Source organism: Centruroides sculpturatus, unplaced genomic scaffold (assembly GCF_000671375.1).
Source record: "Centruroides sculpturatus isolate CEXI.00-Female unplaced genomic scaffold, Cexi_2.0 scaffold1788, whole genome shotgun sequence".
NCBI classification, from domain to species: domain Eukaryota; kingdom Metazoa; phylum Arthropoda; class Arachnida; order Scorpiones; family Buthidae; genus Centruroides; species Centruroides sculpturatus.
Window position 1 is genome coordinate 15,098 of NW_019385900.1, and position 72,089 is coordinate 87,186.

The following is a 72,089-nucleotide window of genomic DNA, read 5'->3' on the forward strand; positions in this document are numbered from 1 at the left end:
GTCGTTGAGTCATTCTTGACCTCGGCTTGGAGTCAACTGATCGATGCAGACCGGGCAGACACGTCAGACAAGATGTGCTCTTCTTGACTGCATTGTGAGGGTATAGCTCCTGGGAAACCCTGGTCTGACGGTCTATGAAAGTACTTGATGTGACGGCATCCCCTTGTTGGGCCCATGGTGGGAGGGGTCACTAGGAGCTGAAATATTATTATTTAATCATGGATCATAAATCTCCAAAAAATACAGACAAACCAGAAAACATCAATGAAAATACTGCCAGTTAGCCATCCTACTTAATAGTGCATGCTACTGGGGAAAAACCTTTGTCAAAATGTTCCCCATTTTTGATTCAGAAGTTATTTCAATCAACGATCGGGCACCTGAAAAAAACCCAAAAATTGAGGTCAGGAGACCTACTTCTAGAAACTGCCTCACCTCAACAGTTGGCAAAACTTCTAGCTGCAAAGAAATTGGGAGACATTGAAGTCACAGTCACACCACATGGAAGTTTGAACTCATCACGTGGTGTGATATCTGAGTTTGATCTGATGTCTGAAGATGAATCAGATATTCAGATGAATCTTTCAGACCAGGGTGTCACTGCTGTTCGGCGTATCTTGATACATTGGGATGGCAAGTTAATTTCAACAAAACATTTAATTCTCACCTTTAACAAGCTGACATTGCCATCTTTTATTACAGCAGGTTATCTGCGCTGCCGTACGTTCCAAATCCGCTGCGTTGTTTCAAATGCCAGCGGTTTGGACATTCACAGACATCCTGCCGTGGCAAGAGCGTATGTGCACAGTGTGGGACGGAAGGTCACGAGAGTACCGAGTGTACCAGTACCCCATGCTGTGTTAACTGCAAAGATGCCCATCCTTCTTACTCCCGAAAATGCCCTGCATGGCAAAGAGAAAAGGAGATACAACGGGTGAAAACAGTCAACAACATACCCTACCCAGAGGCTCGTCGTATGGTCACTTCAACTGCACCTTTGAGACAGAAAACATTTGCTGCTGTTTTGAAATCCACAAAGACATGTGGGGTTCAAACAGATATTTCTGTCTCTCCTAGTGAATCTCTTACCCGCCATGCGAAATGTTTAATTCTCCCAACTACCCAAACATCAGAAAAGGAGATTAAGAAAGCCAAAACACCCCTACCAAAAACAGGGGTAATGACAAGAAACGTGGGTTCCAAGAAGGCTGCTAAGAACCCGCTCAACAAACAAAAATTAAAAGCAGCCATCTCCAAATCCAAGAGATCAGAGGCTCAGTCTATGAGTGAGTTCTCTGACTTCTCTGACGAGGAGACTAATAAGGAGGTGACACCACCAACTTCACCTCCAAAAGGCAAATCAGCCGTAAAACTAAAGAGGGATACCTTCACAAAGAATGCTGCCTCAAACACATAATGGATTATAAAATAATCCAATGGAACTGTCGTGGTTTTCGCAACAACTTCTCTGACATTAAACACTTGACATCATCTACCTCATCTCTCTGCGTGGCACTCCAGGAAACCCATCTGAAACCTGGAGAAAGAATTACTTTAAAAGGATTCAATCTCTACCGCAAGGATGATGATAGCCACAACCGTGCCAGTGGCGGTGTGGCTATTGTAGTTTCAAATCACATCCCATCCTTGCCGGTACAAATAACAACTGATTTGCAAGCTGTGGCAGTCAGAATTTCTGTTGGAGTGACTGTCACAGTTTGTTCTATATACTTGCCACCAGATGTCAGAGTCAACGAAGATGAACTGAACTCATTAGTTGAACAGCTGCCAACTCCATTCCTCTTACTGGGCGATTTCAATGGCCACAATCCAATGTGGGGCAGTCCGGACATCAACCGGCGAGGCAGAGCCATTGAAAGATTCATAGGCAATCAGCAACTATATTTATTTAATACGGAGGAAGTGACATACTTCCATGCCCCATCAAGAACGTTCACTGCCATTGATCTGTCATTAGCAACTCCGACTCTGTTTTCAGCATTTACATGGGAGGTTGGATGTAATCCACTCTCTAGTGACCACTTCCCAATATTTCTAAAATACCAAGGCAGAGAAAGCTGTGAAACAGCCCGTCCACCACGCTGGAAACTGGAAATGGCAGATTGGCCTGCATTTTCCTCTTTGGCTAACATCACTGAGGAAATGGTCAATACTGCTGATATCAATGATGCAGTTGAAGTTGTCACTTTGTGTATTATTCAGGCAGCTGAGAAAACAATGGGAAAGACATCAACAAGATACCCAAAACATCCGAAACCATGGTGGAACCAAAATTGCGAGGCAGCATTTAAAGCACAAAAGAAAGCATGGGGGATTTTTAGAAGATACCCCACTGCTGAAAATTTGATAGCTTTTAAAAAAGCAAAGGCAAACGCCAGAAAAATAAGAAGGCAAAGCGAAAGGGATTCTTGGAGGAAGTATGTTTCTAGCATAACATCTTCCACTAGCTGAAAAGCAGTCTGGGATAAAATCCATAAAATTAATGGGAAATATGCTTCTCACTCTGTGTCCATGCTGGAAAATAATGGCACAATAATCAGCAATATACAGGCTATTGCTGATTTACTGGGTGAAACATTTTCTGCTTCATCCAGCAATATTATGTATCCAAGGAATTTTCAAGCTTATAAAGCAGAAAGAGAAAAACAAAATTTAAATTTTCATTTTTCATTTAATGAGGAATATAATGTGCCATTCACCAGCACAGAACTACATACAGCGATTTCTCGCTCAGGGAATACTGCTGTAGGCCCGGATAAAATCCACTATAGCATGATTAAAAATCTGTCAAATAATTCCCTTTCTAATCTTTTGAATCTGTTTAACAGAATATGGATAGAACAAACTTTCCCCGACTCTTGGAGGCAATCTATCATTATTCCCATTCCCAAGCCAGGCAAAGATTGCAGGAATCCCTCTAATTACAGACCAATCTCTCTGACAGGTTGTCTTTGTAAACTCCTAGAGAGGATGGTAAACAGACGCCTGATGTTTCTCCTAGAGGAAAAGAACTACTTTTTATTACACCAGAGTGGATTTCGTAGGAACAGAAGTTCCACGGACAATTTAGTAAACCTTGAAACATCTGTACGCGAAGCATTTGTTAGACGACAGCACTTAGTATCTGTATTTTTTGATATAGAGAAGGCCTACGATCGCTGCTGGCGATATGGAATACTTTGTGATTTGCACAAATTTGGATTGTGTGGTAATTTGCCAGCTTTTATAAAAAACTTCGTGCAGAATCGAAGATTTCAAGTCAGGATTGGCAACACTTTATCTAGACCTTTCACGCAAGAAGAAGGTGTCCCTCAAGGCTGTATTTTGAGTGTGACTATGTTCCTAATCAAAATCAACAGCATAGCTAACTGTCTTCCTCCTAGTGTAAAACACTCTTTGTACGTGGATGATTTTCAGATCTCCTGCCAGTCTAGTAATATGAGTTTCATTGAGAGACAACTGCAAACCTCCCTAAATCGCATAGACAACTGGTCCAAGACCAATGGTTTTACTTTTAATACAGAGAAGACATCATGCATCCACTTTTGCCGAAGGCGTGGTATGCATTTGGATCCGGAAATTTACCTAAACGGGGATAAAATTCTAATGGTGAATGAGGCTAAGTTTTTGGGTGTTCATTTCGACCAAAAACTGACATTTTTGCCACACTTGCGCAACCTGAAGAGTAGATGTTTAACATCCCTAAACCTTTTAAAGATACTATGCTGCTCATCCTGGGGAGCACACAAAGTTTTGATGCTCAGGATTTATAGGGCCGTTGTCCGCTCTAAGCTGGACTACGGTTGCATTGTTTATGGCTCTGCGCGAGAATCTACTCTTCGGATGCTGGATCCAATCCACCATCAAGCTTTGCGTTTGTGCACCGGTGCATTTCGAACTTCCCCTGTTCAAAGTTTGTATGTGGATGCTTATGAGCCTTCACTCTCTCTCAGGAGAGAACAGTTGTCTCTCTTCTATTACATTAAACAAAAATCTCAGAAAAAACTTACAGCTGATTGTTCAGATACTCAGCTGAAAAGATTATTTGCCGCTCGGACGAGTTGTGTCCCCACATTCGACATAAGAATGGAGAATGTAAGCAGCACGATTGACCTAGACACAAGCAACATCTCACATGTTGAGGTTAATAGTATTTCACCTTGGTCATCTTCACCGATCGATGTTGATTTAAGCTTAAAGCAGTTCCCTAAAGAAACCACGCCAGACTACGTCTATAGACAGCACTTCGCAGAAATTCAGCATCGTAACAGGAATTTAATTCCTATATACACCGATGGATCTAAATCGGATAACTATGTTGGCTTAGCCTTTGTTTGCCAGGATGAAATTGTGGCAGAACAAATAGCACCGAATTCTTCCATCTTTTCTGCGGAGTTGCAGGCTATTTATTTAGCCTTAAAGTATATAAATCGGAAAGGTCATCGTTGCTGCGTGATTTACACTGACTCAGTTAGTGCACTTCAGGCTTTGATCTCGTATGAACGTAGTTCTCACTCCATAGTTATTAAAATTCGAAAACTAATTTGTCATCTCACTACGAGAAATTTTTTTGTGAAGTTCTGTTGGGTCCCAGGCCACGTGGGTATAAGAGGTAATGAAGAAGCTGATACAGCTGCTAAGTCAGCAAGTCCTTCACAGCATACAATGCGTATTGAAGGAGGTGATTTGAAGCTAGTCGTTAAAAAACGACTAGCAGAGAGATGGCAAAACGTGTGGAATGCACAAATCCACAATAAACTTCACGAGATCAAACCTTTGGTAGAAAATTGGACACATAATAGGCAATATGATAGGAGATCTGAGGTTATCCTTACTCGTTTGAGAATTGGACACACTCGACTGACTCATCAATACCTTTTGAAGGGAGATGACGAACCAGTATGTCAGCACTGCAACTGTGCTGTAAGTGTTAAACACATATTTTGCAACTGTGTTGCTTTTGATCAGATTCGTAGACAGCATTTCGGAAATGCAAGCTTTAGAGACATTTTGGGCCAGAGGCCAAATCTGGATAATATACTGGACTTTCTGAAAGTCATTAATATGTATAGAGAAATATGATGATTTTATTATTGTATAGTTTTATTTACTTCATGGTGCATATTTAAATTATTGTATATATTTTTTGTTGTTTATTTATTTATTTATTATATTTTAGATTATATATATATATTACCATTGGCCTTTTAATGGTTAAACTGTTTGGTATATATGTGTTTTCCTATTTACTGTATTTTGTACCTTCAATCATACCATGTGTCATGGCGCAGTATAGCTTGCATGGCTTTTGTGCCAATAAAAATTAACTAACCAACCAACCAACTTTTCACAAGTCTCTCATTAGTTACAGTAATGTCAACAAAGACAGAAGATACCCAATAAAACTTTAGAAGGAGTTTCCCTTTGATTGTTTTCAACAACTGTCTAGTTAACTTCGAAGATTTACTGTAAATAGTAGGGGAGTGTTTTTCCCGAAATATTTATGGCCCAGGGGTGGTAACAAAATGCTTATTGGCTTAAACAAAGTCAATCGATCTACAAAAGAGCGAATCATAGCTAAAATAGCAAGAAAACTTGAATATAACGCAAATTGTTCAATTTTTTTATTAAAAACGCGATTTTGCGGTATCAGCATCTCATTAATAATAGGTGGTCACGTGATCCTGCGATAACGCGGTCGTCGCAGCAGAAGAATTAAGCTCTTATCTACCTTATCGCCCTTAGGTATAATCACAAGTTTTGCGACTTTCCTTACCTTTGGGAAAGTTCCGAACTTTATCTTGGCATATTATTAGACCATTGGCTGTCCTGGAATAACCATATTCATTATATTACGAAACACACAGGGCATATTATGCGCACTTTTGCCAAGGTTGCCAGGTCATCTTGGGGCCTTAGTAGTCTGGCTATGGGAATGATATATGATAGCATTTTTCTACCCGTTCTCACTTATGGCTGTGGCATTTGGGGCTCTGCCGCAGTTAAGGTACATCAAAAACGCAAATTGATCTTGGCACAACGTAGAGCTTTGTTGATGATAACAAAAGCATACAGAACAACAGCTAATGCTAGTTTGCAAGTGTTTGCTCGCAAGCCGCCTATTGATAAATATATTAACTACTTACAAAAAATTTGGAAAGTCAAATGTGGTAATCATCTTACCTCTATGTCAAACTCCTTCACTGAGGAAAGCTGGGAGAAAAATACTTTTTATAAAGACACTTTTAGCCCTTACACTAACATTAGATTTATCGAAGCTTCTACTAGTTGTGCCATTAAAATTTTTACCGATGGTTCGAAGTGTGACTGTCATGTTGGTGCCAGTTTCGTTGCTTTTCGCAACAATATTGAAATTTACTATAATGTTTTTAAACTTGGTCCACTTTGTAGCATTTTTCAAGCAGAGTTATATGCTATTTTACAGGCAATCGAGTGGTGTGAACGGGCTCTCAATAATGCCAAAATTGCAATCATTACCGATTCACTATCTTCTCTCTCTACGATTCGGAGGAAGTCTGTTCATCCTCTGGTCTTTAGTATTCAAAGACTGTTGATTGAGTCTGATAATGAGTATTATTTTAATTGGACGAGATCACATTGTAATGACTACGGCAATGATCGGGCGGATCAACTTGCTAAAATGGCGGCTGCTGACCAGAACATCTCTATCAGTTACAATATGATTTCAATAAAAATGCTGAAAGAGGTCCTTTGGAACGATTTGCTTGTTGAGTGGCAGCATAGTTGGGATGCCAACACTTCAGTTACGAAACAGTTTTTTTCTGATATATTGAAATTTTTGAAGAACACTTGGATTGAAGTTACTCATCATTCTATACAGTTTTACACTGGTCATGGTTGTTTTAATTCATATCTTGCTTGCTTTACCTTGCATAATAACAGTCTATGTCCTGTTTGCAACACCATTGACAGTAGTTTCCATTATATTTTTGAATGCCCCATAACTGAGATTGAAAGATATCAGTTATGCACTTTTCTAACCAGTAAAAATTGTTCTTGGCTGTGTGATGCTCAAGACCTTACTTCGGATAAGGAAACTTACAATTTACTTGTTTAGATATTTGAAAAGTATTTTCGAGTTACAACAATTTCTTAATGTCCTTTTCTAGAAAATTCACACGTTAATAGTATACACTTGGTAAGGCTTAATTTGATTCCTCGTTCGTATCCTTTGCCCCTCGATGTGGGTTCCTGTCCGTGGTGAGGGGACCTCCCAGAGATGGTTTAGTAATGCCTCTTTACCATCCCTGGGATCTGAACGCCCACCCACGTGTTTGCCGTGCGTGGTATCCCGTATGCCGGAAAGGGGGATCCTGGTAGTTGAGGGGCAACATAACGTCCCCAACACACTGCTTTGGCCCCTGCTTCGGATAAACGGGAGGCTCAAATCAGGCTCCGTTTGAGTCAATCGGCTGGTCGTTGAGTCAGTTTTGACCTCGGCTTGGAGTCAACCGATCGATGCAGACCGGGCGGACATGTCATACAAGATGTGCTCTTCTTGACTGCATTGTGAGGGTATAGCTCCTGGGAAACCCTGGTGTGACGGTCTATGGGAGTCTCCCATGTGACGGCATCCCCTTGTTGGGCCCCATGGTGGGTGGGGTCACTAGGAGCTGAATTTTAAAATCTAAATATGGATTCATTAAAACCTAAAACATGTACTGATGCATTACCACCAGCCTACCTTATCGTTCATGCCATGGGAGAAACACCCCTATCTAAACGCTCCCCTTTTTTGATTCAAAAATTGTTTGAATCGACCGTTGGGAATCTGAAAAAAATTCAAAAATTGAGGTCAGGAGATCTACTTGTAGAAGCAGCCTCCCCTCAACAGTCAGCAAAGCTTCTGAAAATGAAGTCTCTAGGAGACATAATGGTAACCATCACACCACACACAAATTTGAACTCATCACGTGGTGTGATATCTGAAAGCGATCTGATGTCTGAGGATGAATCGGATATTCAGATCGGTCTTTCAGACCAAGGTGTCACTGCTGTTCGACGAATTTCAATCCGTCGAGATGGCAAGTTGATACCAACGAAACACCTTATTTTGACTTTCAACAAACCAACATTGCCATCTTCTGTTGCGGCAGGATATCTCCGTTGCCCAGTTCGCCCATACATCCCAAACCCGCTACGTTGCTTTAAATGTCAGCGGTTTGGACACTCCCAAACATCATGCAGAGGAAAAAAAGCATGTGCACAGTGTGGAAATGAAGACCATGAGAGTAATGAATGCACAAGTTCTCCATGCTGTGTGAACTGCAAAGATGCTCATCCTGCCTACTCTCGGAAATGCCCTTCATGGCAGAGAGAGAAAGAAATTCAGCGATTGAAGACTATTAATAATATATCCTACCCGGAGGCACGTCGTATGGTCACCTTAAATACACCAGTGAAACAAAAGACATTCGCTGCTGCTCTGAAATCCACAAAGACATGTGGAGTTCAGACAGACATTTCTGTTTCACCCGATGAATCTCTGACTCGCCATGAAAAATGTCTGCTGATACCATCTACCAAAGCAACAGAAAAAGAGAATAACAAAGCAAAACCACTCATACCTAAAACAGGGGTAACAACTAGGAATGTGGGTTCCAAAAAAGCCAGTAAGAACCCACTTAATAAACAAAGAATAAAAGCAGCCCTGTCTAAAACTAAAAAATCAGAGACTCAGTCTATGAGCGAGTTCTCTGACTTCTCTGATGAAGAGAATAATAAGGGGGTGACACCACCAACATCACCTCCAAAAGAAAAACCCCCTGTGAAATTAAAGAGGGACAACCTTGCTAAAAATGCTGCCTCAAACACATAATGGATTATAAAATAATCCAATGGAACTGTCGTGGTTTCCGCAACAACTTCTCTGACATTAAACACTTGACGTCATCTACCTCATCTCTCTGTGTGGCACTCCAGGAGACTCATCTAAAACCTGGAGAAAATATTTCTTTAAAAGGATTCAATCTTTACCGCAAGGATGATGATAGCCACAACCGTGCCAGTGGAGGTGTGGCTATTGTAGTTTCAAATCACATCCCATCCTTGCCGGTACAAATCACCACTAATTTGCAAGCCGTGGCAGCTAGAATATCTATTGGAGTAACTGTCACAGTTTGTTCTATATACTTGCCACCAGATGTCAGAGTGAATGAGAATGAATTGGATACTTTGGTTGAACAGCTACCAACACCATTTCTTTTACTGGGTGACTTCAATGGTCACAATCCTATGTGGGGCAGTCCTGACATCAATCGTCGAGGCAGAGCCATCGAGAGATTTATAGGTAATCACCAACTGTATCTATTTAATACTGGAGAAGTGACATACTTCCATGCCCCATCAAGAACGTTCACTGCCATTGATCTATCATTAGCAACTCCGAATCTGTTTTCAGCATTTACATGGGAGGTTGGATCTAATCCACTCTCTAGTGACCACTTCCCAATATTTCTAAAATATCGAGGCAGAGAAAGCTGTGAAACAGCCCGTCCACCACGCTGGAAACTGGAAACGGCAGATTGGCCTGCATTTTCCTCTTTGGCTAACATCACTGAGGAAATGGTCAATACTGCTGATATCAATGATGCAGTTGAAATTGTCACTTTGTGTATTATTCAGGCAGCTGAGAAAACAATGGGAAAGACATCAACAAGATATCCAAAGCATCCGAAACCATGGTGGAACCAGAATTGCGAGGCAGCATTTAAAGCACAAAAGAAAGCATGGGGGATTTTCAGAAGATACCCCACTGCTAGAAATTTGATTGCTTTTAAAAAAGCAAAGGCAAATGCCAGAAGAATAAGAAGGCAAAGCCAAAGGGATTCTTGGAGGAAGTATGTTTCTAGCATAACATCTTCCACTAGCTCAAAAGCAGTCTGGGATAAAATTCATAAAATCAATGGGAAATATGCTTCTCACTCTCTGTCCATGCTGGAAAATAATGGCACAATAATCAGCAATATACAGGGTATTGCTGATACGTTGGGTGAAACGTTTTCTACTTCATCTAGCAATATTATGTATTCAAGAAATTTTCAGGCTTATAAAGCCCAAAGAGAAAAACAGTGTTTAAACTTTCATTCCTTATCTAATGAGGAATATAATGTGCCATTCACTAGAATTGAATTACAAACAGCGCTCTCTCGCTCGAGGAATAGTGCTGTAGGCCCAGATAAAATCCACTACAGCATGATTAAAAATCTGTCAAACAGTTCCCTTTCTAATCTCTTGCACCTGTTTAACAGAATATGGACAGAAAATAATTTCCCTGACTCTTGGAGATTATCAATTATTATCCCTATTCCAAAACCTGGTAAAGACCGCAAGAATCCCTCTAATTACAGACCAATCTCTCTGACAAGTTGCCTGTGTAAACTTTTTGAGAGGATGATAAACAGACGTCTGATGTATCTCTTAGAGGAAAAGAACTACTTTTCACCACATCAGAGTGGATTTCGTAGGAACAGAAGTACCACGGATAATCTAGTAAAACTTGAAACATCCATACGCGAAGCGTTTGTTAGACGACAACACTTAGTGTCTGTATTCTTTGATATAGAGAAGGCCTATGATCGCTGCTGGCGTTACGGAATACTTCGTGATCTACATGAATTCGGATTGCGGGGTAATTTGCCAATTTTTATAAAAAACTTTTTGCAGAATCGAAGATTCCAAGTCAGGATGGGCAACACTCTATCTAGGTCTTTTGTCCAAGAAGAAGGTGTTCCTCAAGGATGTATTTTGAGTGTGACTCTGTTCCTAATTAAAATTAATAGCATAGCTAACTGTCTTCCTCCCAGTGTGAAACACTCTTTGTATGTGGATGACTTTCAGATCTCCTGCCAGTCTAGCAACATGAGTTTCATTGAGAGACAACTGCAAACCTCCCTAAATCGAATAGACAATTGGTCCAAGATTAATGGTTTTAGTTTCAACATAGAGAAGACCTCGTGCATCCACTTTTGCCGAAGGCGTGGTTTGCACCTGGATCCAGAAATTTACCTAAATGGGGATAAAATTCCAATGGTGAATGAGGCTAAGTTTTTGGGTGTTTCTTTTGACCAAAAACTGACATTTTTGCCACACTTGCGCAACCTGAAGAGTAGATGTTTAAAATCTTTAAACCTTTTAAAGGTACTATGCTGCTCATCCTGGGGAGCAGACAAAGTTTCGATGCTCAGGATTTATAGGGCCCTTGTTCGCTCTAAGCTGGACTACGGTTGCATTGTTTATGGCTCTGCGCGAGAATCTACTCTTCGGATGCTGGATCCAATCCACCATCAAGCTTTGCGTTTGTGCACCGGTGCATTTCGAACTTCCCCTGTTCAAAGTTTGTATGTGGATGCTTATGAGCCTTCACTCTCTCTCAGGAGAGAACAGTTGTCTCTCTTCTATTACATTAAACAAAAATCTCAGAAAAAACTTACAGCTGATTGTTCAGATACTCAGCTGAAAAGATTATTTGCCGCTCGGACGAGTTGTGTCCCCACATTCGACATAAGAATGGAGAATGTAAGCAGCACGATTGACCTAGACACAAGCAACATCTCACATGTTGAGGTTAATAGTATTTCACCTTGGTCATCTTCACCGATCGATGTTGATTTAAGCTTAAAGCAGTTCCCTAAAGAAACCACGCCAGACTACGTCTATAGACAGCACTTCGCAGAAATTCAGCATCGTAACAGGAATTTAATTCCTATATACACCGATGGATCTAAATCGGATAACTATGTTGGCTTAGCCTTTGTTTGCCAGGATGAAATTGTGGCAGAACAAATAGCACCGAATTCTTCCATCTTTTCTGCGGAGTTGCAGGCTATTTATTTAGCCTTAAAGTATATAAATCGGAAAGGTCATCGTTGCTGCGTGATTTACACTGACTCAGTTAGTGCACTTCAGGCTTTGATCTCGTATGAACGTAGTTCTCACTCCATAGTTATTAAAATTCGAAAACTAATTTGTCATCTCACTACGAGAAATTTTTTTGTGAAGTTCTGTTGGGTCCCAGGCCACGTGGGTATAAGAGGTAATGAAGAAGCTGATACAGCCGCTAAGTCAGCAAGTCGTTCACAGCATACAATGCGTATTGAAGGCAGTGATTTGAAGCTATTCGTTAAAAAACGACTAGCAGAGAGATGGCAAAATGTGTGGAATGCACAAATCCACAATAAACTTCACGAGATCAAACCTTCGGTAGAAAATTGGACACATAATAGGCAATATGATAGGAGATCTGAGGTTATCCTTACTCGTTTGAGAATTGGACACACACGACTGACTCATCAATACCTTTTGAAGGGAGATGACGAACCAGTATGTCAGCACTGCAACTGTGCTGTAAGTGTTAAACACATATTTTGCAACTGTGTTGCTTTTGATCAGAGTCGTAGACAGCATTTCGGAAATGCAAGCTTTAGAGACATTTTGGGCCAGAGGCCAAACTTGGATAATATACTGGACTTTCTGAAAGTCATTAACATGTATAGAGAAATATAATGATTTATTTATTGTATAGTTTTATTTACCTTGTGTTGCATATTTAAATTATTGTATATATTTTCGTTGTTTGTTTTTATTTTTTGTTGTTATTTATTTATTTATTATATTATAGATTTTATATATATATCACCATTGGCTTTTGAATGGTTAAACTGTTCTGTATATATGTTTTTTTTTTTTTTTTCGTTTATTTTATACATCCAATCATACCATTTGTTGTGGCGCAGTATAACCTGCATGGCTTTTGTGCCAATAAAAATTAACCAACCAACCAACCAACTATCGTATCTTTTGCTGCTTTTCCCATTCTTGTTTAAATCTTCTGGTGTTGGAGGTGAACTCTTCAATCAAACTTAGGGATCTTGTTGTTTGTTTAAAATTAGACTGCAGCGAATTGTAAATTATGATAGTTCTCTGGCTATTCACTTCTGGTCTTGCACCTTGTGGTCATAATTGCACATCAACAGAACAAATGTCACTTAAGAAGAAATTCTTTTTCACTTTCTTCTGGACTTTACTGTGACTAGTGGGAATGTATACTACTAATTGGACTGCACACTGTGTTAACGCCACAACAATTTAAGCATATTGGTGGTTATTGTGTTTGCTGGACTTTAGTTGGTGCAGTAGTATACTTGGCATCTTTGTGTACATTTTCTTGTGGCTGACACACTGCGTAATGTTGTGGGTTCTACTTGTGGAGATATACTTGATGCACTGTCACTGTTTTTCTGTGGTAATACCTGGTGGAACTATTTTTGTCATGCTACAACAGTTCGTGTTTGAACGTAATAATACACGTTATTACATTTATTGTAATTGATTGAGTTTACTGAAACGGGAAGTAGCTTACATTTTTCTACTGGACTGTTTTCTGCATCAACTCTACATCAATCCATGCTTTGTGGTGTACTTGTGTATTATATTATGTGTTCTATTTTTGTGCACCATTGTGATGTGATCGTCTAGTGGTTTCCTTGCTATTGAAATAATTGTGGTGTGGACGAAGTTTCTTCAATTTCCAGTGAATATAAATGATGCAGCATGAAGACAATCCTTCAACTTCTGGTGGCTCTTACTATGTCGGAATATTACGCACAGATGCTTGGCGGAGTTCAGTGGTGTTGAGAACGTTGTTCAATTTCCATTGCTCAACTACTAGCGGATTTTCTTGTGGCCAAAACACAAGTACTTTGGTGCAAATGATTATTACTTCTTTACACTCTACTGTCTTATTATTATATATTATAGTTTGTACAGTCGACCCCCCTATAAGATAGAGATACGTTCCATTCTATAAGAATCCGCTTTCTTACGAATCCTTCCAATCACAACCCGACACGTATCAAGTTTACGGACTACGGCTGTTTGAAAGATTTTCTTCCATAAAATTAATTGATTCTAGACTAATCCGACTCAACATTTCCAAAATACGTATATATTTTTTGGGAATAATCCGTATAAACTACGCTATAAACAAAAAATTGTAGGATTACTTACCGAGTGTCACCATTCGACATTGCCATTGCTCAACATTGTTTTCGTCGCGGAACAGCTCAGCAAAGAGCGGCCGATTTCTAACAACTTATTTTTCTGTGAAAACTTCGTAGAACTTCGGAGACATCATTAATATAAATAATTTTAATCGCCGTTGAATAAGAAATGTTTCTTTCACAAGAAATGTATAAAATTACAGTACTGTATTAGACTTACGGTACCTAATTTACATACTGACAGACGATAGTTAGCGTAAAAATCTCCGTAGCGTGGCGCCACGCTAGACGGCGGAAATTATATATTTAATTATAACAAAGTTACAATAAGTTAATATATAATTATATATACAGTACCTAATTTATATATAATTAATATATAATTATATGTACAGTACCTAATTTATATATAATTTATATAATACTGTCCAGACGATAGAAATCTCTCCGTAGCGTGGCGCTACGGACGGCGGGAAAGTAGTTCGGCTTCCCGATGACGTTTGAGGTGTTTATAGGGAACTTTTACTATTTTTTACGGATACCGGTAGCAATTTTTTTGTAGTTTTATAGGAATCGTAACTATAGGGACCGTAATTATAGGGGGGTCAACTGTATATATACTCATTTCTATATGATATGTATCATCTATGATATCTTTGCACTTCTGCTGTTCGCTTCTTTTATAATTTGTTAACTTGCGCTTAATTGTCGTGATTCTAATTTTATTTTATCTTCGTTACTTTTAATTGTTACTGTATATTTTACACTATCTTATTTTTTCATAAAATTTTACTTGTATAAATATATATTACGCCTGTATAATATCTTTGTTGCCCTCCCATCATTGTACAATTTTACTCTTAATGTTTATTAATATGCTGTGTTCATTGTCATAATTAGTTAGTGTTTTTAATCCTGATAATGCTCAGCGAAATCAGGAAATGTAATTTATGTTATTTTAATATAATGAAATGAATGAATGAATGAATGTGCTGGTGGTTGCTGTTGTGAAGGCAAGGTGGCCTGGGACGACTAGGACGATGCTGCTTTTGATGTTGTTGTGGGGCCATGCTATGGGCGAGGTTGGTGAGATTCTCGATCATGGCTTCCAGCATGTCTTTGTCAATGGCACTGTCGAACAGATCACGCCAGGCGATGAGCCAGGGGGTCAGGCGACATGTCACAGGTAGGAGGTGGGCCTGGTGGCGAGCTGGGCTGCTGTAGGTTGCAGACGGTGGTGGCGGACAGTTGTTTGTTGCGATGACAGGGGAGACGTCCTCAGGAGATGGTGGTGCTGGAGGAGCAATGGTTACGGCAGGGCTGTCAGCTGGGCTACTGGAACAGGCGGGGCTAGGTGGCTTTCGACGTTTGTGGCAGCAGGTTCTTCTCACAAGTCGCTTTCAGCTCGGGCCAGAGACTTGTGCGGTTCCTGTGCAGTGGGCGGTGACTTGGAGGTGTTGGCTGGGCCGGTGGAGGCGGTCCTGGGCTGTGACGAGGAAGACTGGCATGGGCTGCTACTTACTTCGCTTTTGGTGATGTTCTGTGAGGCTAGATAGGCCCTGTCGAGGTCGTAGCTCTCCTTTCATTGTAGCCTTCTCAGGTCAGTGGGGATGTTGTCCCGCTGTTTTGGATCCCTGCTTGGGTGCACAGGTGACATGGATGGGAGTATGCTAGAGCATTCAGTCGAGCGGGCCTGGTGGAGTTTCACTTCTTTTAGCTTCTCTGACTGCATTTTGCAGGCATGACACTCGAAATTAAGGCGTCCATCGTGGATGCGACGGAGGTGGCGTGCTAGGCCCCCATTGTCTACATAGTCTTGATAGACGGGCAGACAGGCCGGGCAATGGTACGGCGGACGGAGTGGCACCAAGAGGGTGATGTTGGCGAGGTCACTTGGAAAGGCCATATGATTGCAGTGTAGTATCGGAAAGTAAGGAGGTAGAGGGTAAAATGCCCCCTGGGGTTTAGTGCAGCCAACCAAGGAGGGGTGGTTAGAAGAGGAAAAGGTTTAGTGTATAGAATGCCTCTACACTAGTGAGGTGGTGGTCAAAGGAACACGAAGAAGGTCGCTGACCTGGGCTGGTGACGATAGAAAAGTGTTGCCGGTTGAGCAGTGAATACACTGTGTGTTTAAACAGTGCAGGCCGCTCTTCCGGCGGAAGTGAGAAGAGAGTAGAAAAGGAAAAAGAACTCAAAAACTTACTTACCAGGGCCAGGGAGCAGGAAACTCGGAGTCCGGATGGTCATTTTGATGAGGATGGAAGCAGCTATTGCAAAACAATTAAGCTGATAAGAACAGATACTGTTAAAGTTTATTTAGTCTGAATTATCTTTACATGGAACACAGGTTCACTTCTTTTGTTTCAGAATACAAAACACATCAAGATAGTTATTAGATACATATGAATGTTAGTGACATGTTGATACTCAATATATCCTTTTACATAATGATTTATTTTACAAATATTTGTCTACTATTTGTAGACATTCATTTTATACATTTTGCATGAAGACATAATATTTATAACCAATTTCTTACATTGTTTTGATTACACAGCATATGTACAGAATAAATTATCATCATGACAACTTGTGACATGAAGTTAAACACGACAATTAAACTTATACAGAGTTAACACTTGAATTATATTTGACACGTGAACAAGGTATACAAATAGACCATAAGCAAGATATTACTGACTAAATTTACAACTTAAAACCTTGCTTTTTTATTTTTATTTTTTAATTTTATATTTTTATTATTTTTTTTATTTTTTATTATATTTATTTATTTTAGTTAAAAAACATATATACAGAATAGAACACATTTCTATTATTCACAAGTATATAAGGAGTATGTTACAATAACTATTTACAAACTTATTTAAAAATTAGTTATATTGAGATTGGAGACAACACTACTAAACATGTACATTATATTTAGCTATAAATATTTGTGTATGTATGATTAGAGCACAGCCAACAAATAAGAGGATTTTATATAGTTTATATACATTACAAACTATCTGGCTAACTATTAATACATTCCCATTTATATATTTAGACAAAAATGTATATTAACTCCAATCGTCGTTAAATTTTATTGTATTGTTTTCCATTTTCCATATATTGTTAATGGTACCTCTATATTTTACATTAAATTCGCTTGTTGTCATACATTCCATATCGCTTTGGATTTTTAAACAAGCATCCTGTTTTATCTTTGTGATTATAAGACTTGCGTTCCATTTTTTTTTTCGATTGTTAATATGCATCTCGATTTCCATAGTATTCTTTTAATGAGTCCTAGCATCCAGTTTAACATATATTTGTTTTGATTTTTAACAATAAGATTTATATGGTATTTAATATTTATCCATTTTAATTTACTTTCCATAACTTATTTGTCTATGATCAAACTTGTTTTGCAATTTGACAATCATAAAATATATGAAATATATTTTCATCCCTGTGGCAGCGTGAGCAGCCTGCGTATATAGTTAGATTATGTAAATGCAAGTAGTATTTTGTCATGACAATATTATTTAAGATACTTCAGGATACTTTTCTCCATTCAGTGGGAAGAGATGCAATATTCCTTTATATATCATTCCAATTGTGTGAACATTGTAACATGTTTGGATCAATGTATTGTTCAGTTTAATGTATGATGCAAAAGTATCATACCCTTGCTGTTTAAAGAAATTGGCGAGGTCGGTGTACTTAGTCACTTTCTCGATGTGCGCACGGTTGAAGGCGTCCTCCCCGTTCTCAAAGGGCGTGGCAACATCGATGATAGTGGCAATTTTGGGGTTATTGATGACCACGACGAGGTCCGGCCTGCAGTTATCGTGGTAGTCTGGAACCTGTTTGTTCGAGTACATGGTTAGCCCTTTGTGGTCGAAGGCGTTGTACAGTCTGTTGAGTATGGCATTATGATGTTTAGTGATCGTAGAGAAGTTTGGCGGACAGTGATTGATTACATGCGTCAAGGTTTTTGTATGACGCTGATATCTTCTGACTGTTATTGGCAAATTTCTTTAGACCACGCAGTGGCACCACACTTAGTCTGACACGGTGAATGAAGCGCCAGTTTGCAAATTTGGTGTAGTTCCCGTCTTGTAGAAAATGGTTGCTATTTGGAGAACTTGCGATGATTTGGAAGGCTTTGCCTTGATCAGGTTTGCGAAGGAGCGAGGTGAGGAATGAAGCCCTGACAGCGTGAGATATGATTCTCATTGCTGTTGCTTTAGTGAGGGGTTTTTCGTTCACTAGCGGGGTGAAGGTGCTGTCCTCGTTGGCTCGCCATTTCAGATTGATGCTGGTGCTAAGGTGTCGAGTGGACATCCTTAGGCGGGTCCATGGGGACGGGATGTCGTACGGGTCACACCCGAACTCGTTCGCCATGGAGCCCGCCAAGTATGTGCAGATGTCTGGGCCGGTGGGAGATCGCTTGATGTGCTTTTCCATTACAAGTTGTAGTGTCTTCGTTGCAAAAGTGGAGACAGCAGGGTCCCTGGAAAGTAAAAGGTTAATTGCATGGCTTACTTGGGCTATATCTGCCATGATGCCACATGGGACGATGTTGGCGCCTCCTTGGGTGTGGGGTAGATACAGGATTTCTGGGCTGGCACATTGTGGCAAGTTCATCCATTTCTTGGTGTAGCGTTTGATGGTCCTGTCGAGATTGTTTAATGCTTTCTTCAGAACTTTACCCAATGTTAGATGAAACGTTAACCTAGAAGTCAGGAAAGTGCTAACACAGTTGATCTTCTGCCAGGGGGCCAGGCAGGAGCTGTCGATGTGTTTCAGATCATTGTGGATCCCATCGATGACTGCTTCTGCTGAACTCCCCAGGGTGAAGCCGGCTGGGATGCCCAGGTGGTGGTAATGATCATGCTTTTGGAGGCTTGGGATGCTTGCGCCTTGGATTGTGAACTGACTATCATCGGCACAGCGGTATTTGCTGGCGATTGATAGCATGGCGCACTTAGCAGGATTAAATGATAAGTTGCTTTTTTGTGCCCAGTCGGACAGGAGGTTGAGCTGTGCTTGAAGACCAGTGGTAGAGTAGCTGATGACAGTGATGTCATCAGCATCGGCCAGGATGGAGATGTGTTGGCTATGCAGTTGGTAGCCTTTTTGTAAATTGGTGATTAGGCGGAGTGCTGGCTTCATCACAAGGTTGAAAAGAATGGGGCTTAATGGACAGCCCTGTTTGACCTCAGCATGAATGGGGATCGGGTCTGTGAGCCCAGTGTTGGAGCGGATCCTAGTGTGGCAATCTTCGAGGAGGGCCTTAACACAGTGAACTGAGGAGTCGCTGAGGCTGGTCCATTTTAAGCAAGTGAGGATGGTTTTATGTGGGACTGAGCTGAAGGCGTTGGCTAGGTCTAGCCACGCCACGTGACAACCCTTGCTCGTACGGTGGGCGTCTTGAATGATGGATTGAAGGGTGAACGAGTGTTCAGAGCATCCTTCAAATCTCACGAACCACTTTTGTGCGGTGGATATGATATTGTTCTCTTTACACCAGCGCAGAAGGCAGTTGGCGATGCACTCTGAGTACACCTTCCCCAGAGTGTTGGCGAGGGCGATCGGTCTCCAATTGCAGATATTATTGCGATCTCCCTTTTTGTGGACGAGTATTGTGGTGGAAATGGCTCTGATTCTTTGGACTGCATTAAAAAGTGCAGCAAGAATATGGCCTTGGGGGTCAAGGCGCCGCCAGATGTGATAACGGATGCCATCGGGCCCGGGGGCAGTGTTATGGCATTTGGATAGTCTTTTGGCGACTTCAAGTGGAGAGAACTTACCATAGAGTGGGTCGTCATTGGTGGGTGGCGGGCTAGGTGGGAAGGAAGCCAGTAGGGGATCCTGCTGTACTTGACGGTAGCTGTTGGTCTGTGTGAAGTACTTGGTCAGGTCTTGTTTGTTGATGTCGTAGAAGCGCCTGGGTCCCCGTGTGATTTCCTTGAAAGCTTTATGCTTATTGGCCCTATATAGCCGCTGTATTCTGCTGGTGGCGGCTGTGTCGTATCAACCATTACGTTGGTTATGTTGAGTTCTCGGTTGTTGGCCAGATGGTCGGTCTGGTTGCTGTGGAGCCATGCTTTGTGCGAGGTGCATGAGGTCTTTGACCATGACCTCAAGCATGTCCACGTCGATGGCACAGTCGAAGCGCTCCCTCCAGGTGATTACCCAGGACAGTGGGGTGTCCGTGGTTGCGATGGAGCTTGGTCAGGCTGGTTGTTGCCGTCGAGGAGCACACTGGTCGGGCGGTCTGGTGAAGCAGTGTAGCTACAGGGAGGTTCTGGCTGGACAGCGGGTCCTGTTACTGGAAGGCTGGGAGTAGGAGTAGGATTAGGCTCTGTCGTGTTAGTAGTTGCGGGGCTGCTTGGTTGGCGGTGTTTGGGTCGACGGGGGCGCCTTATTAGATGTGGCGAGGTAGCTTCGTTCCCTTCGGTGGGTTGTTTATGACGGATGATCCAGTTGTTGGCGCCTATTGGAGTGGTGGCGTTGGTGGAGGCAGGTGATGGGATCTCTGGAATGGTAGTAGAGGTGGAGTTATGTGATTAATTACCTGCATGGTTGATTCCTGTAGTGTTTGCCGCATCTTGAGAAGCGAGGTAGGCCTCTTCAAGGCCATAGGTTTGACGTCTCAACTTCCTGGGGCCGGTTGGAACCTTGGGGCGAAGTTTGGGGTCCCTGGCTGTGTTGTTCGGTGACATAGAGGGAAGCTGAGCAGAGCATTCGGCAGACTTGGCCTGGTGCAGCTTAATCTCCTTTAATTTGTATATAATTCGTCTCTGTAATCCAAAAGGTTTTTGGTAGACGGACTCACAGCAAAACTTTTAGTTAGGAATCACTTTTATTCTTTAAAAAATGACATATGCGTTTTGGGTTTGTATACTCATCCAACCCCTCTTCAGTGTCCTAAAGTAACACTTTTTATGGATCTTCATAGTGGTTGGTGTACTTTCTTCACGTAAGAAACATCGGAGGTAGTTCATGTCATGTTCCAGTATCTCTGCTCTTTTTGTAAGTTCGGCTAACTTTGTATCCATTTCTATTTTACTTGATTATTTAATTCTGTATCTGGACTGCTGTATGTTACTATGTATATAATTCGTCTCTATAATCCAAAAGGATCAAGTAAAATAGAAATTAAAAGTAAAAGAATTCCTAGCCAGAAATTTTTCCACCAGTTGTCCCCTAACGTTACAGATGGGGCTATGCCAGATTGTGTGTGGATTTGGCATTGAAATCCCCACCTATTATCCACGGTTCCTGACCAATATGATCATTGATATTGTCTAAGTCTATTATGAGGTTGTCAAGTTGCTCATTAGGAGAGCAGTAAACAGAAGATAAATAAATGTTGGTATTGTTAATGCTGAATAATACAGTCGTCACCCTTTCGGTACTAAAAGCAGGGCAAAATTGGATACTTAGATTTTTATTTCTTACCAGGATCCCAGTGGTAAGGCGATTAGTAAAGTCCTTCGGAGGAAACGTCCTCCAATGTCCAAACCTGACTATGCTATTTTTAGCAAGATATGGTTTCTGGATTAATATTATGTCCGTATTCCAGTCTTCAACTGTTTTCAGTAAGAGTGAAGAAGCAGCTTTACATCTCTGTAAATTGATCTGAGTAATGTCCAAACTATTAGAGTACAGTGTATTATCCATTAACGAAGAAGCCCTGTTATTAAGATTAAATATATTGTTATTATTAAATGCCATAGTTTATTTGCTTGATACTCTGTTGTTTTAATTTCTGTGTTATTTGACAGTGAGCATAGAAGGCATTATGATCTGTTGGTATTAGGCAATCCCTGGTTATGCTCATTACAATTAATACAGAGTGGTGTCTTATGTCTTCCATTGCATTCATTATATTTATGCTTTCTGCCGCAATGGCTACATGTTAGACGATTGGTACAATCACGGGCCAGGTGATTGTACCCACAAAATTTATAGCATCTTGTCAAGGGAATGAAGTCGTCTACACGAACACTGGCCCAACTGAGTGATACATACGTATTTCCTGCTTATTATGATGTTTCTAATTTTAGGTGATACAGAAATAATGACATGCCCACAATTTTCTTTTACTTTCCCTTTATGTAAAATTGTTCGCACTTTGCATTTTTCTAGGACAATCTTTTGCCACGGGGCGAGGTGGGAGTCATTGACGTGCTTCAGGTCTTTGATGATGTTGTTGATCACGGCTTCTGCGGAGCACCCCATGGTGAAACCCGCGGGGATACCTAGGTGTTGATAATGATCTTCTTTCTTCAGGTGTGGTAGTTTGACACCCTGGATGTTGAATCGGCTGTCCTCTGAGCATTGGTATTTTCCGGCAACCCAAAGGGTGGCACACTTGGCAGGGTTGAATCGTAGACCGCTGTGTTGGGACCAGGCAGCTAGTAGATCAAGTTGGGCCTGGAGACCTTCGGGTGAGCTGCTAATGACGGTTATGTCATCAGCGTACGCTAAAGTGGAGAGAGAATGGTTGTGTAACTGATACCCTACCTTTAGATCAGAGATGAGACGGAGTGCTGGTTCAATGACTATGTTGAATAAAATGCGGCTCAACGGGCAGCCCTGCTTGACTCCAGCACGGATCGGGATAGGATCGGTTAGTCCAGTTCTGGTTCGAACACGAGTGTTGCAGTCGTCTAGGAGAGCTTTGACACGGTGGATGGAGGCTTCACTTAGGTTGCACCAGCTGAGGCAAGTGTAGATGGTGTCGTGAGGAATCGACCCGAAGGCATTGGCAAGGTCGAGCCATGCCACGTGGCATACACGGTTCCTACGACGTGCATCCTGTATTTCGGACTGTAACATGAAGGAATGTTCAGAGCATCTTTCATAGTGCATGAAGCCTTTCTGCGCTGGCGATATGATGATGTTGTCTCCGCACCAGCGCAGGAGGCGGTTGGCGATACACGCAGAGTAGATTTTGCTCAGCGTGTTGGCAAGGGCAATGGGACGCCAGTTCTTCACGTTGCTGCGGTCGCCTTTTTTGTGCACAAGGACGGTAACGGAAGTTTTCCAGGAGGCAGGGGTGGCACCAACCCTCTGAACGGCATTGAAGAGGGCAGAGAGGCTGTGTCCCTGCCGGTCAATCTGCTTCCAGACGTAGTAACGAAGGCCGTCGGGACCTGGGGCAGTATTCTGGCACTTATCAAGTTTCTTGGCCACTTCGGCAGGCGAGAAGGCGTCGCTGAGAGGGTTATTGGTAGATGGTAGCGGGCTTGGTGGTAAGGAGGCCAATAGAGGCTCCTGCGGTACGGGATGGTGACTGGAGGTACGGACAAAGTGGTCGGTTAGGACCTGCTTGTCGATGTCGCAGTAGCGATCAGGCCCACGAGTGATTTTGTTGAACGTTTTACTCTTGTTGTCCCGATAAAGTCACTGAATTCTGCTGGCCTCGGCCGCGGTGTCTCTGTTGTGACGTTGGCTGCTGCATTGATGTTGGGGCCTCGGATGGTGCGAGTGGCGATGGTTGTTACTCTGTTGCTTTTGCGGCATCATACTCTCGGTGAGGGAGGTTAGGTCATTGACCATCACCTCTAACATGTCGATGTCCAAGGCACACTCAAATCGGTTCCTCCATGCAACGACCCAGGACGGGGGGCAGCTTCTGAGTTAACAGATGGTGTTTGGTTAGTTTGGCTTCTTACCTGGGGTGGGTCACTTGTGACTTGAGTGTCTGGCTGCGAAGGCGGGTGTTGGACCGGCGTGGTGGCAGCTGGGTGGGAGACATCTGGCTCTGGTGAAAGGGCAGCAGTCTTGTTGGTGTTGCCAGTGCAATGCAGGTTGGTAGAGCTGATGTGAGTGGTAGGACTCTGTTGGCGTTGGCGGCTAGGGCACCTGACCAAAGGCGGGGGCGAGCTGTCGCTTCCGGAAATTGGCTGCGGGCAGGTGAGATTCCAGTTGTTGGCTGCACGTGGGGGCATGGTGGTGATGCCAATAGGAGTGCTAGTGGAGGCAGGTACCTGGCTGGTTGTAGAGGAGCAGGGCTGGGTGGCATTGGTAGACGCCTGTGAGGTAAGGTAGGCCTCGTCGAGACCATACATCTGGCGCCGTGACTTTCTAGGGCCTGTTGGTATCCTGGGCTGTGTCTTTGGCCTCCTGCTGGCGTTGTTTGGCGATAGGGCTGGGATCTGAGTGGAGCAGTCTGCAGATTTGGCTTGATGGAGTTCTATTTCTTTAATTTTTTTGATCGTACACCGCAGGCTCGGCACTCAACGTTGAGACGTCAACCGTGCATTCGCCGGAGATGTCGGGAGAGGCCCCCCATGGTCAACGTAGTCCCGGTTTACGGGCAAGCAAGCAGGACAGTGGTAGGGCGGACGGAGAGGCACCAGGAGAGTGACTTCAGCCAGGTTAGTGGGCTGTGCCATAGACCAAATGTGTAGGGGGATAGGGAGAGGAAAAGGGGCGGAATTGCCTCCTGGGGTGCCGAGGCAGCCAACCAAGAAGAGGCAGAGAAGAGGAAGAAAGATACTACTCAGGCAAGCCTGCACAGTAGTGGAAGTGCACGTAGCGTTGCCAACTGGGTTGACGCGGCGAGAGAAAAAGTGGTGCCAGTCGAGCAGCGAATACACTGTGCATTTAAACAGTGCAGGCCGCTCTTCTGGCTGAAGCGAGAAGGCGATAGGAAAGAGAAAAGAGCACAAAAACTTACTTACCAAGGCCGGGGAGCAGCAAACTCGAAATGCGGTCGGTCATCTTGACGAGGGTGGAGACAGCTATTGCAGAACAATCAAGCTGATAAGAACAGATTTAAAAAGCCTTTATTATAAAAACAAAAATATATTACAAAAATACTTAGGTATGTTAAACAATTAAGTAGTGCGAGAATATGAACATAGAGAAATTCGAAATTGTTGCGACATGGGCATATGATTGCCAACCAGATGGGATTGCGACCATGGGCACAAGTTTGCCTGCTAGTGTTTAGAAATGGTATATACATTGGTAGAGTAGAGTAATACATGGGCACAAGATGCCAGCCGGTTTATGCGTTACATAAAGATGCGTTGGAATAATGGAGAGGAAAGTCCAATTAGTGGTGGACGCTGTTGACTTGTTGAGAGTTGTTGTTTGCAGGTGACGGCTGATGTTGATGTTGAGGGCATCCCCTTAAGTGTTGCCGGTAGATATTGTTGCTAATTTTGATGACGTCACTTACCATTAATTTCTTCATTAGTCCAGAGTAGCGGCGGCTAATTCCCAGACTTTGTAGTGTCGCTTCATTAAGGGGATCATAACCTCCTAGGGCGCCTATGATAAAGGTACTAAAGCGTGTATCATACCCTTTGGTTCGGAAGTGCTGGACAAGGTTGTTATATTTTCTTTCCTTTTTTTTTCTAGTGGCGTCAAATGTAGGTTGGCCATTCTCGAATGGTGTAGTAACGTCGATAATCGTGGCCGTCTTCGATTCTTCGTGTATCACTGTTAGGTCTGGGCGGCAGTTTTCTTCGAAGCCAGGAACATGTTGATTTACATGGACCGTTGCTCCTCTAGGCTGGAACGCAGAGACGATTCTATTTAGGACTGCATTGTACCTCTGTGTGATAAGCCTAAAATTTGGGGGACAGTGGCACAAGACGTGCGACAGCGTTTTGCGGGCGAAGCCGCAGCGTCGGCAGGTTTTGGACTCATTGCCGAAGCGCTTATGTCTTCGTAGGGCTACAACACTTAGTCTTGCTCGATGGATGAATCTCCAGTCCTAGAAGCGGGTAAAGCGTCTGTTGTTTAGGAAGTGGTTGCTCACTTCATTGGTGGCGGTGATCTTGAACACTTTCCCTTGATCTGGTTTGGCCAGGAGCTTTCACAGGTGGTGGTCTCTCATTAGGCCTACGAGAAACTTTGGCATCTTTTGACTCGAATGATGTTGTCACCTAGCGCCAATGATGGAGTGTTGTTTGGTCCCATGGTCCAGCTGATGTTGATGCGTTTTTTCAGCCTCCTGGTTGCCATCCTTAGGTGGGTCCACATTGATGTAATATCCTTGGATGGGTTCCCTAGGTCCCCCTCCATGGAGCCGTCAAGTAGTGGCACAGGTCTTTGTGGCTGGTCTCCCATCAATCTTTCTTTTGTTTTAACAGAGTCCAGTCCCACCTCCACTATGCTATTTGGCCGAAAGCACACTTGTTCTACTATTCTATCACTTCCTAATTTCTTGGTAATTTCTTCTACTAATTCTGCCACTATTACTTTCTCTTTTATTACTAATCGAACTGACCTAACTGCTTCATACTTTTTTACATTTTCAGAAGCCTCCTTTTCATTATTCACCTCCATCTCGGGCAAGGTTGGCGGTGATAATCCACTCACCAAGCTTCCTTTGAAGGTGACTCCCATGAACTTCTGAATATCACCAGCCACTTCTAAGTCGATTAGTGGTCTCGGACTATCTTCCCCTAATCCAGGGACCGGAACAGGAACAAAAACCCGATCCATCTCGGCAGAATTTGACTAGCCGACTGGCCAACAGCCAACACTTGTTGGTTAGGTAAATTATCAAAGAATACAACTAAAATTTCACAATCTTGTCGAATAGATTCTGTAGAATACTTATAATAACTTATAAGGGCAATTAAGCCCATATAAACTATAATAAAAGTCAACACAAGTCTTCAGAAAGTCTATCTTTCCGTGACATGCCCCCCACGGGAGCTGTTGAAGTGTTTCTCACTTATTTAACACAAAATAAAGAAACTTCTCACTTTATTTTAAATAACTTTAAAGTTTAGATATTCTACAGTCGACCTAGTCTATAATTTTTTTAATCTTCCAACTGTCTGTATTTTCCAGCAATAGTGCAGGCACTCCAACTCCACTTTTTGTTAAGACACGAAAATTAATTTCAAATTTTTTACAAATTCTTGACGAAACAGTAATCCACAACACTTCCGATTGATAATTATCAATGAATTAATCCAATTGAGGCACAAATAAGCTTGTAACAGCGAAACAAAGACTACTCGATTTTCTCTGCCAACACAGCCGAGATAAGAACAGATTTAAAAAGCCTTTATTAAGAATCAGAATTATATACAGGAAAAAATAATAGGCAAAGTTGATACAATAAAAATACCCATATGAGAGGGTAGTAGAGGTATCTTGCACATGGGCACGTATGCCAGCCAAAAGTTAATGTAAGTACAAGTATAGAGATACAAAAGCCGCGGACATGGGCTCGTATGCCAGCTAGGAATGAGTACATATATATATGCGGGAAGCGCGGACATGGGCACGTATGCCAGCTGAGTAGAAGTATACATATTTGGCACGAGATGAGAAAGTTACTGTTGTGGCTGGAGTCCAAGATGTCGCCTATAAATGTCACAACTCCATCTGATCATATCGCTGACTATCAGCCGCTTCATTAGTTTTGTGTATCTTCTGCTGATGCCCAGACGATGCAGGGTTGCGTCATTAGAATGGTCATAACTGCCTAATGCACCCACAATAAAGGCATTAATGTGGGTGTTGTAGCCTTTTTGACGGAAATGTTGGACTAGCGAGTTGTATTTCCTTAATTTTTCGTCACGGGCTGCCTGGAACGCTGTTGGGCCATTTTCAAAAGGTACAGTGACGTTGACTATAGTGGCCGATTTGGATGGTTCGTGAATCACCACTAAGTCCGGCTGGCAGTTCTCGTCGAACCCCGGGACACGTTGATTTATAAGTACTGTGGCATCTTTGGGTTGGAAGGCTCTGGTGATGCATTGTAGCATGGCATTATGTCTTCGGGTAATAATGTGAAAGTTAGGGGGGCAATGGCAGAGTACGTGTACCAAAGTTTCACGGGCATATCCGCAACGTTTACAGCGTTTAATTTCATTACCAAAACGTTTGTGGCCGTGAAGGGCCACGACACTCAGCCTTGCACGATGTATGAAGAACCAGTCAGCGAAGCGAGTAAAGTTCCCATTATTGATGAAGTGGTTACTCATTTCACTGGCTGCGGTGACACTGAAGGCCTTGCCTTGATCAGGTTTCGCTGTGAGCTGTTTGAGATGGTGAAGGTTGAGAAGGCTACTGAGAGTACGTTGGCAGTTCTGTGCTCGGAGTATGTTGCTATCGGCCGATATTGTTGGGAGGTTGTCGGGCCCTACCACCCAGTTGATGGCCAGATGTTTTTTCAAGCGTCTAGTGGCCATTCTTAGCCTGGTCCAGGTCGATGTGATGTCTTTACTGGGGAGCCCAAAGACGTCCTCCATTGAGCCGTCGAGGTAACTGCACAGGTCTTCTACGGTGGGATGCCTGTCAATGCGTTTCCTTACGACTCCCTCCATAGCTCCCTTCACAATGTTGGTTATATTTGGATCCCTAGATTGGAAGAGGTAAGAAGCATGGAGTGAAGATCTTATTGACAAATGTTCCTTCTCAACTCCGCCTCGTTGAGTTGGTTTCTTGTATATCACGTCTCGATGTAGTGAATCAGGTTCGTCGGAAAGTACACCTCCACACTCAAATTGAATATATACAGGGTGCTTCAAAAAAATGTATACACACTTTGAACTTCCATAGAAAATTTATTTACCGTTCTACAAAGTTAAATTTCAGGAAAATAGAAAGCTGAAAGTCCAATGTAAATGAAACATAAATAACAAATGTTAATACTGTTCAAATTGGTGACCTGCAGCATCAATACAATTCTGAGTACGAGTCACCACAGATTCTGTACATCGTATCAAAACGTCCAATGAGATTTCTCTACACACTGCTTGAATCTCATTCCAAAGAATGTCTAGGTTACGTGGTTTACGTTTGTACACCTCATCTTTTACTGTGCCCCACAAGAAGAAATCCAGTGGTGTAAGGTCTGGAGAGCGTGGTGGAAACTCGATTGGCCCCCTGCGTCCTATCCACTGGCCCGGCAAATTTTGATCCAGGTAAGCTCGTACGTCCCTGTGATAGTGCGGCGGAGCACCATCTTGTTGAAAATAAAAATCATCATTATCGTATAATGCACGAATGGCAGGAAATATGGAATCAGCAAGCATTGTTAGGTAATTAATACCAGTTACAGTGCCTTCAAATCGAAAAGGTCCAATGAGTCCCCTTGAAGACAAACCGCACCACACATTTACACCAGGCAAATTTACAGCTTTTTCAATTGTAATGTGAGGATTTTCTTCACACCAGTAAACACAATTGTGCCTATTGACAGTTCCATTAAGTTTGAATTGGGCTTCATCCGACCAAATGATGCTACCCATAAATCCCGGTTTACGTATCACCATCTCCTGAATCCATTCACAAAATTGCAACCTTCGATCTGGATCGTCGTCATTTAGCTGTTGCACCAGCCTTGGAATGTAAACACGATACTTGCCTCTCTTCAGAATGCGTAGCACGCTGCTAGCACTTACATCACTTTCACATGCCCCTTGCCTTGAAGATTTGTTAGGAGAGCGTTGAAACAGTTCCAAGACTGCCGTTGATGACTCATCACTTGTAGCTGTTCGAGGCCGACCTGAATGACCTTTATGCACATCACACACTGTTCCATGAACTTCGAATTTGTCTCGTATGCGTGTAATTGTTAATCTTGAAGGTGGTTCTGTATCATACTCCCTTCTCCACTGTCTTTGAACTTCATTTACATTTTCAAACTTCCAGTACCACTTAATAACCTGCTTACGTTCTTCAAAACTCAAACGTACGTCCCCCATGTTGATATTACAAATNACACAAACGTCCGCCACTTGTTTACGTTCGTTCGTTTACAATATGGCAATTGTACTACCGTCTCACTGCAGGTGGGTCCAATTAACAAAGCCGTACCCCCTTTGTCCCCGCTGTGCTAAAAGGTTACTACTTTACATCTCCCACCGACAAGGTTCAAACTGCGCTTTAACAAAAGCCTGTTTGACCTAAACATATACCATCACCACGCACCATAATTATCGTTACACAAATCAGTTCTTACAATACATTTCCCCTTTTTCTAATACAAGGGGCAGATTACTATAGATATTATTGTATACTAACAAATTATTTACAGTTATAGGTTCTTAATATCTAGCAGACACATATTTACAGTACAATACTATCATTGACAAATTGTTCCATTAATCTATATTCAGAATCGCCTTGTAGATATCACTTATATCTATCCGAAGGACTTAACACGAAATCTAATATGCCTAGTTCGCCTGATCTGGAGATTCCGAATTGTCCCTGACTTCCGGTCTGTATAGGGCGTCAGTATTAGTACGCTTTTTCCTTTTTCTGCGTCTGATCTTGACATTGTATTTCCGTGACTCTGATGCCCAACGTGCCAATTTCGCACTATGAAGTGTACGGTCATTTTGCTGGAAGGGAGTGAGTACCTGACGACTACTACATGCCCTGCAATATTTTTTTTTATTACCCCGTTTATCCACCTTAGGGTTTGGACTATCCCCTTTGTTAACCCTTTCACCTATGACCTTCTTGTTACGTTTTTTTCGTTTATTTCTTCCCGTCCGCTTAGCTTCCTTTAAAGCGCAATAATCGGCTGCCGAAAATAACGCATCCATAGCGCAGCTAAGCTCGTCGGTCAAAGCGCAGGTTATTTCTACTGTATCATAATAATTTCTCTTTCTGCCCAACCACCCTTTTAAGCTTATAGGTACGGTTACTAACGTTGCGGATACCTGCTGTCCGAACGCGCCGACTAACTTCGTCTTACCCCCTGTACGGGATATGTAATCGGGTATCAAAGCCTTTTTCATCACCGTTATTTCTACCCCAGTGTCTACTATTGCAGAAAATTTTCGACCTTGATAACTAAGCAGGAGGTTCTCGTTTACGCTAGCGGGTAAGTTTCCACTAATCGTATCCTTTCCGATTCTTACCCTAGCTACTAACTTGTCATCAGACTTGTCCGTTTCGTCTAACGTTGTTACCACTCGCGCTGCTCTAGACCTCAGAATTTCATCCTTAACACGTCTCTGAGGGCAATCCCGTTTGAAATGTCCCGTCTGATCACAAATATAACATTTCATTTTTGATTCCCTCCTCTCCGGCTCTCCATGGTTCGCACTCACACCCCCAGTTCCAAAGGCTGTTCTTTTATCTCTTTCGGATTTACACCTGAACTCCCCATTTCCAACTGCTTCCGCATGCTTTTCGGCATACCTAGCTATCTCTCCCGGCGGGAACCAACCTTTACCCTCTTGCAATAGAACGTAACGCCTAGTGTCGGCATCTAGCTTAGTCTTAAGATGATCCGAAACAACTAGCTTCATCAATCTTTCGAAGGAATCTACACCTCTACTATTCAAATAATACCGATAAAGGTCTTCCATCCTAGCCGCGAATTGGGGCCATGTTTCCCTACTTCCCTTTTCGGAGGAAGTGAACTCCTTAAGATACTCTGCAGCAGACAACTTTAATTCGTCCAGCACGAATTGTTTTAAAGTTTCGTAGTCTCTGATTTCATTTGCCGTGAGTCTACTTAAAGCTGTTTTGCATTTCTCTGATAATACTGTTAAAACTAACTGTCCCTGAAGCTCTTCCGGTACGTCGTATGTTTGCAATACAACTTCCACAGCACGGAACCATGAAGGCACTTCCGCCTCCTTGTCCGGCATTTTGGGTAAAGCCCATCTGATTTTCCTAGCTAGACTATCCAAGTTACCCCCTAGCTCAGAGTTATTACTAGCCCTAGAGTCATTTCGTAACCGATCTCTTTCTAATTCTATTTCACTTTTTCTAATTTCCATTTCAATTTCACTTTTTCTAACGTCCATTTCACTTTTTCTGACGTCCATTTCAATTTCACTTTTTCTGACGTCCATTTCCTTGTTTTTAGATTCTATTTCAGCTAGCCTAATTTGTAGGCGTAACTTCTCTACATCGTCTGACTCTATCTGTCTCTCTATTTTATTCCGGTTTTCCATGACCTCACCCTCTAAGATTTCCCTTTCCGACTCCGTATCCATTTCCTGGGATTGACTAAAACCAGTCCGATCTCCCAGATCCTCGGAACACGACATGCCCTTTTTTGACCCTTGAGTCCTTCCGCGTCCCGGCATTCTGAATACGAATAATTAAGAACAACTTACCAATAGCTGTGTTCTGCCTTGATTTCCGGCTGTTCTTCCTTTCGTAAGTGTCCTGCGCTGTTTTCTTTAGTCCTTGAATGTGGGCTCAGTACTTCCCTGTCTTCTTGCGGGAATCTCCTGAAGAGTTGCAAGACTATCCTGCCGACTGCGCCAGTGAAGATCTTATTGAAAAATGTTCCTTTCCAACTCCGCCTCGTTGAGTTGGTTTCTTGTATATCACGACTCGATGTAGTGAATCAGGTTCGTCGGAAAGTACACCTCCACACTCAAATTGAATATATATATAGTTTATTTACAGTTGTACAAGTTATAAACGTAGCATATGTACAGGAAGATCATGCGTGGTGAATTCACGTGCCAGATTGGCGTCTGGAAACTAATACTCTTGGGAGAGACCTCAGTCAGCTTTCGGAGTCGGCTCAACTGCACGGTCGGTCCGGTCTCAGCACTAACCCGTCCCTGAGAAGATTAACAGAGGAGAACACTCTCTCTTTACGCTCAGCGGGCTTCCCAAGTGCCTGAGACTACCGTGTACCAGTCTCTTGCCCTTCTCTCCTTTCCTCTCGTTCGGCCCGCAATTTAAGGGTTTTTGGACGGGGACTTCCGACCAATCACAATCCCTTTTCTTTGCCCGAACAGCTTACACTCGGGTCCGCCGTCATCCGACGAGAGTGAAGCTCACACAAACGTCCGCCACTTGTTTACGTTCGTTCGTTTACAATATGGCAATTGTACTACCGTCTCACTGCAGGTGGGTACAATTAACAAAGCCGTACCCCCTTTGTCCCCGCTGTGCTAAAAGGTTACTACTTTACACAAACCATTACTATCAAGGGAACATAGCAAGTATAAAGAGGTGCAAAACATCTATCACAGGATTAGTACACATTACACCTGTCAAAGTCAACTGCAATCTCACCATTAGTTGGAGTGCATTTACACCAATAGAACATACTCCAAACCGGGATAGAGCCACCACCAGCTTGCACACCACCTTGCTGACACGTTGGATTCATGGCTTCATGTACTGTAGTTGTTGTCACACACAAACATGACTATCAGCTTAAAAGAGCTGAAGTGAGATTCATCTGACTACATAACATAACACTGTGCCAGCCATTCACTTCCAATTTTGGCCCAGGTGAAGTTCATTGCCTGATGCTTGGTTGTTAGTAGTGATACCAGATTGGGTTGGTGACTTCCAAACTCCAAGGAATGCAGTGTATGTTGTACAGTAAAGTGTGTTGACTGATGGGTTCTGCAGTATCCCTGTTGAAGTCTAATGTAATTTAGTGCTGAGTTGCCCTTCATTGTATGGTTACTAACCTGGTTAGCCACCGGCAGTCATACTCTTGCATCAGTTATAGGCAACCCCACTGTAAATGTGCTGCTGATGTCTGTCTGGAATTGAAGTATTCCTGGTAAACCCTTGAAACTGTTGCACAAGAAAATCCAAGAGCACTGGCCACCTTGCTGATAGTGACCCAGTTTTTTTGTTCCAACAATCTGTCCATGAACAAATGGCAATAAAACCACATGGCCCATTGCTGCTCTAACCAAGCTCATTTATAACTGATAAGTATTGCACTTATGGTATCAAACACAAATGTTCCAGCTCAAAGCATTTCCTGTGGGTAGAAGGTAAGAACATTGCATGTGCTACTGTCTCTAACTTTTTGGCACCTCAGTTTACATGCTGAATGTTTTTAATCTATTACCCTATATTTACTGTATAACTAATTTTTTGGATACATGTATTATGAAAATATACAATCCTTTATTTCATATATGAAACAGTTGCATGAATGCCAAATCTATATCAAAGTAATAATTCAAAATGCAAACTGTTGTTAGCTTATATACATGTAAACATACACATAAGAATTGTATAAAATTCACTTCTTAGCATAATAAATGTTTATTTTTAAAGCAAATTTTCTTATTTTTGTTTTTAAATGAAAAAATAATGACATTAATTATAATACAATAGAATTATCCAAACCACCATTTGCTCTACTTTCTCTTCCCCACTGTCATCACACTGCAGTTCTTTTTCATCATGCATCTATTTGCTGTGACAGATCCAAATGATAATTTTTTTTTAATATTAATTTATAAACTTTATTGATTCAATTGCTAATACATAATATACTCAAATATTATTCATTTACATAGATTCTATTTAGTAAAATAAATAATTGTATTCTCTTATTACAAAATAAAACTTGCTCCCTTATACAAAATAAAAATTTTTTCCTTAACAAGTAGTTTATAAATATTTAATCAATACTTTCTATAGTTAGTTAACATTTCCTAGTTTTGTTTTCTTTAAATAAATTCATGAGTTTTACTGAATTCATAAAAGAACTTTCATAAATCAAGTTTCACAAATATATAAATTTCTTACTCTAAGTTTTAGCTGCCAATAATAATAAAAAATGTTAATTGGTCCCATAATTACCTGAGACATNATTATCATCTTAAACCAAATTTCAATAAAAAAAATGCTATCCTTAAATATTTTTATAATTTAAAAGTTATTTTGTAAGCTCATAAGTGCCTTTCACAACGCAGATCGAAGCTTTATAACTCATTTTATAACATATTCTTTTTTTATAGTATGAAACCAGTTTGAAGAGATGACCCAAATATAGTTATCACGTCAAACTTAATTTTTTTATATCCTTAAATTATTAACTGTTATTAAAACATATAATTAGTAATTTGATAACTATTTTACAAAATAAAATGACAAAAAACCAAGGAGAAAAAAACCTGTATATTTGGCATGTACTAAATAATTTGCTGCTATTTAGCGCAACTAAATAATTTATAGCAATTTAACCATTTTTAAAACCCTATTTCTAATTTATTTATTTATTCAATAATAATAAGATATTAAAATATTTAAAAATGTATTTAATTAAAATTTTTTAAATATTTTCTATTATTTTTGAACAATGTTTTATAATCAAGCGCATGTATAAAACATTTTATAAGTTGTTAAACTAAAAAAAGTAAGATCATCATCATCGTAATTGTTAAAATAATTTAGAAAAATTTATTTTTGCTAGAACGAAGCGATAAAATAAATCAACTGTAACCAATTCACCATTACCAAAACACTTTTTGTGTGTGGAGGATCATCCAAATGGCTTTTTAGCTGAACATATGTATAAGAATGAATTATAACGTATGAATCATTGCATTGGATTTATCCGCGAGGCTTTCGATTCCTGATGGGCTATATTGTCGACCTCAATTTTAGCTTATCACGCTACAGAATTTATTCGATAGAAGATATTATATTGGATTAATTATTCTATAGAATTTTTAAAAATAGCTTCACAATCATGCGGTGTAAGTAATTAATGTTTTATGTAAATGAGCTTTTATGTTTATAACGATACAATTCACTAATTCATCTCTTTCTGACGACGAAAGCAATAGAAAAAAACTCAAGATTGTTAATGGCTAAATACATAAAAAATGTCCAATGAAATAATGGATGCTATACGTTTATTAAGATGTAACTGTTAGTTCTTGTTCGTTAATTAGATACTAAAACAATAGTAACACGTTAAAATATAGTAATCATTTGGTGGGTGAAAACTAAACAATATACGATTTATTCTTCTTATGTATTAATTAGGATAAAATTTTTTATTATTATTATTATTATCAACCCAATCTTCAACTGTCCTCTTAGCTTTTATATCATTAACTTTCAGTCAGACCCAATTACTCTCCAACTGGACTCTTCGACCATTCAGATTTCTAGAACTAATTAGTCAATCTCTCGCTCTTTCCTATCCCCTTACTTCATCCCCGGTTCGACAAAAACTGCTAGGAGTAATTAGTGCAATGTTACAGTGAAACTCAACGTCCTGTGGGAACTTCACTAGATTGTTCCTCTAATTAAAAGCACGCCCCTCTTGCTAATTGGAAGTCTAATTGCTACAAAAGTTCGCCATAAACAGACGTGGGGCGTATATCGTCTAGCTATGATGAGCTAAAAAGTTCCCCGGCATTACTTAACTCCCCCTACTGATTTTAGACATTACACGATGATTATGCATTTTTTAACTTAATAATTATTAAGCTTCACAATGAATTTTTTTTATGTCTCGTGTTTACTAAAGAATTTATCACTTTTGCGTGTTAAAGTATCTTGACATTCTCTCGTAACCTCTGTCAATCTTTCTAAAAAATTGCCCTTAGGAATACTTTCATTTTTTCGCAAACTTTTTCTAGGCACGTGACTAGAAGCAACGAATTTGGAAAATACCCTCCTGATTTATTTTTTTGCTATCACTGATTTATTTTAAATTTTTGGCGAAGGAATTTGATATTGTGAAACAATCCCTTTACGTCCCATTGTAAAACACGAACGCATAGCATTTTCCAGTTAGTTTATGGTGCGTGAAAGAAACACAATCTTCACTTTTACACAACACTGAACATACATTGGTTCCGGATGACGACCACTTGGCAGGAAAAGAAAAAAAAATGCCAAAAAAAGAAGAAAAATGATAATAAATATGACATTTTGTATTCAGTTATCGTTTGTAAAACCCATGCTGAAGTTTAAGAGTAAGCAAATAAATTGGCGCCATCTGTTGATACATGTTAACGTGAACAATTGACTGAAATTTCGCAACAGAAATTCAGATTATTATTGTACATAAATTTTCAAACTCTGTTAAGCTTTATATTAATTTATAAACTTTATTGATTCAATTGCTAATACATAATATACTAAAATATTATTCATTTACATAGATTCTATTTAGTAAAATAAATAATTGTATTCTCTTATTACAAAATAAAACTTGCTCCCTTATACAAATAAAAATTTTTTCCTTAACACATAGTTTATAAATATTTAATGAATACTTTCTACAGTTAGTTAACATTTCTTAGTTTTATTTTCTTTAAATTCATGAGTTTTACTGAATTCATAAAAGAACTTTCATAAATCAAGTTTCACAAATATATAAATTTCTTACTCTAAGTTTTAGCTGCCAATAATAATAAAAAATGTTAATTGGTCCCATAATTACCTGAGACATCTTAAATAATACAAAAAAATGGCACTGTATGGAATTAGAATTATTCAAAATTAGCAAATAGGCAAAATTGAAAAATATTATATCTTATGACATTTGCAGTGTTCCTGCTCCTTGGCCATAGCCATATCCTTTTGGTCCAAGCATCTTTCCATAACAGGTTTTACAATATATTTCACCTTCTCTTTCACAAAGAGTTGTTGATTCTAATCTTTTATGACATTCTTTGCAATTGAAACAAGTTGATTTGTGCCATGCTGCTCCACCACCCATCATTTTCTCTGCCATATAAACAGCTTTTCCACAACGAGGACAGACATCCTTATTTTTCCACCCTGTCTTTATTGAAATTTTAGATTCAGGAAGTGCATATAATGGAGCAATATGAGCTTGTGCTGTAGCTGGAATATTACAAATTGGAGGACCATGCTTGTAACCATCTCCTGTATCCATAGACAAAATGCCAGCACCTCCACCATAACCATATCCTTTGGGTCCAAAGAGTTTTCCATAGCAGGAGCGACAATAAATTTCTCCTTCATGTTCAGTCAAATTACTGCTGTCAAGACGTCGATTGCATTGCTTGTTTGCACAACAAAAGCATCAAATATGCCAAGTTTTTCCAATTGCAATCTTCTGTTCATTAAAATAAACAGTTGTAGAACAATGAGGACACAAACCAGGCATTGTCAGAAAATGAAAGTAGGAAGAAATCAACTTAATTAAAAAGAAATCAACTGGATATCACATTTAAGGAGCTTTTTTTATCAAAAAAATAAACCTGAAATAAATTGAATCGAAATATTGGATTTTTCCGGATTATTTTTAACCAGATTGATTATCTCTGTCACTCACCCGTGTCGAGTGATTAAGGCTATCAGATCCAAATGATAATTAGAATGCTACTTGCACATTGATGAATAAATAAATACAGTACATGTTCAATACTGTGTTATCACCCTGTAATTTCATTCTTTACATATTAATCTACTTATCTGAATTTTTGAATATCCAAATCACCTGCAGAACAAATTAATTTGGATAATCAGAGTTCTACTGTATACAATATTATTCAGCATTGAAACAAATTTTACTTTCAGCAAACCATTATTGTTATTTAATATTGTACAGCTTTTAGTAATATACAGTAGAGCATCGTTTATCCGAATCAATTGGGGACTGGGGTTGTTTGGATAACTTATTTTTTGGATAACCAATTATGTACAAAAAAATATATTAATTTATCCCATGTTAAAATTTTTCTCCGTTGTGTGTCGCTTTGCGTTGAATTTTTGTTGATGTTAAGCCTAATGTAAACTTTTTAAAATAATAATCGTGGATATTGTATTGTTAAAAATTATTTCTTTATTCTTTACAAACAAAATAAATATATTGAAAAATATAAAAGCAAAAAAAATTATACTTTAGAAGTTAAAACTAGTATCAAACTAGTATCAAAAACGTTTGATTCAGCACAACACACAGTCCTCAGAAAAAACAATGCACAAGAGTGCCAGTGCTGCCAGCTAAAACACACACATCAACAAAAAAATGTTGGAGTAGCCCAAGATATAGCCAAAACTTGCAGCACCACAGCACCAGCGAAAATTTAAATTTGCCAACTGGAATTCTTTCGGATAACTGACGTTTTAGATAAACGACACTCTACTGTATTGTATAAATTATCTACTGGTTATTATTGTATCTTCTAATACTGTCTATATTTAATATTTGTTTTGATGCCAGTAATTATGTAACTTATTAAAATGAAATAGAATGCAAAAATGTGTGCTTTTCAAAAATTATATTTGAATCAAAAATAATTAATTATTTAATTTTTCATTTAAAAGGATATGGAATATTTATGTATCCAGGCATCTGATTCTCCTGGACAGAATCTCACTCAATTCTTTTCTCAGTGCAATGACTTTATACATAATGCACGTTTAAAAGGAGGGAAAGTTCTCATTCATTGGTAAGTATAATAATTTTTCAATTACAGAGAAATGAAACAAATAATTGTTCTAAAAATTACTCTTATTTTTCCCACTCTTTATAAACAGATCATGTTCCTTTGACATTTGCCTAGCTCTTATTTTGATGTTCATTATGAAAGGATAGGAAGTTCTTAATCTTGTTAGAGATTAAGAACTTTCTAAAGTGGAAAGCTAGAAAAAACTTTCAAAATAATTGCTTGAAATTTTATTTTTGTAAAGTTTATTCATAATCTATTAAAAAGTCTAAAAATTATTAAGATTCTCATATACTATTAATAGAGATAAATTATATCAAGACTCATCTGGTATCATCATGATAAATCATAATAAATTATTGATTTTAAAAATGTTAGCTCATTTCAAATAGCAATGAATTTTCTTTTAAAATTTAAGTTTTATGAATTTCTTAAATGAAATTATTTATTTATGATCCTTACTGATTGTAATTTTCTTTTATGCTTATTTTATTATTTATTCATTAATATACTCTGATATGAAGAGAAAATTACAACAAATCTATTATACAACCCCATTATAACAACATGAATGCTGATACAATCAAAATAATATAATATATACAAAACATAAATTACTGAAAATTAACTTGGGGAGAACTATCCAAAATATTTAAATAATAGGAATAAGCAACTGATTACAGAACCAAAAATAAAGAACCAATGTTAATAACTTTCACAAATTGTCAGATAAGATTCTCCCAAATTGCAGATATATATTTCACAAATTTATAGTGAAAAAAACACCACCATCAATAATTTCCACAACAAATAAAATACAAAGCAACCAGACTACAGAGAATTTACCTACTATCAATTCTAAATAATAACCAAAGGAAATAATTTCAATTCAAAAATTTCTGTCCTTAAATTAGAGAACAGCAACAACCAGTCATAACATGCAAAGCATCCAGCAGCTGAACTTTTTCACTCAGTTGACAGAATTCTCTTTTATAATTACTCAAAAATTTCAGTTAATTACATCTCATTTATAAAGAATCAATGTTAGTAACTTTCACAAACTGTCAGATAGTCTCTCTTGCTTCTTTTAATAAGATGAAGATTAATACAGTAGGTGATCGGTTAACGAACAGATCGGATAACGAACAAATCGGGTAACGAACACCTTCGCAAAAGATTTTTATGTTTGGACAACGAACACACGATCGGATAACGAACACCCCACAGAACAAACACAAGAAGAAGCGACGTAAAATAATGAATACCGATTGGTCTTCCCTTGTCTTCAGGCAACAATTCGAAACTTTTTGGAGTATGGGAGGCATCGACATCGATGCTCAAGCCTGTATATACTGATCAGATAGTTTTCCTCTGAACTTTGAAACTCTCCCTTGTAATTCCAGCCTTTTATTTTTCTGACAAAACAATTCTTTTATGTATTCGCGAGACTGTCGGGTGGGCACTCGTTAAGTTTTTTTTTTTTTTTTTCAAAAGGTGAGAGTATAACAGCAAAGGTAAAAAGTGGGCAGAAGATGCCTAATGTTGCTGGGCAGTATGTACAATTTGTTGCTACAGTAGGCTGCAGTTCAATCTTATTTAAGAAAAATACTGTATAATCAAGAAGACTCAAGCAGCTAAAGGAGTAACAAAAATCACATCTGAGAAATAAAGAACATCGAAGAGTTCATAATGGAACCTGAAACGGATCTGACGACAGAAGAACGCCAAGAACTCTTGAATGAAGAACACCAAGAAACTCGGCGAGATATGTTTTCTTCTGAAAAAGAGGATTAATGCCGATATCTGTTATTAAAGATCCTTTGAAGAAGTGGGAGGATGTCAGAGCAACAGTCTTTGAATGGCATCTAAACCAGGTTGAGGCTTGGGGATTTCTACAGTTGCAATGCTATTAATTACTTACGAAAAATCCTGAAGAAAAGAGAAAAGCAATCGACATTAGACAGATTCTTTAACCTTTTCAAACAGAAAAAACGTGACTAATAAAAACGCAAGACTGTGTATGTATATATTTTTATTATTACATATAAATAAACATGGTAAGAAAGTATATAATTTTTATTTTTGGGGGTCTCCAGAACGAATTAATTAAATTCCCATTAAAACCTATGGTAAATCGATAATCGGTTAACGAACAATTCGGATAGCGAACAAAGTCTCGGAACGGATTATGTTTGTTAACCGATCACCCACTGTATTTCATTTTAGGAGACCTGAATAAAAAAGTTAATCACCTTAATTAATTTGTTCAAATTTGAAGATTATTACAATAATTTATGTTTTTATTCAATTTTGTTTTAGTAGTGATATGATATAATTTTGATTTATTTTTTATATAAAAGTTTGAATCCATTGACAATGTTTCTGGTAAAAAAAAATAATAATACATTTCAATACTGAGAAGAATTACTGTCACAAAAATTATTAGGTGAATAGACTTAAGCACGTGCAGGCATGTATGAAGAAAATTAATTTTGAATTTTTGTATGTGACATTCCAGAAATTAAAAAAACAATGTGATTACCTAACAATAGCATTATGAAAGTTATAAACATTACATTATTTAATACAAAAATGAAAATTTCTTCTTACACATCATTTCATGTCATATGACACTTTATTTACAGCAACATTAATATGCTCAGTTTTTCTAAACAAAGACTTTTTCTACAACAGACGGGTCAAGTATAGACAAGAAAAGAAATTTTAGCTTTTCTGTTTATATACAGGGTGGGGCAAAAAGGACGGATGGTTTTGAAATGGCTACAACTCACCACCAGGTGAAGTGACAGATGTGTGGCAGGTAGTGAGGTCTTAGCATTATCTTTTCAGTTGAAGGCATGGAGCTGTGGATGATAGATCACCATCTGTTTGTGTTCACGCAAAGGAGATTGCTCAGTCGTACACATTTGATGGGGATACATTTCCACATTTTTGTGTACAATGGAAACGTATTCCCATCAGACATGTGTTGTTTCAACAGGATGGAGTGACAGCCAACACAGCTAGAGCATCAATTGATGTTATTCATCGTCTCTTCTCTCGTCACCTCATTTCCAGGTTTGGTGACATTCATTGGCCTCCTTGTTCACCCAACCTATCCATGTGTGATTATTTCTTGTGGGGACACCTTGAGGCACGTGTATATGAGCATAAAGTCCATTCTTATCAAGAACTGAAGGAAGCTATTCACATGAAAGTCTCCAAAATTGCCTCCAGAAATGCATCACTGATAACGGACACCATGTGGAAGATGTTGTTTATCACACTTGATTCTGTAAAATGCTTTCAACAAATATCTTTTTATAGTAACAATTACAGATGTGATTTTTTAAAAAATGTCTGTCCTTTCTGCCCCACCCTGTATTAGTAGAGAATGCAAAATTTATCAATTTCTAGTTTTTGTACATTAATTTAAACAAATTCTAATTTAACTTTAAATAAAGTTAAATTAGAATTTGTACACATTTTTTTAATTAAATTCCAAATTTTCTTTGCATTTANTTTCAAGATTTTTGAACCTCAAAATAATCTTGTAGGCTGCTATTTAGTATTTGAAAATGGAGAAATATGTATCTCAATAAATATTTACAAATAAAAACTTTAAAAAAATGTTATAATGTTATTTAATACAGAACAATTGTTGAAAAGAGATAGGCAACATATCCTAGTATCAAAATGATACCCCACATTGAAAAAAAAATGTCATACCCTCATGTGTAATAGTTCTGAAACAAATATAATTTAAATTGAAGCTTTTTAAAAAGTTTTTGAAATTAAAATGTTATATAAGTAATCAGCTGTTCAATAATTTTCTTAAATTTTTAAAATATTTTCTTATATGTAATATAAAAAATTTCACATACAGTATACAGCAAAAGAGAATATTATGGGAAAAGATATAATTATGTATAAAATGTACATTTTATCTTTAAAAGTGTCATTATAATTGCACATTAAACAAATATTTATTTAAATGGAACTAGGTATATAACAGCAAGTAGTTTGTTTTAAATTATATTGTAGTTCATAGATTACAATGAAAGATAAGTATAGATGTAAGATCTATTTGATTCTATTTTATTGCAGTTTAAATTATATTATAATATTACAAAATTATTTGAGATTAAAGAATATGCATTATTTATACTGAAATTATTTTGTTTCAGTCTTGCTGGAGTATCTCGAAGTGTTACAATTGTTGTTGCATACATTATGTCAATTACTAGTTTAAACAGTCGTGATGCATTGAAAGTTGTTCGAAATGCAAGAGAAATAGCTAATCCTAATGTAGGTTTTCAAAAGCAGCTAAATCAATTTGAAAGTTACAGGTTAACTGAGGTAAATTTTTTTTTAATAATAAATTAATAAATGTAGTTGTTTGTTAATTATCTGTAATTAGTTCAAATAAAATATTTTAATATAGTAGATGCTAAATTAAAACAAAAGAAGACATTTTGTATTTTAAATACAGTAAAATTCACTTATGTAATATTATGAAATAGTATACCTTTGGGGTATACTATTTCAGGTCACATAAGTGAGGTAGTCACCTAAGTTAAGTGATGAAAAAATTGTTATACAGAATAGTAATTAGTGCTGTACTGAATCTTGCTAAAAATTTAATATAGTTTATAAAGTAAACAAACAAAAAGCAATATTATAAATAAATAAATGAAATACTGTACATAATTTGCAGTATACAGTAATTGAAACTTTTATACAAAATAATGTACGTAGGCTGTTTTTTTTCTTTTTTCAAGCTCTGATGGTCCATAAAAAAAAGATAATTGTAAATAACAAAATGAATTTATTACCAAAAGTTAGGTACAAACATGGTTACTTTTTGACATAATCACTGTGAAGATTCAGGCATTTTTCATATCAATGGATGAGCTTTTCAACCCCTTTGTCATAGAATGTTGTCACTAATGACTTGAGATGGGTCCTAACGTTGTTATGAAGATTGTCATTAGTCTCAAACCTGTGCCCTCCTAGCCACTTTTCCTGTTCAGGAAAGAGGTGGAAGTCGCTTGGTGCTAAATCGGGGCTATACGCTGGATGTTTAAAGGTGGTGAAGACTTCCACCCAGCTTAATACTTTTTAATGTGTGAAGACTTCCAACTCTTTCCTGAACTGAAAATGTGGCTAGCAGGGTAGAGGTTTGAGACTAATGAACTAATGACAATCTTCAAAACAACATTGTTAAGGCCATCTCAATTCACTAGCGGCAACATTCCATGACAAGGGGATGGAAAAGCTCGTCACAGATATAACATTTTTGTAACTCTTTCTGGGTTTTTCTTCAGAAAAACCCAGAAAGAGTTACAAAAATGTTTATTATCACTTAGTGGTACTATGCACTGGTTAGTGGTTGCAGTGAGTCTTATTTATTGTTATCCCAGTGTGGTAAGCAGATATCTAAAAAATCTCTAATTAGTCTCAGAAGAAGGGACCTAATTCTTGCACTTGGCGAAAATGGGTAAGATCAGCTATAATCTAATAATCTTAATCTTTGCTATCGTTACTTTTTGTCCGAGCAATACTGGGCTCATCTGCTAGTATATATATATAGATCAATCATCACTGTATTTACATAGTTATATTTTTACAAAATACAATCAGATTTTGATAAAAATAATAAACAAATATATAATTGTTTTTCTTGTAAAATTCTAGAGATAAATTTAATTTCTTGAACATAAATGAAGATTTATTTTATTTGATCATTTGTCAGAAATCTCAATAAACTGTTTCAAAACTGTAGAAACAAAGCTCAATGGCTGTGTTCAGCAGACTCAACAGTTCTGGAGCTGTTGGGTATTTTTCTGCTGAACGCCCTTTACAGTAGTGCTCTTTCAGAACATGTTTGGTGTTTTGACGTCACATTTGGTAGCATCTTTCATTTACACTATCTATTGCTACCTGAAACTAACCAATGAAGCTTTTTGTTCCAACGCAACATCACTCATCGTTCAGCAGATCCAGGTTGCTATTTAACAGCTACCAATTTATGCCCAGTTACAACTGTTGAGTCTGATGAATGCAGTCAATTTGTTTAAAGTTCTTTAAACAATACATTGAGTTTAGGAATGCAGGATTTTCTTGTTCTGTTGACCACTTAAACAAGGATAAATTCATTTTTTGATGCTCTTATCTTGGGCCACTTCACTTAAGTGGCCACCAATAGGGAGTAATTCTGAATATCTCATTTGGAAGATAATTGTTTTCTTAGGTAATGTGCAAAATTTCAGGTTTTTCTATAAAAAGGTTGCTGAATTACAAGCAATCAAAAAGTGCAAAAATTGCCAAAAAAAAGCTGTATTTTCTTCTTCATCTAGCACTACAGACATTCCTAGAGAAAAAATTATTGGGTCCAGAATGCTCAAATTTTAAATTTAAGACACTTGTTATCAGTAAGATGCTCACAAAACTTCCAGGTTGATAGGTGAAAGTTCACAGGGGTTTCCCACAGAGCTATGTTACTTTTATTACTTAATTTTATGCTTATAAGGATAAAATTACATTAAAATGAATGATTTTTATCCAAAATGTTATCCAGAATAACAAAAGTTCAAATTTATTCAAATTACAATAAAACTTTTTATAATGATTTTACTAGGTGGCATATTGAATGCATTTCGTTGTAGGCTATGACTGAGTGCCAACCAAACTACATTTTCGTCTTAGGTCTTGATGTAATGACATAGTCATTAATCAAAAAACAATTGATATCCAAACAAAAACATTTTAGTAAAAAAATTTATGCAAAGTAAAAAATTATGACAATTTGGATGACAGCCAAATTTTTTTCTTAGGAGTTTTTCTTTGGTTAAGATAAGCTTGGTGTTTTGAAATGGCACCCACAAGTTTTGTTAAGTTTCTCTTTACCAAAGAAAAACTCCTAAGAAAAAAATTTGGCTGTCATCCAAATTGTCATAATTTTTTTTACATCTCAGATGTTTTTGTTTGAATTTAAATTTTCAAGGGTATTTAATCAGTAAATCAACATTAATTTCATTTAATTTGATCACTTTTGTACATATTAAAAGTACCAATAGAACTTTATATTGGTTTAATAAATCATCTTAATAGCTATATGTAATTTGCTATAATTTTAAGGACTTATCACACCACAGTTCTCAATTGGAAAGCTCACTGAGATTTTATTAAACCAATATGTAAGTACATTTTGGGTCATATATCCTTTCTCAGTTGGTTATAATTCAGGTATTTTTGTATTTTCCAATTTGCATTTAACATTAATTTTTTTTTTTTTTTCAAAACTGTTCTACTTTATCAGTTATTTCATAAATTAGTATTGCCCTCTATATTAATAATCATATGGAAGATCGCTATTAATGACATAATCTGTACAATTGATTTTTGTTTACAACTTCTTGGACTACATATCAAGTTTTCATTTTTTACATTTGTTTAAAATATAGTCTAACATATATTCTTACATTTAGGTTCCACACATTAACAAGAAATCTGAATGTCCTTTTTCTAGAAGTCAAACATTTTTATTCTTTAAATATTTTATTGATATATTAAGCTTTTTATAAGACTGAACATTAAATTCCTGAAACTTTCCTAGGTCTTAAAGAATTCTAAAGATTTGCAACAAGATGAATAGTTACTAATCTAAAAGAAAAAATAAAATTGAAAGCTGCATTTTCATCAGATATGAAATTTTTATACTATTTAAAATAGAATTTCACATTTCATTCCTTAAATTCACTATTCTTTATAGAAGCAATTTTATATGCTGTTTCCAGATTTATTTCTCAAATTAATTCTATTATATAAAATTTACTAAAAGTAAGAAGAGCTTTTGTATTTTTATTTTTCTTAAAGTAGTGTTTTTTCATAGATTATAGCATATAATTAATTAAAACATTTCATACTTAATTAAAAATTATTTTTTTTAAGTGTTTTGAAAAAGTAACTTATGTTACTAACAATGAAAGAACAGGTAAGTAGTTTAAGTTATTTATTTCATTTTTGTATTTATTAAAACATGTAATAACAAATATGATTCAATGTTTGTACTCTAAGTTATATAAATAAAAATATTTTAGATAGCATCTACTATATTAAAGCTAAACTGTTGAAAAATTAAATGATTTATTTACTATTTTATCTATTCCTGAATTCATAAGTAAACAATTATTAAAGTTTATTAAATTAATATATTATAAATTCAGTATCAAATAATTCAAACTTTATAAAAAATAAAGGAAAGACGAAGAATGAAAGATAATTATCCAGATTTAAATTTTGATGATGATGAAATTGAATGCCAAAAAGTTTTAATTAATTATCATAATTCACCACGTCCAAGAGAAGCTTGTATATGCCGTCGTAGTTTACAACCACCACCTTCTCCTCGACGTTCAGCAAGATCTAGATCTCCACATTCTCCGTCCTCTCCTGTGCGTTCTAGATCTCCACAACCATCTACTTCTCCTACGTATTCACAGCTGCCACAAGCGCCAGCATCTCCTGTTCGTAATAGAGCACTTGTGCACTCATCATCATTAATCTCTCATTCTCCTCCAACCCCACCTTCTCCTGTGCGATCTCGATCTTTACATACTTCATCATCTAATTACTCTCGGCCTCCACGTACCTCTTCCTCACCAATACGATCTCGTTCCCCACATTCACCATCTTCTCCTGTGAATAATCCTTCACAGCAGTTACATAATCAAACACCTCAACCACCTCCTTCTCCTGCAAGGTCACGTTTCAATATATTATCTACAACTTCTAACAATAACCAAACTCCACCACCTTCACCAAGGCGCTCTCGATATCCTTTTATGGGTATTTTCAGATCATCATGACTATTAGAATAGCATTGGCATCGCTTATTCTTTACAATGAAATCTGCTCAATTAAAAGTATTGCTTTTCAAAGTTCACTAATGATATTTTGCAAGATTACTAAAAATATATAGTAATCACAAGTCCATATTGAAATCTATATGCTTACAAAAATTTTCAGAATTTATGCTACAATAAAAATAAAACAAATAGAAATTTATTACATACAACATATATTGGAATAAAGTTTCATTATGTTGACTTAATTCTAATATGAATGTTCATTATATAATAGATTAAATCTGTAGTTTGTGACAACTTTTAGAGTCCACATTAGATTTGTGGATACATAACATAGCCAATGAAATTGGCTATGTTAGCATGTGGAAAAATAGTCTGGTTGCTATCTTTTTTTTTTTTTTTTTTATCGAGCCTGAGTTACTGAGGGTAAGACAATTATCCTCAATTAGAAAAGAAATCAAAACTAAAATTCTAAAAAATTGCTTATTCTTGCCAAAGATAATTCTACATTATCTTCAAGTCAATTGACTACTCCAAGCACATTTAATATACATTTCTCAAACTGTTCTTCCATTGATCTAATGTGGATTTTAGAAGCTGTTGTGAAGTATATATAAAATGAAACTCACATTTTTCCATTGCATAATATTTTGTTTTAAAGAATTTTTTACTTATTTATCATTTTTAAAATAAAAATTTATAACTTGGTTAAAATATTAATTTATTTCATTTTACTTCAATTTGTTTAATTATGTTCATCATATGGAGAAATATATATCATTATATTTATTTTTTATAGTGATATAATAGTATTCAACTTACCTATTTATATTATTTTTGGATCATTCACAACACTAGTAATGAAAATCACTTATAATTAATTAAATTGATATTTTATCATCAGGTTGTTTTTTTCATATTTTGCATAGGAAAAAAATCTTTATAAAATGTTTTGAGCAAGAATTAGTTTAACAATGGAAGCAATTGTATGTGCCTTTCTTGCAAGTGCCATGTACCTGCCAAGCATTATAACTCTTCATATCTGATTTGCATGCTCTAAAGTTGCCCACTGCAAAAATTTAATTTATACTTTAATAAGCAGTATTAATAAAGAGATTTTTGTACTTCAAGCTTGATATTTAAACTAAATTGCATTTCTTCTTTCTAGTAATGAAAGAAGTAATATAGTAACAACCGTGCTAGTTCTAAATAATTCTGTATAATGTTCTAAAATAGAAATAAAACAATTGAAAACTTTACAGCCACTTTAACATATAATCAAAATGACACATAAATTACAACTTTAATAAAATAGAATCTACACAAGCCATACAATTTAATATTTGAGAATAAACTATTATAAAATCCTATTAAAACATGAAATTAGAAAATCAAAACTTAGAACTTTTAATTTTAAAGAAGAAACTAATGTCAAAAAATTGCTAAACTAATATTTATAGTTAAATAATTCAATTTGATGATTAAAATTTAATTTGTATAACTTTTATAAGTATGGTTGTATTTTTGTTGAATTTCCATTTCATAAATAAATAGCACCTAAATAAAGATTTATATGAAAATTTGAATATACACAATAATACAATGATAATATCCTGGTTTTAAAATGTCTTTTTGAATTTAATAAGTAAAAAGGATATATTTTTTTAAATAAAACATTTTATAATAATAATTTAGTGTAATAAAATTACAAAACTTTAATTTGATAATTAATATGCTCCAGTTCCTAAGCATATTATTCTATGAAGAATTTTATATTTAAAATTTAAAAAATTATTTAACAACATTTTGATTATACTATACATTTTTCTTTAGAGGACACTTATATTTAAAATTAAACAATTTGAAAAATTGGCAATACTAACTCAAATATAAAACTTTTAAATTTTAAAAATTGAATTACAGAATCAAAAAATAAACTATTCATAATTTTTTATTAATTTTCTCCTTACTTACATTGTAAATTTTAAATTAATTCGCAAAATAAACTATTAAAACTGAAAGTTTCATGAACATATAATTCAAATGTATTTTAGTTTATTGGAATGTTTAAATCAAAAAATAAAATTCAGAACAACAAAACAACTACATAAAGAAGTTAAATTAATTTATAACTTAGCTAAACTTTTTGAAACATTTATTATTATTAAAAAGCCAAATACAAAGATTGGCCAACTGCAGTAATATATCATATTATTCCCATTAATTGGAAAATAAAGTTTTAGAAAAACTGTAGTTTTATTTTTTAAATAATAAATATTTTAGAACAGCACATTTTCAAAATATAAAAAACTAGAAACCTAATAAATATAAATTTTTCCAAGTTAATATAGTGCATTATTTTTTTTATAACAAATGTTAACTTCTTTACATAATCATATGGTTGTTCTGAAATTTGTGAAATAAACTGTCCAAATTTATTGTCAAAAAAAAGGTATTCCTTGAATAATAATGTGTAATATAAAGAAAATGCTTAAGAATTCATTAAATTTTATATTTTATAAGATGCTTCATAGTTTTATTTTTTTTTAATTTGAAATTGAAAAATTTGAAAAATGAATTATAAATTTTTTTGTGTACATTTTGTTATGTCTCCAAACTTGAAAATAACTATTCCTTCTTGAAATGTTTTCTGTATTTAAGAAATTATACAAAAAAGTTTAATAAGACAATTACATAAAGATGCTAAACTGATTTATAACTTTTGAAAATATGAATGAATATGTTAATATCTGTCAACAGAATTAATCCATGAATAACAATTATATCAAAGAAAAATTTACATAACATGTTATATTATGTTTCAAATAAACTTTAAACTTTGCTTATTTTGATGATAAAGATTCATTAAAATTTTTACATTTTCCATTTAAGTAATAAATAAATAAAAATATTTTTTAGAAATAAAATTTGTGGAAACATCAAAAAAAGACTTAACTTTTATTTAAAACTTTTATAAAAAGATACTGTAGTGTATTAATCAAATTCTTAAAATATATATTTTAATGTGCAAATAGAATAAATTTTAAATATTTTATTTTGTAACTAATAAATATTTTAATAAAGAATTTAACAACAAAGTCATTGAAAATTCATATGTATTAGAAATTTTTTTTAAACTTTTTTCATAACATTATTTTAAACTTTCATTTAAAAACTTAGTTTTGTTGATTACAATCATCAAAATAATCAGCCTAAAATAGTTCTTACTAAACATAGTTATTAATTAAATAAATTTTCAGTTCTATTCAGTAAATTATTAATTAAATTTATTTTAAAAAATATAATATTTTGTCAGTAAATAAGATTAAATTGAATTTTAAATAGTTAATCCTGTATGTTTTGTTTCAAAAGAAGAATTAAGGACTTTATTCTTGCTATTGTATGTAAACTAAAGCATATCAAATAATTCTGTACAAAATATTTTTTGCACAAAAATATTACAATATTAAACTATCTTCTTATACTTTTTTAATTGTGTGTGAATGATAAAATATATTTTTAATTATCATTAGATACTTGCTTATAATTCTATTAAAATCTATTATATTATGTATCTATACAAATATAAATATCTATTAACCCAATTTTTGATTAAAGCCAAACAATCTGACAGATTGTCCAGTTATAATCTGACAAATCATTTGGCCTTATTCATCTATAATTAAAAATGTTATGTATTGAAATATAAAAAGTTATTATTTTTCTAAATGATAGAAATTATTTCTGAATAATTGGTTGCAGAAACATTTTCACATTATTATAAGTAATGATCTGATAAATACATTGGGAATTAATAATTTATAATTTTATTTTAAAGTGCTTTTAAAATTTCTGCAAAAATCATTTATTTCATTTCACTTATAAGTTATATTGTGCATAATATTCTTCATCCTAAAAATACCACTAAATGTATATTCATATCCAAATTAATTCTATTCTAATATAAAGAAAGGGATTATGAAGATACTTGCAATCTTGTTTTATAATGCTTATGCTGTGTAATCAAAACAGGATTGCAGATGTTTGCAAAAAGATGCATTTATAGATGCATGACAAACCAACTGAAATTTCATATGTATTTTCATATTTGAATGTGAATTGAAAAATTTTTAAATGTTTGATATTAAATGAAAAAATAATACAGAAATTTCATTTGTTAGCTATTCAATTTGATGCTGATTTTTTTTGTAGTTTATTTTTCCAGTTCAGTATGATATTCACTATTTAAAAACATATGTCTAATTTTATATTTAATGATTTCTTTTTATAATTCTTTTTATAATTTACTTTTAGTTAATCTAAAAGTAAATTTTCTTTTTGTAAAGGTATAGTTACAAATTAAACATGTTAATGAGTTAGTCTCCAGGAATTATATTTTATTATTCTTAAAAACCAATGTATCTAAGAAATGTTTCCTAGAATATATCATTTTTTAAAAATAATGTGAAATAGATATATATATTTTTTAATTTGTAATATTCAATATTCAAAATTCAAATATTCAATTTTTTTCTTTATGAAATAACTTTGATAATTAAAATTAATAACATAGCTTCAAAAAGCTGTTATTAATTTTAATTATCAAAATTTATAAACTTCAATTTTTTTTAGGTGTTTAGTTTACTTCTTAAAATATGAAAGTTGTTTCTATTATTTTATTACTTTTAGCATTAAAATGCTTTTGATAAACAATTAATATAATTATTATTTTTATAATTTTATATTGATTAAACTAGAATAATTTTTTACTGATTGAAGACAAAATTTAATTTAACAACTGAACTATTAATTGATCAGATATTTATCGCATGTTGCACATGTTTATTTCAATTAGAAATATTTTGATGATATTGATCTGATACTAAATGTTTTTTTTAAATATCTTAGATTTTGTTAAAAGCTGTTATAATGCACAAAAATAATTAATAAGAATGAACTAGCTACTGTACATAATCTGCTGAATTAAATTAATATACTTTTAACTGATCTGCTGTGAAAAGTCATTCAGCACAAAATTAGTTTTTATTTTAAGTAATTAATTTTTATAAATGGGATATTTTTTTTGGTGAAGTTAAACAGAAATAATCAGATAAAATTAATGAATAAATTTTCTTAATGACTAAATTTCATTCAAGAGATCACTAAAACTAAAATAACGATATAAATTACAAGAGATTATTTTTTGAAGAGTAAAGCAAATGTCAGCTTTTGTCAATTAGTTTAATAAATCAGATTTATTTATAATTTTTAAATACATCTTATTATACATTTATTTTATAAATTTGATAAATATCTTTTTGTGTATTTCACAAAAGAAAATAATTGATGTTTAAAATATTTAAACATGTTTCATTAAAATATCATAATTATTCAATTATGATTTCATAGTCAGTCTTTCATTTCCATTAACTAATATTAAATGTCATAAAAATTATGAAAGTATAAGCATTTTATATTATGTTCTAAATATATTTTCTGTTATAATGAAATATGATAATTATAACTACCGTAGTAAATATATCCTATCATTTTTAAATAATATCAAGTGATAATATGTCTGAAATAATTTTTTGACAGTTTCAAATGACAGTGTGGCATGATACCAGTTTACATCAACTGATGAACTGATTTCAAATGACTAAATGATATTACTTGATCATTTCATGTCATTGAAAACTATTTGAAAATCATGAAATGATTTTTGTTCAGTTTCCAATGACATGAACAAAATAAGAGATGGTTACTGAAAACTTTTTTGATTGATATTAAATGATATCAAGTACTGTCAATTGGCTATATGATTATTTGTTACTAATTCAGAATTAAAATTTTTTATAGAAGTCAGAAATTTTTAATAATAAAATGTTTTTTTAAGATATTTTCAAAAACTTCTAGACATGATGTCAAATGATATTAGATGATAGGATGATATCAAATAATTTCAATCATTTTGTCACAGGTTTGGAAATTGAAAACAGAAAACATTTTAACAGATGGCATCAAGTAAAATCACTTATTCTTATGTGATGTCATGTCATATCATTTCCTGACAACTGGCATCAAGTCATATCATTTGCCAAATAGAACTTGATGTCAGGATATATGACATGACAATACTTGATAACTGATATCATATCACTGGAAATCATATACCATTAACACATGATTTTAATTGGTATCATTGTTATGGATGCAGTTGTAAGAACTGTTACAGAGAAATTTGTTAATATTAATAGATTTTGTTTTTAATTTGAATCTATCTTATGTAGTAGTATATACTGTAGATGTTGTCTTATTCTCAAAAAACTATTCATGATGAAAAAGTATAACTGATGATTATCTTTACATAAAGACATGGTTCAGGTCTTAGTATTATGCAATATGTAAAAGCATAATTTTAGAATTCAAGGAAAAGTATTCTTTGCTTTTTTTTCTACCATTTTGAAATGAAATAAAATAAAATAAATGAATAGTAAAGATATATTCCAAAACACTGTGTTTAGATCAATTGAAACAAATCAGACCAATTTAAAATAAACAAAATATATTAGAAAATTCTTTAGTAAGTTTTAGTATAAATAATGATGTGAAAACATTATGAAAACAATGGTTAATCAATATACAGCAGAATCTGTTTATTGTAATCATGGATAATATTATCATAATTTGCATGTCCTAAAATATGTAAGTTATAATAATAATTATAGTTATAATTGTATAAATTGAAAATTTATTTATTATATTTTTCAATTATCTTAACATGTTTTAATGCCAATGTTATTAAAAATAGAATTTTTACTAATCTGTGGTTTTATTAATTAATCAGTTTTGGCAAGTCCCAAAGTGATTACAATAAGTGGATTCCACAGGAAATAAATAAAATTTTAAGAATTATTTTTGGTTTTGTTTATTTTTTTATAAGTGGTATTGATGTTTCAAAGGTTACAGATGAACATGCATGAATGCAGCATGGCGATAAATTTTAAAAAATTTATCGCCATGCTGCATTCATGCTGTTTCTCCGATTTCTGATTTCCGAATAATCATCTGTTTTCATGTGGGAATGGATTAAAACTTATATTGGGCTCCCACGTTATTTTGGAATTCAATTCAAAAGTTTTGCTTTTCCTATTGCTATTCATCTTTACTCCTGACAATACACAGGAACAATTCAAATGACCCAGATAAAATACTTGCTTTTAAACATCAGAAGATGAGCATTTGGTAAAAATGCAAATACACTGTTCACAAAAATGTTTGCAAAAATGCAAAATCTCCTTTGTTTACATAATCGAGATAACATCAAGAAAAGAAGACTAATTTTATTCGTAGGATGCAATGCACAAATAAAATTTGTCTTTTTTTTCTTGATGTGATCTCAATTATGTGGCTCCATTACAGTTTGATAAGCCTGGCATATCTCTACCAATTAGTTATTTGAGATAATTAAAGCATGAAATAGATAAGGAAAAATATCAATATTAGTCAGAGTTTTCATGTGTGAAAAAAATTGCAGAATTTCCAAGACTTTAATGAGAATTACTTGATCACTTTCCCTTTTTTGAATGTTTTAATAACTGATAAAAAGTCTGAAATATTTTTATTCTATTAGCTTTCTTTTTACAATTGTAATACTTTTTATCATTATATATATATAATTATAAAATATAAAATTTGTAAACTAACTATATATATATATATAGTTTACAGATTTTATTTATTATACTCTTGCTATTATTATTATTTCTGTATTACAAAAACAAAAAACCTGTAACTAGGAATTAATATTATCATACAAGCTACTACATACACAAGATCAGGAAAAAAAGGTGTTGATTGTTTTTGAAATGATGAAATTCTTTACTATTGAATATTTAGTACAATATTATGAGATGTAGATTGTGGGATATCAAAATATAAAAATTTTTTTGTTGTATTTATTAATATTTTAAACTAATAATGCTTTTAAAAGGTTTGCACATGTGACCTGGATTATGTAAAGTGGTTAGTGTGTTAAGATAACAATATTGAGATTTCAGTGAATTCTGTAGGAAATGATATGATCTCTTCAACAAACCAATAGCAAGAATTGGAAAAACCACAGGAAAAATAAAAAATATATATATATATATAATAATAGCATGAGAGAAAATAATATCTGTTTTATAAAAAAAATTACTGATATTTTTACAGAATATAATTATGACAACAAGATAGGAAGAGGACAATGGATCAGTTAAACTTGATGGAGGCAACCACATGTAAACCCAAAAACTTCTTTTCTCATATTAACTACCTTTTCATAGTCCTGGTCGAATATATTTAAATATGATTTAGAAATATTAACATAAGAGAAAAGAATAAATTTTATTTTTTTCTTTTTTCTGTTTCTCCAGATAAAATTATTATATATTAAAATTAAAAGCACAAAAAAATGTAATAGTTTTAGCATTTTAATTGTTTCTGACAAAGACAAAATTGTCTATGCTACTCAAGAGTAGAAAATTTAACAAACTATTTTAAGTATGTAGTGGCTTTGTGGTATTTAATTAATATAATAAGCATTAGAAAAGTGGATAGTAATTAGTTATGTAGTAAAGATTCTAAATAATTTATCTAAGCTTTTAATAATTTACTCCAATGGTGACCCAACTATTGTCCCAGACCAAATCCAGCCTTCAGCATATGTTAATCTGGCTTGTAATCATTTTTGACATCCCTTATGATAATGTAGTCTTACTTTTTATATATATAGAATACACAAAAGTAGTATAATAAATGCTACTTCTGGATACTTTTTGTGAGAGATAAAATTTCATCAAAAACAACCTAAGAAAACAGCAAAAAATTCAAAAAGTGTTGTAAAATCAAGTAAAAACAAAATTTTGAAATCTCTCAAAAATCTCCCAATTTCACTTTTAGGACAAATCCCAAAAAACAGCAAAAAATTCAAAAAACCACTAAAAATGAAACAAAAAGACAAATTTTTTAAATCTCCCAAAATTGATGACATTTCTGGATACTACTTCAGTGGGAGATAAATTTTCATGAGAAAGGCTAAAATTTTAAATCTTTTTACCCATTTTTGAGAGTTTTTTCAACTTTTTTATTGCTTTTTAATATCCCACAACATTTTTTACCATGAAATATCAATAATATTTCTGGGCACTCCCTATGTGGGAGATTAAAAAAATCTGCTAAAGCCATCAAAAACGACCCTTTATGTTTGTTCAAAGATCCATCAGATTCTTTGGGTTTATAGCACCTCTGATGTAATTGCAAAAAGAAATCTGGCAGCAAAGCTGCTAAAAAATCATTTGCGATAAAACCATTAAATTTTTTTTTCTAGCACACTCATGATGCTACATCGCTACATTCTGACAAAGACAAATTGTCTAAGCTACTCAAGAGTGGAAAATTTAACAAACTAGTTTAAGTATGTAGTGGTTTTGTGGTATTTAATTAATATATTAAGCATTAGAAAAGTGGAATAATAAGCATTCGAAACCTCAATATAGATTAAGTTGTGGTCGTTGTCTGTATTAGGAAGAGTGAGTGTGAAATGTTCAACGTGGACAGGAAAACACATACACGTTCTACCAATTAAACAAGTTTAATTTCGCACTGAATTTGAAATATATATACAGAATAGGTTCGGATTCCTGCTGTTCTCCTCCAAACGGTTCCACAGTCTTGAGTGACCAGGCATATCAATAGACCGGTAGTTAATTTCTTGATAACTACCTCCTGACAATTTATTTGCACGCATAAACCTTAACATAACTTAAACTAAAAATAGAAAAAGAAGGGGAAATGAGAAGAATTAAAGGACAGAAGGGTACCCAATTTTCCAGTTGGTTCTCCACCATTCCTCATCTCGGCTTCTCTTTCTCGTCTGTTCTCCTCTTAGAACAACTTGGGTCTGTTTTGGGGTTGTTTCTCTATAATCGTCGACCGGATTCTTCTACCAATCTGCTTCTTACAGCGTCCTTCTGCAGCGCTCCTCGACTTTCTGTTCAAGAGCTACTGCCACTTGTCTGTCTCTCTCTGAGTCCGACCTAAAAATGCTTCTAGAAACTCTCCTTTTCCCCTCCAGCCTCGTTTTCTCTTTTTGTTCTAATGCTACCCCCTGATGGGTTAGGGGTGAGGCGAGTTCTCAGAAGTCCGAGACAAAGGAACAAAGAAATCGGAAAGAAGGAAAATTCTAGAATTTAAATTAAACTAAAACTATACAGATTAATAATAATAATGAAAATAATAAAAAAAAAAAAACAGGCGTGTAACCACAGAGTATAGAACTCCGGATGACCACTTGTGTATTGTCATCTTGCTGTGGGTCATTCGAAGGATAAAAACTAGTGAGAATGTGCGTGATAGTTTCCTCCGTGTTGTTAGTGTAATGATCATCAGGGAGCTGGATAGTGGAGGGGGTTTGGAGCTGGCATTTTTCCTTACCAGCTAAGTAGTATGGTTCAGACCAGGAGTTGTGACTGCAAGTGTTGGTACAGAAATCCTTCTAAGTGTTAGTCCTTGTTTTATTTATAAGGATTTTGTAAGCATTGTGTTCATGCCTGTACTGGTCTCTAAGTGTGACTTTAATGTCCAGGTCCTGTTCATTCCTAAATTGCCTCCTTAATCTCCCAACAACTTTTTTCTTGTTTTCTAGTTCAATGGTCCACCAAAGAACCTTTTTGTGTTTACAATGTTTGACCTTGGAGGAATAATGTAAGAGTTAGTGATTGTATTTGTAAGTCTTGGTGACAAGATGGTCTAAAGTGTCCTGAGTATAGTGACTGTGGTGAGGGATACCAGCCCAAATGTTATTGAAGGTATCACAGAATAATTACCAGTTAGTGCGAGTATAGTGAAAATTATGATTATTAGTATTACTAGTAGTGTTCAGTTGGATGAAGATATACCTATTGGCAGAATCTATATTGGTAGTGTAACAGTGGTCGACCCTAGGGATGATGTGACTGACTGTTTCCTAACGTTAGGTCAATCCAACTTTCTCCCATGGTACAGGAGTAGGTCGGAAGGGTGCTGGTGTTCAAGTGAGTAAGGTTGTGTTGGGCCATGTAAGATTCGTTAACTATGTTACCTCTAGGGTCATCTTCTGGACTATGCAGGTTGCAGACTTGATTTATCTCCCACTGAGGTAGTATCCAGAAATGTCATCAATTTTGGGAGATTTAAAAAAATTGGTCTTTTTGTTCATTTTTAGAGGTTTTTTGAATTTTTTGCTGTTTTTTAGATGGTTTTTGCTCAAATTTTATCTCCCACAAAAAAGTAGCTAGAAGTAACATTTATTATACTACTTACAAAATATTTATGATCTACCTACCTACAACTTAGGCACAATTTGGTCTGCCAACCAAAAAGTTTGGGCATCACTGATTTGCTTATTATTTTATACCTATTCTGTATGTTTCCAAATTACTGGCAAAATACTCTTGTTAATATTTAGTTTTAAAACATGTAATTCATTCTATGAATTGTTATGAGTGCTTAATATCTTACATCTTTGTATCAATGAATTTAGAACTACAGAAGCATTGACGTGTTATAGATAGATTGCAATATGCTGTACATAACATATTATTGTACTTTTATATAAATTATCTACATGTTTATATTGTGCAGTAGTGAGAATTTTACAAAGAATATTGAATTGCCAAACTATAAATATATAGATAGGATGATAATTTTTAAATTTTGAGTAGAATTTATGGTATATTGTAAGTTTTTATTTCATTTAATTAAAGATAGGAACTTTGGATGTAATGATTGTTATATTAGCTTAGAATGTATAAAATCAATCACCTTTATTCTTATATAACTGTTATACATATTTGTTCTCTTTTTCTGTATTTATTTTATTGTGTAAAATTTCATAATTTTACAGTTTTAAATATATATTTTAGAATTTAGTTTTACCTAAAAAATGTATAGATGTTTACATTCAAATCCTATTGATCAATGACTATGTGCCTCTTAAATTATCCTTTATGCACAAAATATTATAACTAAAAATGTGCAAATTAAATAATAGTGAATTGACTACAGTTTTCTTTTCACAGAAAGATTCTAAATATTATAATATTTTACAAAAGATTCTTAAATATTTTAAACTTTCTTAATAAGTGCATAGATAGATTGCAATAAGCTGTGCATGTTTCATGTCTCTCATTGATATTTATGTTTAGAAATATATTTCAACTTGAAAAGCATGTTAACCAATATTTTACATTCATTCTTATCAGATTTATTATTTATATAATCATTAAAAGTATGGCTATATAATAGTTTCACATGGAAATGATAGTGAATAATATAATATATAGTATAATAATATATAAAATTAAATCTACTGATTTATTGATATTTATTTTTCTTGAATGATGTTTTCATACTTTTAAGCAGATTATATGACTCCAAAGGAAGTAAGAAAAAAAAACAATGCTAAACGAAAATGCATCCAAATTTTATTTGGGATTAAATGATTTTTGGGACCAAACATCCCTTCATCATATTTTACAGATTTGGAACNTATAATTTAACAAATTATTAAGCTTTTTTTTAATAAAATAAATCAACGTGTCCAGCATCCGGATGCGGCTCCTCATCCGAGAGGATAGCGAATCACATTCGTACGCTGTACGCGTAGTTCGTGTCTTTATTTTTACTTTTGACTCAATAAATGGTAAAAATATTAAATAAAATAAAGTACACTAAAGTACCATTCTTTTATTCCTAATGCAACTAAAATCTTTTAAGTTCAACATAATACTTAAATTCAATATTGCTAATGTTTTTAGTCATATTTAATGACCATCATTAGACAGTTCTACAAAGAACATACCATATCATTGATCAAATTTGAAATTCCTGTTTGAAAAATGGAATCTTTCAAACATTCTTTACTAATACCATCATTGTTTTATTTAGCATTATTTGAAAGATTATTTGAATATAACAAGACTTTAAATTAACTATATAATAAACATTACTGGATCAAATATCTGGCTTCCAGAAATCTGGAATTATCATTAAATTGACTATTTTTGAAACTTGCTAGTTTTGAATTTGGGAAGTTGTAGTAGTTGTAGTTTGCTGTGTAAGTACTTTGTTTTGGTTTCCATGGAGTATATTTCACACAATGCCAGTTCCAGTAAAAACTGTTAGTATACAATGTGTTAAATACAATGTTGTTTTTTACTTTCCATTGTTTATTTTAAGTACATATTTATTTAACCTGAGTTCAGAAAACAGGAAATTCTAGAAATCCAAGCTTGCCAGATATTTGGTTGGCTACTGTATTAACAAAAAGTATTAACTGTTATGGTATCTTTTTATTAGTAGTATTTATTTTTATGTTTTTACAAAACTTAAACAAAATAATCTACACATGTGAAATAAAATTGATTCATTTCAGATAAATTATTCTAATGTTGCAAATCACAAATACAAAAAAAATGGGTTAGAAAGTTCTACTATATTTGAAATACTGAAACTGATATTTCTTTAATTTAGATTTAAAAAATCAGAATAATTCATTATCATTAAATTTTTGTAATCAAAATTCTCACCTCATATCTTAAAGTTAATATCTCCCAAAATTCCTAAGAATAAATTTCATTTTTTGAAATTTATTCTTACTGTTTTACTACAATATTAAAAAATAGTCAATGCTAAAATGTTGTAAATAAATTGTATTAGTAAGAATATACATTTCTTATTTTTTTTTTATTGTTAAATGTACAGTAATATCAGTAGTCTATTGTAATAAGTTTAACTGTCTGTAAATGAGAAAAACTTATTTGTTACAATTTAAAAATTGAAATTCTCATAATGCTTAATTAACAGTAACAGTGCTTAAAAATAATTGAGCAATATTTAAATATTTAGATGTGCTGTTTATATTAATTAAATGCTTTTATATGTAAATATAACGTAAAAATTTAATTCTTAAATTTTATTTTTTAGCTTCAATTTATATGTTATTATATAAAATAATTCTCTATTTTTTACAGAAGTAAAAGAGCATCTTCTCCACGAATTTTGGCACGATTTTTTGCTAGTTTATGTGTAAATGTAAGATTTTCTATCAATATAATTTAATTTAATCGAACTTAATTTAGATAAACATTTAATTTTCATGTCACTTTATTGAATTAAATCAAATATAAGAGAAAAGTTTAATCGTAAAATGCTTAATATTACATTATATAAAACCGTTTCTTCATATAAATCACCATAAAGAGCACACTTCTCTCTCTCAATTTAGCCCTATAAGTTCTAGATATATAGGGATATTTAGCCATATAATTATGACATTATATAGGTGAATATTACTTATAAATCTAGCCTATAGGTTGTTAAATACGAGATATAGAGTTATGTTAAAATTCTTATCCGGGACAATTTATTCAAAATATTTTAAGCTTGGCTTTATTTTTAAGTATATAACAAGATAAAATGTTTCCGTAATGTTATTTTATCCTGGATAAATCAGTAATGAAATTATCCTGATATAAAAAGTACGGAAATAATACGTAATTTTATAAGTTATCACTAAAAGAAAGTATCTTGTCTATTAAGATACTTATTTTAGATTTATTATAGAAAATAACATAAATTCCTTAAATTATTATCTTCTTTATTTATTTTTCTAAATTATTAAATTATCTCGGACAATCAAATTCCTTTTTTTAGGTTAAAAAAATCCTTCAGAACTTAGGCCAAAATCGCATCAGTCTTTTCTTTTATCGTTTTCTTTGAAATTTTACTCAATTTTCTAACTTTTCTTTACTCGGATTTATTAATTATATTCTAAACTAACAATAGAAAATTTAATTATTTATATATATTTTATTTATTTATAATAAAAATGTTAATAAAATTTTATAAAGGATAACTTAGGCCAACTCTCTTTAACCAACTCTGGATACAGAAGCTAGTAATTCTTAATAATATAATGCAATTTTTAAGAATAAAAAAGCATTAAATACTACCGAATGTTCCTATTTTATAGTTAAAGATTATAATTTAACAAATTATTAAGCTTTTTTTTAATAAAATAAATCAACGTGTCCAGCATCCGGATGCGGCTCCTCATCCGAGAGGATAGCGAATCACATTCGTACGCTGTACGCGTAGTTCGTGTCTTTATTTTTACTTTTGACTCAATAAATGGTAAAAATATTAAATAAAATAAATTAAATTAATAAGAATAAAAGCTAAATTTATTTTTTAAAAGTCTTATATTGATTAAATAAACAGCGATACAACCTCGATTGATATAGTTTATATCCTCGTAAATTATGATTTTTATCAACTAAATACATGCTAATTATCTTTATAACATTAATAATTAATCAAATTCTCGTTTAAACTACTTATTTAATTGATTTTTATATAAAATATTTAAGAAAAAACATTCGATAGAGCAAAGGATTTTCAGTGATTTTCCACACTTTCTATAGATTCTACTTAAGATCTAAAACGTCTTTCTAATACTTAAACGGATCTAAAATAAAGAAATTTATAAAATTACCTGTGTAAATAGCTTAAAAATAGATCGTATATATATTTATATACACGTAAATGGTCATAACCTCGATGGATCACAATCACGTTTATAATGATTTGGGAAATTAGAATGGTTATACGTTGGAACTTTAACCATTACACGACTGTATATATAAGTTAATAAAATGTGTTTTAACAGAGAATTTAATAAATAAAATTGTTAGAAATGTGTTATTGTTCCTCCCGAACTTCCTAACTTGGAATTTAGAATATTTTATATTTAATCAAGCTTTAAATGACTACATAAAGCAATTGACTTGACGTTAAGACGTGATAGAAACGTCCCTGATTGAATTCTCTTTCATTCTTCCAGATGTAAACGCAATAACAAGTAAATTCGATGGAAGAAACGAAAGTTATCCGGACACGACCGAATCGTGCACAGGTAAAAAGTCAAGACACGCAAAATCCGTCCGTCTTTGCATCAATGCTAGAGAAAGAAGACGTATGCACGACCTGAACGATGCCCTAGACGAACTCAGAGCCGTTATACCCTATGCCCATTCGCCATCTGTACGAAAGTTATCCAAAATTGCAACCCTTCTCCTAGCCAAGAACTATATACTGATGCAAGCAAATGCATTGGAAGAGATGCGTAGGATCATAGCTTATATGAATCAAGCGGGGGTACCTTTACCACCAGCTGCAGCTGCTGCAGCTGCCGTAGCTGCCACACTACCCGCCCTATCACCGGTAGCTGGATACGGAGAATCGGGATTCAACTTCAGAAGCGGTGGTGTCACATCTTCCACTGACAAGGTTCCACCCCCTTTACAAGCCTCNCTATAACTCAATGAGATGAAAAGTGATGTTATTAATTTTGTTTTACTGTTAATTAAAACAAGTTTTATTTATTTTTATTTTTAGAAAATAAAACTAATGCCAATAATGCTGTTATTTATAACGGGTAGATAAATGAATTGTTAATGAAATTTTAGTCTGTTGAATAAATGTTTACTTATTTTCCAAAACATAATGTGTGTTAAAATGTTTTCTTTAATATAATAAAGTTAAAAATGTACATATCTATAAGCTTTTACCGGTGTGCATCTCATCACACTACACAATAAAGTTACAAATGTTTTCGAACCATTACAGTTCTTCTTCAGGTAATGATCTCCCTAACAGAATGCTCTTCAATTCAAAGTTGCTATGAAATACGATCCAGAACGTTGTCCCAACCTGATGATGTCACTATGGACTTGCACGCTATGCAAGAAGTGTTCTATCTTAAAGATTTATCTAGTATTGCCTGCCAGGCCATCGATAGAGCGATTTATTTCTTGTGTGAGGTCCCGGAAATAGCCCCCGCAAAAGGGAAAGATATAAGAAAAAGAAAGTTTGTTAAGTTAAATCGTCAGGAAAGCAAATTATATAAGTATCGAATCGGCGATACCGGACTTTGAAGTCAGCGCTCATAGAGAATAACGGGAAAAACAAAATTTTAGATATAAAAGAAGAAAATTTAAAATATTAAAGTTAAGACGCAGTTTAGAAAGCAAAACGAAACTAGAAAAAAAATATATCAAAAAGCATAGGTGTCATAATCAACAATTAAACGCGATCAGATTCGAAAAGATGGTGTCGGATAAACCATCTCCAGCCGACCTTTCCCGCAAGCTTTACGAAGCTCCATTTACACCTGAAGACAGGTGGATGACCAATTGGAAAACAGTGATGTAAGATCTATCCAATTAGTAAGAAGCCAATCACAAAAACCCTATAAAAACGCAAAATTCAAGGACAACAGGACTTCCACCAAGACTTCCACCAAGACTCCCACCTAGACTTCTGTTGTGTTCGTATATCTCCGCTTATTTTTGTGCCTTTGTTCTTCTTTTGTGCACTGACGTTGGAGACTTTGAACTTTTTTCTCTCAACACTGTCCAGAAAACCCCGACAGTGCTGGACAAGATCGCCGCAATTACCACCGACGCAAGACCAGTACCAGAATCAAAATTTCCCAATAACACAGGACTTTGTCAACGAGAGACTTTATGTAAGCATTATCGTCCGGAATAAACGGTTTCCCTCTGGAAACCCAGAGGGAAACCGTTTTAAAGGCAGCAAAGACAAGTGTTTCACACTTGTCTTTGCTGCCTTTAAAAACCACCACCCACATACGCGTAGACCTTAGACCAACGGTTCTCAACCTTTTTCGGGTGGCGACCCCCTTTTTATAAAAGCCAAGTGATCCGCGACCCCGATACAATTGAAAAAGGTATTTTTAATAAGGTAATTAAAAAACAATGAAATTAGTTTTTTAGTATAATTTTATTTTAAATTATGTTTAATAATTAATTCAATGAGATGGTTGAAATTGCATGTATTATTAACCAGCCTCAAAATTTGCGGGTGAGATTTTGTTAATGCCAACCTCATGTCATTCTCAACATTTAATTTATTCCTCTCAAAACTCTCAACACATGTTTCAACCAACTGTGACAGAATAGCGTACCCAGATTACACTTATTTTAATTTTTTAAAAATTAAAATAAGTGTAATCTGGGTACGCTATTCTGTCACAAAAGAATGCTAATTACAACTATACGTAAATAATCTTACAATATAATTACATTGTTCCTTTAATTCTTGGAATTTTCTTAGTTGTATAGCATTAGATTCGAGGCACCTTACAGAAATTTCGGTAGTGCTTTTTGTTATTATTCAAACTTTAAGACACCATTAAAAATAAATATTGCATTATAGTGAAAATTTTGTTTTAGTTTACTGCATAAGTTGGCGACCCCACAGAAAACCCGTCGCGACCCCTTCTGGGTCGCGACCCATAGGTTGGGAACCCGTGCCTTAGACCATCCCGACAATAGGGAAATAAAAGATTTTCCCCCCAATCGGCATTCTTACCCTTGTAGTTAATGTAATTATTCTCTTTAATAGTGTTTAAGCATATTAGATCGCCTCCAGCCATCTGAGATGGTTCGTGCAGTGAGTGGTGTGTATGACCTTTGCTTGAGAGAATATGAGTTCTATGTCTGGGTCCAAAGAGTATACAGCTAGAGCTGTGTTGATTCTTTCATGATTAATATCCACTTTATGTTCTTTGATTCAGGTTTCAAGAGGGCATTTGGTTGATCCTATGTAGACCATGTTTCTATCACACCTGTGATCAATGATAAGGACGGTGTAGATGCCGAGAAGTTTATTTCCGTCTGGTGTATCTTTTCCATTTCGTAACAAATCAAAAATCATAGTGCATCTTCTAATCTACTTTCAGATATCCTTTTTCCTAACAATCTCAGTATATATGGATTTTAGTACCAGATTATTTGTGATTGGGATATTGCTACTTGGAGTAACATTGGTTACAATTTGCTTCTTGAGGTTGTATTTTTTTGTTCAGTTTACTTATGAGCCCATGGTAACTGTGCTGTTTGGCTATATATTCTGTGTTTCATTTCAGACCAGATTGCTGTTTGGGAAGTTCATATGTGCTCTCTTGATCAAGGCTTTAAAAGCTGCAACTTTGTATTGTGGGAGGGTCACAGGATCCTGCTGGTATATATAAACAATCCAAGCTCGGTTTGCGATAAACTGCTGTGTAGACGGTTGTTCACTCAACCTTAATATTAATGTCCAGGAAGTGAGCTTCTGTAGGGTGTGCCTGGTCTATTTCTATAATTAAGCCATATGGGCTGTCATTGATATCATCAACTAGTGCAGAAATGTTCAGCTCATCTTTCCATAGGATTAGAATATCATCTATATACCGCTTATACAATAGTATGTTGGGGAGATGTTTTGGGATAAATTTCGATTCCAGTTTCCTCACTACTATTTCATACAGGTCTCCTGCGATGGAGCTGCCCTTTGCTGCTCATGCATTATTCCTTTGAACTGGAAGAAGGAGTTGTGACAAAGCAAATGTGCCATTTCAAGGATGTGTTGGTGCAATGTGTTATGTTTTACGATGTTAAACAGGGTATCCCTGATGGCGCAAAATACTGGTGGAAGTTTAATAGATGGGTACAGTGATTTAAAGTCTAAGACTGTGATGAAACTAGGCGGTGTAAGTAATTCTTTAAGCATGGAAATCAGGTCTATCGGAGTAGTGAGGGAGTATGGGTATCCTTCCAGGAGGAGTGCCAGCATCCCGTGAGTGGCTTTCTCCAGTTTAATAGTAGGTGCCCTGGCTTTATCTACCACCGTCTTAGTTCTCTCCCCTGTTTGTGGGTTTTAGTGAAAGCGAACATTCTAGGAGTGTGTGGTGCATTGGTAATAATAATTTTTAGCTCCAGCCATTTCGCTAGTTTCATATTGGCAAAGCGCTTAACCCTCGTTTGTAAATTGGCAATGTTGTTGCATTGTGTACAATTGATATGTTGTAGGTATCCCTCTTCATGAGGACTAGCAACTTGCTTTTGTCCACTCTGACCAGTGCGACTTTATTCGACTGCATCCACCTACACTATGTTCCAGATTTGCTCTTAATTGTTTCTCTTCCTGCGATTCTCTAGATTTTTTTCAGGGTATGTGTGGCTTTCCACCAGAAGTATTCTTTCTCTCTATCAGGACATCCTACTAATAGCGCTTAAAGGTTGGGGATGGTGTTAACGATATCCGTGTTTGGAGAAGGGGCAAAGTTGGGACCTAATCTCAGCACTTTGCTCACTTATGAGGGAACTTGAAGGTCATCCCATGTGATGAACGAGAATGAAGGTGGGCTATTTCTGTGGTTCTTGCTCCTGTAGAATCCATTGGAGTTTTCTTTGATACCTCTTCTTACAGGAGTGTGTAAGCATTTCTTGAATGGCAACCAGTCTGGCATTCTCTCTCCTTAGGTTGTGCATGCTGATATCCAATAGTGCATTCTCAATTTGGATAAGCTCTGCCAATTTGGTATTTGGCCAATTAGACTACCTTCCTCTTATACTTCTAACCTTATCTAACAGTGGTTCATTCCCAGTAGGAAGTCTGATCCGGAATAACGACATTAGGAGTACTTTTTTTCTTTTTGCATTTCGATAGGAACTCTAATCTGGCTCTGGCTTTAGTTAGGCTTATGAGTGCTCGATTGTAACGATTAGCCAGCATCACTAATTAATAAAAAAAATGGTAGAATATCTACACCAGAGTACTGTAAAAATGCACGTATATATAAGCCTTTTACCAGTGTGCATCTCATCACACTATACAATAAAGTTACAAATGTTTTCAAACAGTTATGGTTCTTCTTCATTATGGTATAACAAAGTTTTAAATGAATTCTAGAGAATATATACTTTAGGCCTGTAAAAGATAATATAATATACATCATGTTATGCTACTAATTAAAACCATTAAATAACTTAATAAAATAATTAAAATACATGATCTTACAATAAATTCTCTGTTTTCTGTACAGAATAGAGATTAATTTTCTTTTCGGATTCTGTTTTAACAGAAACTAAGTGTCAATCAGATAGATAAGACAAGACAACCTATATTATACCAAGCAAGACCTTAGCTTTGAAATCTGTTTACATCAAAATGGTACAAGGTTGCTAGGGATGCTAGCAAAGAGGCATCTCAGCAACCATGTCTTATATTTTTACTAAGGGTGAAATACTTCTAGTGATTTTTGAAATTTATAAAAATTGTTTAATATGGTTAATTATTATGTTTTCCTTTGCACAAGTTGCAAGAGAACAAAAAGGGTTACAGAACTAAGCTCTCACAAGCTTCCAAGCAACATAAATCTGATTTTTGTAACACTAATTTCAGCAATGTATGCTTTCGTATTTTCATTAATCCCATTTTCATCCATAAAGAATGCAAGAAAATTTTGTGAATTTCCTATTTTGCCTGAAATAGGAAAATAATTGAATAAATGGCTTGCTTATAATAGATGCCCAATCTGTGAAGAGCACACAATTACTTTGCCAATTAATTATTTCAAATGTTTTAAAAAATTTTTCCAATACTTAGGTGCAATGAATAGATTAAGGTACATATTTACAGACTGAAGCTGAAAATATTAAACAATAAACCAAAATTGAAAAAAATTATAACTAAAATTCTTTTATTTATTATGTTCCCTTTAGACAAATGTGCATATATATTATGGAAAATATATCATTCATATATACATGCATTCATTTTTATAAATGATTGTATGATATAATAAAACATCCAAATAAAAACATGTTTTTATAAAATTCAGTTTTATATTTAGGTTTTTGGGCTGCAATTTGAAAAAATTGTAGACATTGATTTCCACTGTCAGTCTGTCCTTCCTTAACCTCGAGAATGGTATTAGATAGATGAAAGTCAAGACCAGATACAGAAAGCTTAGGGGCAAGAAGTACTGATTGATTATATACAAACTTCTAGACTGGAAATCACATAAATTCAATTCAAAAATTTTTTCCTGAATAAAGTTACATAGATGATCAGCATGACTCTGTTGTTATTGGGAAAAGTATGATGTACTGTACAGGGGCAAGACACTACAAATTTGAGATGAAGAATATATATTTTAAATTTAATAAATTAAGAATACAATTAAAAATTGCAGCTTAGCATTGTGATAATGCCACAATAAATAATTGCTCATTATTAGATATGTGATTTAGTTATATTGAAGTAAAATTGCAAAATGTTTGTTTTATGCAATTAATACTTTGTCTTTTATCAGTTGATTTTTTTTAAATTTAATTATCCAAGATATTTTAGTTAAAATATTTATTTGAAATTGTATAATATTAATATCTAATTTTTAGCTTTTAGAAAAATGACTGTAATAACTGTCATCAGTTATAACTGTTCAATAACTGTAGTAACTGTCAATCAGTTATAACTGGCAGTTATAACTGCCAGTTATAACTGAGGGAGGAAATAAATAATATAAATAAATTACTTTTGTTGTTGACTACACCTATAATACTATACTTATGAAACTCAAAATCGTGTATAAACACTGGATTTTGAGTTCCATAAGTATAGTGTTATAGGTGTAGTCTAACCACAAAATACCATATGACAATTTGTTTATAATTAGCAATTATGGCATTCATGGAAATTGGCGTACTCACTCTGTTTCTATACCAAACATTCATTCATGCCATAATCATCTATATTATATAAGCTAATTGCATAATATACTGTTACTGCACTTACAGAAAAAGATGTTAATAAATGCCTCTAAAAGTAATAAAACACAGTAGTATATTTTTTTCCAATTGTAAAAGTTATAAAGAATATGGATGAACTTACTGTATTAAACATGAAATATTTTAACTCTTATCAAAATTTGAAGAAGAATCTTTGCAATTCATCTACAAATTTTTGTTTTGATTATGAACTTTTTTGCACAAGATATATAAAAAATAAAGATAAAAATAAACCAGTAAAAATAAATTAAGATATCTTAACTTTTTATTTTAATTTTCAAATTTCAGAGTAATTGTGGTGATCCAAACAACTCACTTTGTATCCCAAGCTAACCCTTCTAAAAAACACCTCCAAATTTTGCCTTTCATTAATTTATTACAGCAATGACTGATAAAGCAATATAATTTTCAAAAGAAGAAACCATTAAAAGTACAGTATTTTTTACTCTCAGAATCCGTACAATGATGGGAAGTGATGAATAAATGTTGATTTAGAATTTACCATTGCATAATTTCTATGATAAATGATTCTGTTTAATTATAAAATTTAACAATTGAAAGTGATAAAATAACATTTTGAAGTTTTATATGTGCAAATCTAATTTATTTTTAATAGTTCATTTAAGAACATATTGATTTAAGTAATTACAGGAGGTGACTTTAACCCTTTCTGCTCTAGATAGTAAGAATACAGGACACTTCTTATAATTATTACAAGCTCAATCAAGCTCACAAGATGGCGAAAATAGGATGGGCAGGGTCCAAAATTTCTGGGCAGCATCTGAAAAACTACTAATGATCTGAAATAGACTTAAAAATGTGTTATCCAGAGAGGAAGGAATAATATAATTGTTTGAGCTATTTAATCATTGATAATATAACCATAAAAATTTCCATAATTGTTAAAATATACAAAGTTAACAATTAAATTAATTGTATTCCTCTGTACAAACAAGAAAAATTCCTTTAATTTCCCAACCCTAAATTTGACCAAAATGAAATAAACAAAAATAAAACAACTAAATCTATTCTCAATTGAAGGGGTCTTTCCTGAGGTACTGAAGTTAATCACAAGTTCACATTGAAGAGCCATTATGACCACACACATATGTAGAGCCTCCTCAAATTGCAAAATAATTCTTTATGTTGCAAGGCACAGATTGTGCAAGATGTCTAAAGGTGTCTTCTGGTATCTGATGCCAACATATCAGCAGATCTTCAAACTCCTGTTTAAGGTACTGTACATCATATCAAATTTGCTTTTCCTATAACAATCACAAAAACTCAATTAGGTCAAGAGCTGAAAAATTT

The 72,089-nt window shown here is 34.9% G+C and overlaps 7 protein-coding genes across 10 annotated transcripts; 4 read left to right on the forward strand and 3 right to left on the reverse strand.

The window, feature by feature from the left end:
* The first annotated feature begins 5,896 nt into the window (after positions 1-5,896).
* On the forward strand, positions 5,897-7,120 carry LOC111612483. The gene has a single exon (XM_023353705.1). The coding sequence runs from the start codon at positions 5,897-5,899 to the stop codon at positions 7,118-7,120; it is 1,224 nt and encodes a 407-aa protein (XP_023209473.1).
* Positions 7,121-7,572: 452 nt separating this feature from the next.
* Positions 7,573-8,908, forward strand: LOC111612479. Its single transcript, XM_023353697.1, has one exon. The coding sequence runs from the start codon at positions 7,697-7,699 to the stop codon at positions 8,879-8,881; it is 1,185 nt and encodes a 394-aa protein (XP_023209465.1). The 5' UTR covers positions 7,573-7,696; the 3' UTR covers positions 8,882-8,908.
* A 19,657-nt stretch (positions 8,909-28,565) lies between these two features.
* LOC111612481 lies at positions 28,566-29,773 on the reverse strand. The gene has a single exon (XM_023353699.1). The coding sequence runs from the start codon at positions 29,765-29,767 to the stop codon at positions 28,706-28,708; it is 1,062 nt and encodes a 353-aa protein (XP_023209467.1). The 5' UTR covers positions 29,768-29,773; the 3' UTR covers positions 28,566-28,705.
* A 23-nt stretch (positions 29,774-29,796) lies between these two features.
* Positions 29,797-33,397, reverse strand: LOC111612482. Of its 4 annotated transcripts, none has more exons than XM_023353703.1 (2): positions 31,901-33,397; positions 29,797-31,783 (listed from the first exon to the last, which is right to left on the reverse strand). In XM_023353703.1, exons 1-2 carry the CDS (start codon positions 32,114-32,116, stop codon positions 30,242-30,244), a joined length of 1,758 nt encoding a protein of 585 aa, XP_023209471.1. In that variant the 5' UTR covers positions 32,117-33,397; the 3' UTR covers positions 29,797-30,241. The 4 variants fall into 4 exon arrangements, with proteins under 4 accessions (XP_023209471.1, XP_023209470.1, XP_023209469.1 ...); XM_023353702.1 differs by having other exon boundaries at positions 29,797-31,804; XM_023353701.1 differs by having other exon boundaries at positions 29,797-31,797; positions 31,873-33,397.
* Positions 33,398-36,943: 3,546 nt separating this feature from the next.
* On the reverse strand, positions 36,944-37,938 carry LOC111612480 (cysteine and glycine-rich protein 1-like). Its single transcript, XM_023353698.1, is given in 1 exon segment — positions 36,944-37,938. A coding segment is annotated over 1 exon segment (600 nt). The 5' UTR covers positions 37,903-37,938; the 3' UTR covers positions 36,944-37,302.
* A 1,130-nt stretch (positions 37,939-39,068) lies between these two features.
* LOC111612486 (dual specificity protein phosphatase 15-like) lies at positions 39,069-48,759 on the forward strand. Its single transcript, XM_023353707.1, has 3 exons — positions 39,069-39,190; positions 43,375-43,546; positions 47,449-48,759. The coding sequence occupies exons 1-3, from the start codon at positions 39,069-39,071 to the stop codon at positions 48,055-48,057; spliced, it is 903 nt and encodes a 300-aa protein (XP_023209475.1). The 3' UTR covers positions 48,058-48,759.
* Positions 48,760-62,086: 13,327 nt separating this feature from the next.
* LOC111612484 (class E basic helix-loop-helix protein 22-like) lies at positions 62,087-64,458 on the forward strand. The gene is made up of 2 exons (XM_023353706.1): positions 62,087-62,172; positions 63,983-64,458. The coding sequence occupies exons 1-2, from the start codon at positions 62,163-62,165 to the stop codon at positions 64,456-64,458; spliced, it is 486 nt and encodes a 161-aa protein (XP_023209474.1). The 5' UTR covers positions 62,087-62,162.
* The last annotated feature ends 7,631 nt before the right edge of the window (positions 64,459-72,089 follow it).

Coding starts and splice junctions, on each gene's coding strand:
- LOC111612482 (XM_023353700.1), bottom strand. CDS start 32,116: ATGCCGGGACGCGGAAGGACTCAAGGGTCAAAAAAGGGCATGTCGTGT.
- LOC111612481 (XM_023353699.1), bottom strand. CDS start 29,767: ATGGGGGACGTACGTTTGAGTTTTGAAGAACGTAAGCAGGTTATTAAG.
- LOC111612483 (XM_023353705.1), top strand. CDS start 5,897: ATGCGCACTTTTGCCAAGGTTGCCAGGTCATCTTGGGGCCTTAGTAGT.
- LOC111612486 (XM_023353707.1), top strand. CDS start 39,069: ATGGAATATTTATGTATCCAGGCATCTGATTCTCCTGGACAGAATCTC. Junction 39,191..43,374: donor GGGAAAGTTCTCATTCATTG/GTAAGTATAATA, acceptor ATTTTGTTTCAG/TCTTGCTGGAGTATCTCGAA. Junction 43,547..47,448: donor AAAGTTACAGGTTAACTGAG/GTAAATTTTTTT, acceptor TAAAAAATAAAG/GAAAGACGAAGAATGAAAGA.
- LOC111612479 (XM_023353697.1), top strand. CDS start 7,697: ATGGATTCATTAAAACCTAAAACATGTACTGATGCATTACCACCAGCC.